The 70,793-nt window shown below is 39.4% G+C and overlaps 6 protein-coding genes and 1 long non-coding RNA gene across 13 annotated transcripts; 3 read left to right on the forward strand and 4 right to left on the reverse strand.

Moving 5' to 3' along the window:
- Positions 1-1,660: 1,660 nt before the first annotated feature.
- Positions 1,661-2,743, forward strand: LOC103419124 (transcription repressor OFP12-like). Its single transcript, XM_008357248.3, has one exon. The coding sequence runs from the start codon at positions 1,786-1,788 to the stop codon at positions 2,524-2,526; it is 741 nt and encodes a 246-aa protein (XP_008355470.3). The 5' UTR covers positions 1,661-1,785; the 3' UTR covers positions 2,527-2,743.
- A 4,966-nt stretch (positions 2,744-7,709) lies between these two features.
- Positions 7,710-9,459, reverse strand: LOC103432420 (small ribosomal subunit protein uS13z/uS13y/uS13x). Its single transcript, XM_008370610.4, has 4 exons — positions 9,256-9,459; positions 8,991-9,151; positions 8,198-8,386; positions 7,710-8,038 (listed from the first exon to the last, which is right to left on the reverse strand). Exons 1-4 carry the CDS (start codon positions 9,442-9,444, stop codon positions 7,933-7,935), a joined length of 645 nt encoding a protein of 214 aa, XP_008368832.3. The 5' UTR covers positions 9,445-9,459; the 3' UTR covers positions 7,710-7,932.
- Positions 9,460-10,091: 632 nt separating this feature from the next.
- LOC103432422 (uncharacterized) lies at positions 10,092-19,117 on the reverse strand. 2 transcript variants are annotated; one of them, XM_008370611.4, is made up of 9 exons: positions 18,850-19,117; positions 15,771-18,755; positions 15,288-15,435; positions 15,111-15,193; positions 14,458-14,714; positions 13,932-14,018; positions 12,289-12,388; positions 11,882-12,092; positions 10,092-11,779 (listed from the first exon to the last, which is right to left on the reverse strand). In XM_008370611.4, exons 2-9 carry the CDS (start codon positions 18,651-18,653, stop codon positions 10,659-10,661), a joined length of 4,890 nt encoding a protein of 1,629 aa, XP_008368833.3. In that variant the 5' UTR covers positions 18,654-18,755; positions 18,850-19,117; the 3' UTR covers positions 10,092-10,658. The 2 variants fall into 2 exon arrangements, with proteins under 2 accessions (XP_008368833.3, XP_008368834.3); XM_008370612.4 differs by having other exon boundaries at positions 18,846-19,092.
- Positions 19,118-34,996: 15,879 nt separating this feature from the next.
- On the reverse strand, positions 34,997-36,899 carry LOC114825546 (uncharacterized). Of its 2 annotated transcripts, none has more exons than XR_011578904.1 (3): positions 36,760-36,899; positions 36,365-36,462; positions 34,997-35,230 (listed from the first exon to the last, which is right to left on the reverse strand). It is a non-coding gene; the product is annotated as an uncharacterized lncRNA (long non-coding RNA). The 2 variants fall into 2 exon arrangements; XR_011578905.1 differs by having other exon boundaries at positions 35,044-35,245.
- A 7,091-nt stretch (positions 36,900-43,990) lies between these two features.
- Positions 43,991-46,028, reverse strand: LOC103408086 (small ribosomal subunit protein eS24z). The gene is made up of 5 exons (XM_008346950.4): positions 45,831-46,028; positions 45,649-45,690; positions 45,172-45,342; positions 44,478-44,564; positions 43,991-44,277 (listed from the first exon to the last, which is right to left on the reverse strand). Exons 1-5 carry the CDS (start codon positions 45,903-45,905, stop codon positions 44,239-44,241), a joined length of 414 nt encoding a protein of 137 aa, XP_008345172.1. The 5' UTR covers positions 45,906-46,028; the 3' UTR covers positions 43,991-44,238.
- Positions 46,029-46,174: 146 nt separating this feature from the next.
- On the forward strand, positions 46,175-50,581 carry LOC103408087 (uncharacterized). 3 transcript variants are annotated; one of them, XR_011578907.1, is made up of 3 exons: positions 46,175-47,813; positions 49,816-49,920; positions 50,185-50,361. XR_011578907.1 is itself a non-coding variant. In XM_008346952.4 (2 exons), the coding sequence occupies exon 1, from the start codon at positions 46,176-46,178 to the stop codon at positions 47,805-47,807; it is 1,632 nt and encodes a 543-aa protein (XP_008345174.3). In that variant the 5' UTR covers position 46,175; the 3' UTR covers positions 47,808-47,813; positions 50,185-50,581. The 3 variants fall into 3 exon arrangements, 1 of the variants encoding a protein (XP_008345174.3); XR_011578906.1 differs by having other exon boundaries at positions 49,816-49,915; XM_008346952.4 differs by lacking the exon at positions 49,816-49,920 and having other exon boundaries at positions 50,185-50,581.
- An 11,362-nt stretch (positions 50,582-61,943) lies between these two features.
- Positions 61,944-63,859, forward strand: LOC103432425 (uncharacterized). 3 transcript variants are annotated; one of them, XM_008370616.4, is made up of 3 exons: positions 61,944-62,275; positions 62,422-63,297; positions 63,422-63,859. In XM_008370616.4, the coding sequence occupies exons 2-3, from the start codon at positions 62,641-62,643 to the stop codon at positions 63,716-63,718; spliced, it is 954 nt and encodes a 317-aa protein (XP_008368838.3). In that variant the 5' UTR covers positions 61,944-62,275; positions 62,422-62,640; the 3' UTR covers positions 63,719-63,859. The 3 variants fall into 3 exon arrangements, with proteins under 3 accessions (XP_008368838.3, XP_070675506.1, XP_070675507.1); XM_070819406.1 differs by having other exon boundaries at positions 62,056-62,275; positions 62,468-63,297; XM_070819405.1 differs by having other exon boundaries at positions 62,004-63,297.
- The last annotated feature ends 6,934 nt before the right edge of the window (positions 63,860-70,793 follow it).

A 70,793-nucleotide genomic window follows, 5' to 3' on the forward strand; every position in this document is an offset into this window, starting at 1 on the left:
GTTTTGTTTTCTGGCAGTGCAATGTCCTTCTCTCCTGTTGAAAAAATGGTGAAAGTATTTCTTTTTTAGACACAACTTTTCTGTGTTGCATGCATCTATCATCATGGATCTTCATGCTCAGGCCACGGATAGCAGGTTGCACATTGTACCGACCGTCGAAAGAGAAGCTAATAATTCATATGGATATTGACAAGAGGAAAGAGCTAGCTAGATTTCTTCTTGTTCGTAAAAAGGGGTTAAATGTAAATTGCTACCAGAAAAATGGCGGATAGGGTTTTGGAACACGAATTTACGCAATACAGTAGTTGGTTCTGTGACTCAATGTGTCACCCACCATGTGCATGGTGTCTGCCCTATTTTGAGATTTGGTTTGAAGTTAGACCATTCGTTACACCCATATGTGAGTCCGTACCCCCCGATTTCCCTCCTTAAAATCCTCAACTTCACTCAATATTTTTCTTCAAACTTAGCACAAAAACTAATTAAATAATTAATTATAACATCACAAGCCTTTTCTTAGCAAGAATTCCGTTCAATTGTAAGCAAAAATGAGATAAAAAGATCTCGTAGGGATACTATATTTATCTTATGAGACCTCCGTATTCTAGGACCAAAAAGGGAGAAACAATGAAATATACAAGAAAATATATATAAGGTTTTATATGATGAATACATGGTCCTTTCGATGATCTTATACTTCGCTCGTTTTTGCTACAGTCCTTACTAATATTATACAACTACAAAAGAGTTCGCCCAAACAATGTTATCCCACTTGCATGCAAATTTGAATTTTCTCGATCATTAAATTAGTGGAGTTTAGAACATTTGAACATTGCATGTATATTTAGAATATACATATTATACGTTACATGTTCACATCGAAAGAACATTACTACACGATAAAGGGGCAGAGAAAGAAAAAAGATAATTGACAAATGAGGCTGTGTTGCAGGAAAGTTTACTACAAAAATGGGACCCCGTAATATGAGAGGTCCTAATTGGAAGATCAAAAAAGTGATAAGGAAATCCAAGCGTTGTTGATCAATCTCTTTCTTCCTCAAGTAGCTGATCTGCGTTATCTCAACTTGAAACAGATAATTTCTCCCATCCCATGATGTGAAAGCTCCTCAATTTTCAATACATGCCACCTAGTACTCCTCCATCCTCCTCAAATACATCTGTCACAATTTCATGTTGTTTATATGCTACGAAAGAATTACAGTATCAACGGCGAAATGATTGATATTAATTATATATATAACAAATAAGTACACATACTATAACTTGAAACGTAAGATGATAGCATCACAGTCACAACAACAAATTTAATCCATTTTCGATGCAAGAAAAACATGAACCGAAACTACTGCTAAAATGTACTTAATAAAAGGAGAGAGGAAGCTGGGGAAGTACGACAAGCGAAGGTTTTACGTGAACTCTATAAGAAATTACTAAAATTTTCATTTTACTTTTTGACGGTTTAACAGATGGCTCGTGGTTTGATATGAATCTAATGGTTTCATGATACAAATGGAAACACATTAAAAAATACTCATCGCTTCACTTATATTATGACACGTGTCGTACCGACTTGTGTTCTAATTACATGAAAAAATTTCTCCAAGCTTATAGAGTCTTCTTACGGCTGTCCAGTCGCCGCTTTGAACCCAAACTACAAGTTACATCACCACCAAGGCACCAACTATATATAAAGACTTCACACAATGTTCTCACACACGCTTTCTCTCTCTCTCCTCTGCAGTCACTTCTAAATTGTGAGAAAAAATGCAAAACACACTGGGAAGAAACCTAAATCTCTGCTTCACAAAGATCCGACGGCCACCAATGAGTACAACCCTAGATGACAACGATCACAGCCGTCCATTACCAACCTCCACCGCCACCGCCACCGCATCCACATCAACGTCCATGATTAAAAACTTCAACTCCCTCTACGACGACAAATCCACGCTGTTCGACTCCACCACCACCACCTCAAAATCCCTCAGCTCTTCCCTCCTCTCCACCCCCGACGACTACTCCGACACCGATGCCCCTGCCCCCGACTTTGCCACCGCCTTTGCCTCCCGACGCTTCTTCTTCTCCTCTCCCGGCCTCTCCAACTCCATTGTCGACCAATCGTCATTCGCCGCCACCTCATCATCCTCCAAAACATCAACCTCCGAGACCGAAGTCCGCAAGCTCTTCATCAACCACAGCGTGGCGGTCCCCACATTTTCCCCCGATCCATATCGGGACTTCCTGCGGTCCATGCAGGAGATGGTGGAGGCGCGTGAGAGAACGCCAGATTCGGAGGACGTGAAGAAGAAGTCCAACTGGGAGTTTTTGCATGAGCTCCTCCTGTGCTATCTTGCGCTGAACCCTAAGAGCACTCACAAGTTTATTATCGGCGCTTTCGCCGATCTTCTCGTCAGCCTCATGCCATCTCCCTGCGGAGGCGCCCGCATTGAATTAGAACCGGAGTTCACCGCTGGCGTTTGCGAGGTTTCACGCCGCCCGCATTGAATTAGAACCGGAGTTCACCGCCGGCGTTTGTGAGGTTTCACGGTGCGTCTAGTTAGTAATTAAACGGTTATAATATTGACTTCATTATTTGTCAATATTTAGTAGAAATTAAAAAATATCTGAATTTGTTATTATGTATAATATTTAAGTCGATCGGTCCATCTTTTTTTTGTTGTTTTCAATCACAACGACAAATCTTATTGAATCTTGTCCCTCATTTTCTTCTTCTCCAGTATCTGGCCCTTGTCCTTGTTTCTAGGCTTAGCTGTTTTTAGCTGTATATATGACCGACTGGTTGTAAAATTTTATCCAAAAGGGAACTGGAAGTGGGACACTAAATCGACAATAAACCGTCAAGCATGATCTAGTATTATTTTTAATGTTGAGATTAGTCCAACAATGAACCATATAAGATGATGAATAAGAATAGGCTATAGCATGGGTTTGAACTCTGTGATGTACCCAAAAATTTACATTTCAATTGTATGTTTTGATTAAGTGCAATGTTAGGGAAACTGTCTATTTAAATTATATTTTGTAAACTATAAGATATAGTTGTTAATAAATAAATTATTACTTAAGTATTGATTAACATGCTTATTATCACATCATTAAATTGGTTTGGTTTTCTTTATTAAATTGTCAAATATTTTAATATTTTAGATCTAAACTAATACAATATTGTGGCTAATATACATTTGGTCCTTACAGACCGTCCAAATGAAGACATTAGGAGAGCAGGACTGATTTGATTAAATGTTTGAAGCTAGTTAGTTCAACTTCCATGTGTATATTTCCGAGTTGTTAGGAAAATGAATTTTGGCACATGACCATTGCCTAATTTTCTCACCAAAAATCTATAACATTGACTAGTTAGTTTATATATATATTTTTTTGTTGTTTTATTAATCTAAACCAGCATATGTCTACGTGTTTCAATAAAAACAGCAAAATTTGGTTTTGTAAAATTACATTATTGGCCATCAATTTTTTTTAATGTGATACAAGACTACACAGTCTTTTCATTATTATTTGGTTGACAAAAAAGATTTTATTAATAAATAGTTTAGACAATAAAAATAAACAATAAAGTTTTTTTTTCTTTATTTATTTATTCAATTTAGACGACAAAAATATGCGCAAATTGCACCAAGAGTATATAACACTATATAAAGTACTACATCCAATTATTGTTGAAAGCTAATGATAAAGTTAAACTTCTTGGGAAATGTGGATCATGGTCCAACTTAGACATGTGGATACAGAGTTACAGTGGTACTCACTATTCACCAAGTTCAACATCTTACACACCTTCAGTTGAAGGTGTGACAATGAGAGTTCATGTGTTCAACCTATAAAGCCTGCAAGCCTGCTTCCAGTACTTTTTTGGCTAGCTATGGCTATTAGGTTAAGTTGGCCTCTCTGTGTGTATATGGCAGCACGTTAGTAGAAAATAGCATTGCACTTAACTTGTATCCATATAAAAGCATGTGCTGAGGGGGCCGACTGCTTCTCTTTTTGCCTTTTGTGGTATGCATAGACGCAACCGTGCATGTTCAAGTCCAACTACTTTGGCTCCATGCTGCACCCTCCATATAATTAATGAAATAGAGAGATTGGTTTTATAACAATTAAAATGAATTTTACTTTATAACGTAGCGTGATAAAAAATAAAAAAAAAGCATTCAACGATAACCTTAAGGCACAAGAAAAATTGGAATTTACATGAAAATTTGAAAAAAAGTGAAAGTATTTAATTAAATAATATGAAAGATTACGAACCCTAGACTTTATAAGAGATGCATATACAGTGCCTCGTAGCCCTAGACTTTCAACAAGTACAAATAGATAACCAACTCGGAAAGTAACAAAACGACATGCAGTGGAGCACGATATTTAAAAGTCTAAATGTCAAGGCGTAGTTATGAGCAGCGTTTCTTCTTCAAAACGAGAAGTCATGAACCCAACGTAGATATCAAAACGCAAATACGCAAAGTTTAGATTTTGTTATTGAATTTGAGCATTTCAATATAATTTCGGATCCACTCCATCATCTAATCTAATTTACATGTTGGCAAATGTGTTTTAACTCTAAAACAAGTCGACCAGAGAAGTATGTCTCCCCTTACAGTAGAGTTTGAAAAGAGTGATTTTACTTTCTAAAACATTTTGTTAAAGACAAACAAACATGTCATTGCTATCATTTATACTTGTTTAGGATAAGCATGTGTTAGGTAATTTTTGAAGAAAAAGCATCTGTATTATAAAATATGTAAACATTTGTCCATTGGTGGAAGGTTCCCGAGTAGAGTAGAGAGGAGCCAGATCCAAGTTTAGTCCCCATCACCTTATATAACTGCTGGCTAACATTTCTTAATATTGATCTGCTTTGATGTGGACTCACACTTCACGTTTAAGCAACATGATCCCTTTTTCTCATAAATCCATTAATTCCCACAAAGTAAAATAAGAAAGAGATGATTTCTGCATTCTCATTTCCATAAAAACTTTTCCTTTTATACACTAATATTTCTAATGTTTGAACTGAACAACTGACGGAGAATCAAGAGATAAAAAACGAGAGAAAAAATTCAACCAAAAGAAAAGAGAGAAAATTTGTGAGAAGAGAAAAATAAATTTAAAACACTTCCTTTTTAGCCTTCCTAAATTAAGAATCCAATGTAAACTTCAAATTGGGTAAAGCCATAAGACCCAATACATGAGTGAAGATTTTGAACTCCATGATTTTCACAAACGATTAATGCAAAATATGTAAAATACGTACATTGATAATTAGTCATCAAAGCTATCTACAATATTTATATTGAGCGATCCCTAGCTGAGCCTTCAATACGAAGGAAATCAGGTTTTTCTATAGCCTTGCTTGCACGTTAAAACCCTACTACTAATTTTCATTCGTGTAAACCTTAGATGAGTATGTGCACTATTATAGGCAATCGAGAGGACCCATTTCCTAATGAAGTCTATAATTAATTATCACCCATCACAATAACAAAATAGATAACCAAATATCATAATTTAACTAATAGGATTGCTTCCAAAATAATATTCATTAAACCGAATATATCACAAATCATATAAGCCACACTAAATATTGAAATACTCTTCCATCCAACACAAACCACAAAAGGAGGTCCGTACTCGAACTTCTAACTTTTAAAGAGCAAATCCTCTGTTCGCCCACGGTTTCATACTCAATCAGAAGTTAATCCTTAATTAAGAACATTATGAACTCTAATCACGAAGTCTAATTGGCAGTAACTGATGCTGATTTAGGGGGTGGGGGTGGGGATTAAATTAATTAAACGATGCATCTGGAGACAAATTATATGAATAAGAGAGGGGGTGCAGACTCAGAGGTGGGTTTGTTTGATTGGCAAAGTCTTGAGAATTTCTTTGCATTCAAACAAATTATTGTAAATCGATAAAAAAAAAATCTTCTAAGCGCAGAAAGAAATCAGGGAATCTTGTTTTTGTCTCTCTTTTTTTTACCTCAATGTTTCTGCCCAAATATCTTTGTTTATGCTTCAACTTGAAGGATGAGGACAGACGAGATGCATCGTATTATTATTATTTGTTCGCTCAAAATTGGTGAGGTCAACAAAAATCAGAATGGTTGTGTGTCAATTCTTGATAGGCTCAGGCTTTAGAATAATAAGAACTAAACAATGATGTTTAAGTGATTCACCCCTCAAACTGACAACGTAAATTGAATTTCTCGTAGATTTTGAATTAGAGGTTATAAATAGCGCTCAAATTAATACTATCTCTTTTCTCTCAATTTGTCCGACTTGTTATAAAGAGTATTCATCCTCTTTGTATAGGCACTCAATGAGCTACAAGTCCCAAGATTCAGGCTTTCTCTACCTTTGCATTTAATGCACCGAATACGTAGACTTGACGTGTTAGCTGCCCCTTGATTCTTTACAGCACGTGACAACGAAGTGACATCCATTCAGGTTTACTTGCATGCTTTCTTGGGACAACGCACAACGCATATCGAGCGCCTTGCTCGGCTCTAAAGTTGGTGAATCTGCACCCAAGCGCCCTATATGTCAACCTTTTATGTTCCTTTTTAGGGTTCCGTTCACTTGGATAGACGCCACATGACTAGAGTTGACGTTTGAGTAGGCATGTTCCTATGTCCTGGGACTTCATGCTATAAAGTTGTCAGTACATCAACTTGCTCTCGATGGTCGGAAAGTACTTTTTGAGAAAGCATTTAGCCTCATTGCTGATAGACAATCTAGACCACCAAACAATCTTTTGTAGCGCTCGGAATTGTCCTCCTAATCTTGTCAGGTCTTGGCCTCTTTCTTTGGGCATGTATTCCTTGGACCAATGTTCTTTGGGCATGTGCTCCTTGGGCCGGTTGAGGTCGGAAAGGACCCCGTGTTAACATAGTATCATTATCATTATCGCCACTCACTGTTGAATTTATTATTAAGAACTGAGATTAAAACATTACAAGCACATCAATTTATTCTCCACTTTTGATATCAAAATTTAAAGTATATTGCACTTACTACCTTTCCAAAAAAGAATTGTTGTAAACCAACGGGGTTTGTAACCCAGTTGGCTAAGAGCAGCTAACCCTATTGGATTGGAATGGACAAGACTCATTACCAATCTCGTCTAGAGAAGAGAAACTCTCTTGTAACCAAATGCACTATGCAGCAAGCATCTTTTGGAAGGGTTGGGAACTTTACGAATACATGCAAGTATGCCGCCAAGACTATTTTAGTTGCAAGAAAATCTCTCCAACCCAGCAACCAGCAAACGAACATAATAGTAATGAGTTTTTTTTTTTTTTTTTTGGGGCCGAGCCAGAATATAGAAAATTTTAGGGCCACGCCGTGCCCACTGATTTTATGTTAAGGGCTTCAGATGTCTTCAAGATAGACCAGGACTCTTACCACGGTGATCCAACATACATAAACAACAGCTATAAAACGAACAGCGTACTACAGACCAAGGTCAAACCCAAGCCAAAGGCCGCCCTTACGGGCATCCCTGTTTCAATTCTCATCGTATGACCAGCCACGTGATAAGAGAGATCAGATAATTGACGCATACAACCAATTATATGGCGGTTTCATGAAGATTAAATTACCAAGGACGGCAAAAATGCAAGGGAGATAAGAAAAACAAGAAACGGAGCATTTGAGAATAGCTAGAACACCTTCGCTATGGAAATTAGTGAACTTACAATTAACGAAAACATGACTCCGGTTTAAATAAGAAAATAAATCCAAGAAACAAATCCAAAATGGCATTTTCAGAATTCAAAAACATTCTCAGATATACTCAAGAAGCAAAAATTTCTCAAGCTAACATGTAAACATACACAAAGAGCTTAAGAAATGGAAAATGCGAAGGCAGACTCTATCGCTTCTTGGAGACACCAACGGTCTTTCCTCTGCGACCGGTGGTCTTGGTGTGCTGCCCACGCACCCGGAGACCCCAGTAGTGACGAAGACCACGGTGGTTTCTGCCACAGTACAGACAATTATCAACTCCATAACATTTATAAAGCTGCTAAAGCAAGCCAAGGTTGTCCCTCGGGCCTCAGCTTAATATAAGAACCCAATCAAAATCAACTGCCAAGCGCACACAAATGGTGACAATTACTTAATTGTAAATAACAAACCTGATCTTCTTCAAGCGCTCAAGGTCATCCCTCAGCTTCATGTCCAGTGCATTGGAAACAACTTGAGAGTACCTCCCATCCTTGTAATCCTTCTTCCTGTTCAAAAACCAGTCCGGAATTTTGAACTGGCGAGGATTCGCAACAATCGTCATGAGGGTATCAAGCTCCGCAGCAGACAGTTCACCAGCTCTGCAATGAATCACTTACATTAAACCCATAATTTCCAAAGCTGAAATAAGTCTTCCAACAATAAACTAGCTTCTCCACAAGCACTTTCACTACCACAACTAAATTCAGACTGTGAACTTATGCATGTATACGAATTCTACAATTCAAAGGGAAAAATAAACTCCCATAATTTGTCAGAAGATTACAGTGTCTAGCAAAAACAATAAGCACCCCAATAATGCGGTTATAAAAGTGCTTAGAATGAAACCATAAGCATATGCACAACCAAAGTTTCACTAAACCTAATCTAATAGTCTATTTGGGACTGCTTCTGGCCTAAAAGTGCTTTCTGACAACAAAAAGAGCTTCTACCTATGATTGGCAGTACAGTTTCGAAAGAGATTATGGGTCGTACAAGCACTCTGGAGATGCACCTGCTATATGCTTCTTCAAGAAGCACTTCTATGTGTTTTTCCAGGAAGCACTTAAGAGTTTTATCATAAAAAACCACTTCTAAGTCTTCGTTTTTCCATTAAATTCTAATGGCACGGAAGAGCAACTCAATTTCCAATACCCACATAAAATCAGACGAAATTGGAGATGGGGAGTTGAAGAGAAAGGGCACCTCTTGTTCATGTCGACGTCAGCCTTCTTGCAGACAATGTTGGCAAAACGGCGGCCGATACCTTTGATGGAGGTCAGGGCAAACATAATCTTCTGCTTCCCGTCCACATTCGTGTTCAGCACACGCAGAATGTGCTGGAACTCTTCGTTCGCTACCAGAGACTGCAGCAAATTCCAATTCACATACACACAAATTAATTTCATATATTATCAAACATTTTAAATATTAGGGTTTGCAAGGAGAGAGAGAGAGAGAGAAGGATGACCATGGCTAGGGTTTCGGATCTTGAAGCTTTTGGAGCAGCTCTACGCCTCTGTGTGTGTGCCGTGAAGACGGAAGCGAAGCAGAGCGAAACCCTAAAAATGGGCGCCGTGGGTTTTGTAAATGATTTTATATACCCACCAATTGTGGGTCTGGGCCAATGTAAATATTTTAAGCCCATTTCATATTTCATTGTCGTTTTTTTTCTTCTCAAGCTCAGTTGAACTAAGGCTACGACTTATTGCAGACGTGAGTTATGTTAGTTAATTCGGGTAGCATGTCCATCCTCTTGATTATGGGATACGGTGGCATCCCGGTCTATTAACACAATGTTACTTATTGATCTCACTCAACATGACTGTGTTATTAGACAAGGACGTTACTATGGTTGTGTACTTAGTCAAAATCAATCTTTCTCCTTGATCACAAAATTGAAATTCATTTTCCACGTAAATTAAAGTAATTTAAAATATTATTTTGTATAAAAGATAGCTTGTTCCATAAGGGTTTTTGTTAATCAGGTTTTTTTTCTTAATAGAAGTAATATATTATCATAAACTAATCTTGATTATAAGAATAAAGATTCAAACTCGAGTGCACAAAAAGAGACACGAGAAAGGACGAAGAGGAGAAAAAATGTGTACCAAGATACTCACTACATATCACTATTGGTTTGAAGAATTTTTCATCAGAGCCAATGTTACCACATTAATGTTTAATTAGTTATACATAATCATGTGTCACGTCGCGTGAATAATTGAAATGACCGCATACAACCGGTGGCGCCAAAGAATCTCTCATTACTACAAGTTTTTACTAATAATACCAACAAAAGCAAACTTCAACAATGCATCGCAAGAGATCTATACAAAAATGATAGGCTGGTTTTTCAGGGTTGAGGCAACGCATGTTTTGATAATACAATGAAGACCAAACAACAACAAAACCTTACCCCGCTATATGGCATCGGTTGTATGATTCCTCGAACGTCACTGCACTCAGAGGCCAAAAATTATACAACCCACCAAAGGGAACTTTTATCCTGCCACTGCCCAAATGCCATAAAATGCTTAAAAAAAATGGGAGTGATTGATGAACACCCTTTCGCAGCTTCTGCACAGTTCTCCAAAATCGAGCCATTGATTTATTCAATCCAGTGGCTAGAAAAAACTAGAGGCGTGCAGAAGGTGAAAAGAGGCGTGCATGAATCATTTCCCAAAAAAACCTATATATTTACTCCCAAGTTCTCCGTAAGTCGAAGGAACCAAAAACTGTTGCTTTCTAACAAGCGATAAAAACAGTTTTCAACCCTTTGCCAAAATACTTCTGCTACTCTTTCGGTTGGAGACTCTGCTGTTACCAAAAAGCCTCCTGCCTTTACTTCTGTCAGTGTCTCGAGATAAGATATCACCTAGCCTGATTTGATAGAATAACCGCCCCCGAAGTACCCCCACCGGATGCGCAGTGAAGAGCCACAACAGGCGTATTGCTCGAGTTGCACTGTGTGGGACTTGTCTGAGAATCGAGTTCAGATTGCTTTACGGATGTTGTGTTCTGAGACTCCTCGGGAGTTAAATTCAAATCAGTAACCTCCGGGGACTTGGCATGTCCACATGTAAGAGCAGAGTCGACTTTTTGAGTGTTGAGCCCATTGCCTTTAAACTCATCTGCAACATTATGAGTGTTGAGCCCGTTGCCTTCAAACCCATCTGCAACTTTATGAGTGTTGAGCCTGTTACCTTCAAGCTCATCTGCTTTCTGGTGAGGCAACAGGGGAGTTGGGTGAAGTACATCACTGGCGACCTCACTAGTTCCAGTCAGAATTTCAGAGCCATAACACTTGATAGATTCTGGATGCTCCTCAACTATCACTGCAGGTGTATGCTGAGTAGAAGGATGGTTACATTCCGCTTCACAAGTCTCAGACATCTTTCCATCCGGACAGAAAATAGATCCTGCAACCTGCACACTTAGAGAATCCTGATGCTTAAGGTCGCTTGCCTCATGAGATGCCTCAGTTGTAGTCGCTGAATCATGGCAGACAGTAATTTCATCGGAAACCTTTACTTCATGTGCGATGTGCTGCTGCTCGGTGGTATTATTTTCAGTAGAGCGGCAAATGGATCTTTCGTCATGAGAATTGTGGTTCCTAACAGAACTACTATGATGTGATGTCAGAGATTTGTTTTCGACTTCGAGCATGATATGCTGGTCTTGTTGGGTGTCCACTTCCACTGTCCCTACATCAGGAACTGAAGCAGAGCTCTGGTTGACCTCCTCAGTTTGTTCATGGATATCACACATTGATGGAGGAGAAATAATAATTGTATTGCTCTTCTCCTCCAGATTATCCTGAGAAACACCACAGTGATGCTGTGTATCAGATTCAACATCAGCAAGTTCATCACTTGCCTCACTTCCACAGGGTGCAGATGCTTCAATTCCAGACGCAACCAAACGTTTCTCATTAATATCACATAAAACCTCTTGCTCGAGTTGCTGATGCTCAAGTTCAGTGGACCTCACACCTACAAGAGCAAATTCAGTGTAAGTTATAAAACAAGAAGATACAACTGACAGAAAGATGTGCCAAACACATGCATGCTCGTCTCTGCTGATTTCATAAATACCTTCAGCGGGAATCATATTTGCTTCTGTTAAGTGCTTCGACACTGGCTTCTCTAAGATATCTACACCAGGGAAAACCAATATGTTCATGTTCTTCATCCTCTGCTTGCTTGATTCTTCAAGGGGCTTAAAACCAAAAACAGAAGTCCATGTTTCTCTGAGTTCTGAGATTGCAGGTATAACCAATCTTTCAACATTCAACGAGCTGAGAGCCTAATCATGGATCAGAAAAATGGCACAAAAGAACTAGAAAGTTAAGATTCTTTGCAAGATTATGAAAACCCATGATTTGCCTTAATAAGATATCTCCATATAAAAACAGAGTTTCAAATTTAAGAAGAAACTGACTTGTAAGCAAATGTGAGGACAAGAAAAAAAGCAAGGTATTTCTATTTAGCAATGAACATACAGATTCAATTCCAATTAGAAGCCGACGGCACATTCCTTGACGCCTGTACATATATCGGGTCCCAACAAATGGCATCTCTGCTAAATAGTTCCCATGAATCCTGATCAACCAAGCAGCAACGTAGTGTCAGAACATAGATGCAAAAAGCACACAAACTCGTAAAAGCCATTCTACTCGATTAGGGTTACAGCAACATGTAACCCAATCACGAGAGGGTTTATGGATAAATAATAAAGAAATAGCAAGGGGAGAGGATTTTAAAGACTGATCACAAGCATTATTTAACGGTAAATCTTCTGGCAATGAGAAGGCGAAAGTATCAGAATTCAAAAACAGAACGCGGACAAAATCTAAAGTTCGAATTCTGATCTTTTGCTTCTAAGAAATTTGGAGGGAGAGGTAAAAGAGCAGAAAATAAATTCAAAGCAAACTAGAATTCCAAACCAGTGCTGACTGCTAATTACTAAAGTTAAGGTTGGAAGAAAGAATCCGAGAGACATCCAAAAGTTTTGGCATCATTTATAAAAAAACATAGCTATCAATCGATACAAGAAAAACCAACCTGTACAGCTCAGTGTTTCTTTTTTATTTATTGTTCATTTGGCTGAAATTTTCTACAATAAGACTTAGTTTGCAGTCCATGTCAACTACATTTTTCAGAAGAGTAAACTGTCGGTTTACCCCCTGAACTTTCACCTCACTTTCGATTTCCCCCCTGAACTTTTCCATTGGAAAATTAAGGACTCAAACTAATTTTTTTAGCCAATTTGCCCCCTACCGTTAGTTTTTCATATATTCCATCCATATTTCCGTTAAGTGAGATCATGTGCACAACATGTGAGGGTAGTTAAGTCATTTCACTCTTAAAAATGATTAAAAAACTAAAAATAATAAAAAAAGCAAAACTTTCCATCTATTTTTTCCCGCTAATTCCTATCCTCGATTTTATTTTTGTCTCTCATTCCTATGCATGAGAAATGACATATGGTGTTATTGTCTACCATTTTTATTTTCTCTAACAAATTAATAATTTGACAAATGCTAATGGTGCTATTGTCTCCAAAGCAGTGCATTAATATAAGAAACCCTAGTCTTTTTTATGGACATGTTTCTTATATTAATGCACTGCTTTGGAGACAATAACACCATAAGCATTTGTCAAATTATTAATTTGTTAGAGAAAATAAAAATGGTAGTACATGCTTCAAAAAAAAGATTAACTTAGCTACTTATGAAGACAATAACACCATATGTTATTTCTCATGCATAGGAATGAGAGGGAAAATTAAAATTGAGGATAGGAATTAGCGGGAAAAAATAGAGGGAAAATTATTATTATTATTTATTTTCAGTTTTTAATCATTTTTAAATTGAAATGACTTAACTATCCTCACATGTTATGCACATGGTCTCACTTAACGGAAATATGGATGGAATATATGAAAAACTAACGGTAGGGGGCAAATTGGCTAAAAAAATTAGTTTGAGTCCTTAATTTTCCAATAGAAAAGTTTAGGGGGGAAATCGAAAGTGAGGTGAAAGTTCAGGGGGTAAACCGACAGTTTACCCTTTTTCAGAATAACTTGCCCAGAAGAACTAGAAATTCTGCATTGATTAACTGTGATATGTTCGCAGTAACATACCGGATGGATGCCGCTGATATGATCTCATCACCTCTTTCTAGAATTGCAGTCAAGAAACCACTATAATTCAGTCTACTAAAATTTGACCTGAGAATAGAAAATTAAAAAATAAGTAACGCAAGTATATATTTTTCTACATGTCAAAAAGTTGAAGAGACAATTTGCAATACGTGGAATGAAAGCTTCTTTCAAACTTGTTTGAATGCAAAAAGTATAGCGGCATAGAAGATAAAAGGACAAAGTAAATTACGTAGAGATCTTTACATAAAATTAGATATACACGATTAGAAACAGAAATTGATTTTCATATGGTCGAGCACCAAAACTTTTCCTAGGTACATAATCCCAACAGCAACCACCTTGAACTCGAAATATCATATATCATGAACATGAATTATATGTTTGCAGTGAGATACTGCACACCCATCGTACTTATTTCAAGACAAAGACATTATACTATTCCAAACGAATCAAAAGTAGTTTGGCATCCACATAGACACAAAATTGCGGATTAAAGTATGCTTACCCACGATTATACAGAATATTATGAATCAAATTGACTCCACTTCTGTGGTCAACCATAGGCAAAAAACACTCATCCATTAGTAAAAATGCAACAGCCAGCTTGGAATTGCATTCAATTAGCTTTGAATCACAATCATCTATCTGTGGTGTGTCACAAATAGAAATTGAGCTCGTATCAGATCGGTGAATCAGAGTCAATGAAAATCCATCTTCGATTTCTTGCCTCACTCCAAGAAGCATCTGAAGACTCGCAAATAGCTGGCATGACAAAAACATTATTAATCACATACTGCCGATACAAAATGGGTAGAGAAATTGATCAAAAGAATTTATATATCTCATTAAACTTAAAACTGAAAATTGAAAACAACTCAGATTTATAAACAAATCAACATTTAAATCTGCATGCATTGTTAAAAATTCCTAAATACGTAAATAATGCTTTGTAAGCATCTCTTAAAAATAGTGTAAGCAATCTTCCTACAACTGAAGCATTAAGAGACAAACTGTCAAATCCTTTAGCCCTTGTTGCATGCAGCACAATATCATTTCACTACTATAAATAGTACATGAAACTACGGAGGCATGCACCAAGGCCTACACAAATACTGCAATCCAAGCTAACATTACAGCAATAGATCACAAATGTAATACCTCTTGACAATTCTTCCCGCAGAAGGATGGATCATTGGAATCATCATTTACAGCATCCTTTGCCTGAATACAGGATTTGTGATCTAAAACAGAAAACGTTTTCTATGAAATTTTGCCAAATGTACTAAATTTAGATAACCCAGGAAGATGAAAAAGGATAGGAGGAAGAGTTAGTACATTTTTCCTCACACAAATGGCAGGTAATTAATGCTGATGTAGCTACATTTTCATTGTCATTGCCATCGATTTCGCATATATTACCGCCAAACATCCCACAAAATTTGCATGAACAATATACACAATGCCAATCACCTGAGGGGAACTTCTGCAAAAATTAAGAATAGAGTTCTCATCTGCTCTTAAACAAACCAGAAACATAAACAATTTTCAGTTTCTAGGCATATCAATCAATTCTTAATTCCATAAATGCTACTGTAGAATAAATGCAACGTAACATAAACTTTAGCATTGAAGGCAAAAACAAGTAATTATCCGCTCTTAGTATACTAAAGACATTGAAATAGCACTCAATTCCGATAAAAATATCGAATTGGATGGAAAGCAAGATGTCTTAAGAGCTTTCAGCCTACTCTAAATTAATCTAAATAGCACTTTATCCATGTAGTTAGAACAATTTTTAAATTGGCACTATAAACGTACCTTTATCTCTAAACAATTTTGATGGAATGTTGATGGACAGCCATCACAACAAATCAAGTTCCCACCATCTCCACAGATTCCACATGTATCATCGTTTGGGTCTTCCCTGTTGACACCCACGAAATGGAATCCCCGACGGTCGTATTCATCCTGTCTATTCCATGAGTCAAGCAGGCATTGCAAAAGGGTAGACCCTGAGTCTAGATATATATGTTTAAATGGCTCAGAGTAATCACTTTTGGCATGGGTTACAAACTTCGAAATCGAGATTGTTTCTCCACAGCAACCACAATGAATTCCATCTCTTGTAATGTTACCCTCAAGAAGCACCTGTGTCTTTCTCCTGTTCATGTACTTCACCTTCGAATTAAGTGATAGGGTTCCCAAATCAATCATCCAGGCAAGAACTGTTCTTTTCCCGTCATATAGTACATGGCCATCATCATCTGAATCGGCATTCTCAGAGTTCCGAACCAGTAAAGCACATCGCTTTCTATTTTTTGTCTTATATAAACTTCGCCTTCCCTTGCATGCTGCACGTGCTGAATCATCCTTTTCAAGAAGCAAACGTTTCCCTTTGAGTGGCCTACCCAATTTCTTTTTCTTTTTCTCTTCAGTAACTCCATCCACTGTATTCCCACGCCTTTTCTTCTTTCCACCCTCCATTCCATTTTTGCCCTTCTTCCCTTTCTTTTTCCCCACCCTTTTCACGACTTGTATCCTTGCTAGCATGTCGATTTCCTCTGGTGGTATCAAAGTAAATTTGAAGCCAGGCTTACAAAACTTGGAATTATTTTCACCATTTTCACAATGCGCTTTAAGAGTTGTGTAAGCCTTGGTGACCGACCAGTGAGTCTGTCCTGCTGGAGTTACGTACACTGCATCCTTGTACTCTTTGCCATTCCTAGGCCTATATTGAATGGTCCAACCTGCACGCATAATTAGATCCACTATCTTATCTCTCACCAACTGTTTTTGCCTACTTCTGGCGCAATCTCCATCCCGACTCTTCTGCTTATTTTTCTGTCCTTTATTTCCCTTCTGTTTCTGTTTCCGTTCATTACTTCCTTCTCCATCCTCACTATCGTCAGTCTCCAAATCATTTCCTTTTTTATCCCTTTTAGCTGGAGAAAAGGCCTTCACATCCAACTCTTTCCCAATAATCCTCCTTTCCAGATATGAACCATTAGTTGTCATACTCGCTTTGATTCTTTCTTGCGATCTCAAAACCATATTGCCTTCCTTAGCAAGCTTTCCTTTCAAAGCCACATTAGTCTTCTGCACCTTAAGTGATCTCTTGTGCTTCAATTTTGACTTCTTTCTCAACCGACCAACTGACAGATCACTCTCCTCCTTTTCTACCTTCTTAGGTCTCCCACGCTTACGTTTCAAATTCTTCATCTGCAGTAGCCCAGCACACGAACCATGACTTTCTTCCTTTCTCAACCAACCAACTGACAGATCACTCTCTTCCCTTTCTACCTTCTTAGGTCTCCCACGCTTGCGTTTCAAATTCTTCATCTTCTGTTGCCCAGCACCCGAACCATCACTTTCTTCCTTTCTCAACTGACCAACTGACAGATCACTCTCTTCCTTTTCTACCTTCTTAGGTCTCCCACGCTTGCGTTTCAAAATCTTCATCTTATGTAGCCCAGCACCCGAACCATCACTTTCTTCCTTTCTCAACTGACCAACTGACAGATCACTCTGTTCCTTTTCTACCTTCTTAGGTCTCCCACGCTTGCGTTTGAAATTCTTCATCTTATGTGGCCCAGCACCTGAACCATCACTTTTTTCCTTTTCAACCTTGAGTGGGCTCCCTCTCTTGCCTTTCAACTTCTTTGTAAACCGTTCAACCAACTGATCACCCCCTTTGGAAGATTTCTTGCAAGACCCATCACTCCCTGCCTTATCACACCCCTCATTCACCACAACTCGTGACCGAAGAACCCTAACTGTAGTTAGCACTTTACCATCCACCTCATCTTCCTTCACCTTTTTTTCCTCAAGAGCATCATCATCAATTTCTTCGCCATTATCACCCTGCCTCCTCTTCTTCCCAATCTCACCTACTCCCACATTTTCACTCTGGCCCAACAGATCAGCCCCTTCATCTTTTACCTCACTACATTGCTTGTCAGACCCATCACTTTCTCTAATTCCGGCAACCAGAACACCATCACTCACATCCTTATCACACCCTCCATTCACCGCTGACTGTGCCTGCAGAACCCGACCAACAACTTGCACTGCACCATCCACCTCCATTTCCTTCCTCCATTCATTGTTTACCTCACTACGTTGTTTATGAGACCCGTCGTTTTCTCTACCTTCTTCAACCAGACCACCATCACTCACTTCCTTATCATACCCACCATTCACCGCAGACTGTGACTGCAGAACCCAACCAATAGCTTGCACTTTACCATCCACCTCCATTTCCTTCCTCCCTTTGTTGTTAACCTCACTACATTGTTTCTGAGTCCCGTCATTTTCTCTATTTTCCGCAACCAGTTCCCCATCATTCACCTCCTTATCACCCCCTCCATTCGCCGCTGACTGTGATTTCAAAACCCGCCCAAAAATTCGCACTTCACTATCTGCCTCTTTTTCCTTCACTCTCTTTTTATCATCACCAATTTCTTCACCGTTACCAACGCACCTCTTCTTCCCACTCTCAGTTGCTCCACCATTTTCATTCCCACCCACATCACCATCTTCTCCACCTTCCAATTCTTTCTCAGATTCCTCCGCCCCACCCGAAACCAAATGCCGGGTTTTCTCCCCGCCGGAATCCGAACCTCCCTGCTTCAACTCATCCCCTTTCTTCTGAACAACAATTTGCTTATCCCTCTCACCCCTTACCTTCCCAGATCTCAACATCTCTCACCGTACACCTTAATCCCAGAAAACCCACTTCAGCTTTGAACTTAATTACACAAACCCAACAGCTAGAAAGCTTCTCTCTCAAGAACTAACCCTACCCTGTAACCAAAAATTAAAGAAAATATTTATTTAAAAATATATACATACATAGATATATGAAATCAGTGATGTCTTTGAACGTGTACGGACTGACCAGATCACCAACCGCGACAATGGGTTGAAGAAGGCCCCAGTCAATGCAAGCAGAGACACAGGAGATATTCTGATGCCTCCCTCACGAGCACGTGCGCGGCACGTAATCCAGTAGCTTCAGCGATTCAGCCATGGTGCTTTGTGAAATTGGGAAAGGAATTGAAGGAGTTCAACGGGAGGAAGAAGAAGAGAGACGGACACAGAGGGGGGAGAGAGAGAGAGAGAGAGAGTTGTTGATTGAGACAGGAAGCCTTGGGGCTTGCAAGGTTTAAGACAAAAGCTTTCCCTTGCTTTTTTTTTTTTTTTTTTTAATTTTATTTTTGCGGGGGATTTTGTGGTTTTCCCTCCATAAATTACATCCCAATTGGAAAATTGCTTTTTTATTTTTTATTTTTGGTGGGATAGATTTTTTTTTTTTTTTTTGTCACATGGCCGTAAGTCCTTTTCGCATAGGACCTTTTTCTATTAATTAATTAATATCTACATGATCAAAATGTTTTTTTTGTCTCCTTAAAAATATCAGAAAAAAAAAAACATGAATCGCTTATGAGTCAAACCTTGTTGTTCAAAAGGAGGGATGTTCAATTGTTAATTCATGGAGTATTATATCAATTTACATAAAATATTTTTTGGTTCGAAAAGTACTTGAAGTGCTTAAGTGCTTCCTACAAGTTTCTTAGGCCATCTCCAACCAAAGGGTCCATAGGGCCAGAGGGTCAAAAATAACCCGAAAACCGTCTCCAACCAAGTGCTAAGCCAGAGGGCTCTGGAATCTGGGAGGGCTGGAGGGCTGGCTGCATGCAGCCAGCCAGCCCGAGGCTAGCCTTTTTTTTTTAATGTTTTGTTATTTCTATCGGTTATAGCCGACATGAATACATTATATTACTTAATATAAATGTATTACTGTCGGTTATAACCGACAGTAATACATTTATACTAAATAAATTTCTTAAGAAAAAATTCAAATGCAACGGCTAGTAGCCGTTGCATTTGATTTTTTTTTTATAGTTTTATTATTATTTTTTATTTACAAATTTTTTTATATAACTTCTATTTTTTCCTATAACTTTATTTTACAAAATTTGTTTCATATTTTTTTAAAATTCCATTTTTTCCTATAACTTCTATTTCACAAAATTTATTTCATTTTATTTTAAGTTGTAGTTTTTAAATAATAAATTATGTTTGGCCTTATGGCCCTCTGACCCTCGGTTGGAGACGGTTTTTTGTGACAGGGCTAAAACGAGCAATTTGGCCCTCTGGCCCTCGGTTGGAAACGGAGGCAAATATGGTCATGTACTGTTCATTAAAATATTAATATCTTTGAGGATCTTGGAGGGCCAGAGGGCTAAAACGAGCCATCTGGCTGCCATCGGTTGGAGATGGCCTTACATGCTTCTTATAGGAAGCACTTCAAGTGCTTTTCAAGAATTTATTTATATTTTTACTAAGGATTGGTTTAAAAATATTTTCACAAAAAACGCTTAAAATACACTTCTAAACAAGCTCTTAATTATCTTTCTTTTGAGTTATGCTCCTTTGTTTGAAGATTTGAAGTAACTTTTGAGATCTTACTAATTGGTCAAATTATATTAAATGGATTTTAATCTGTTATTATTAGCCTTAAACGTTAATGTTTTTAGCACTTCTTTTCTTGATTTTATTTGATTTATTCAATTTAAAAGTTGTATAAATAAATAATGATTGCATGGAGAGAGAAAAGAGAGTGCACAAATAATGAAACTAACAAAATACATCCATGCATCTACCATGCAAAATAAAAAGGCAACTAGGTCTCCATTTGAGAATGTTTACGTAGAAAACCCACGATCGCTTTTATCAGAAACACATTGAATACTCATGCAACATAATAACACAATTACGCCTAAATATTTCTAACTTTTTATGTCAAATGTTGTCGATACGTTTTTTTTATGGGAATTTTAACGAAAATTTTTTGGTACTGTTTACTTTATGTTGTCCTTATCGTTAAAACTCAAAGTTTTCAAGTCTTTTTCATTAATTTTTTTATAGGAAAATTAATTAAAAGGGCTTGAAAACTTTGAGTTTTAACGATAAGAATAAAATAAAGGGTAAAGTGAATAGTACTAAGATTGACTTTTTAGTGTAAAAATGTAATTTTTCATTAAAATGAACAGTACCAAGAACTTTTGGTTAAATTTCCCTTTGTTTATCATGTGAAGCACTTTTAGCCATGCACGTAGTTACCAAGTTGGACGTTCATGCTCATCAGCTTAAGCATGAGACATGACATTCAGGAGAACCATGTACAATTGTACTAAAGCCAGTAAATAAATGGTGGTGCTATTTACACACCTCTGTTTATCTCTCATGCATTTTTTGTTAATTTATGTCTTTTGATCAGTTTGATTCACTGATCCGAGAGTTGAAAATTTAAAAATGTGTGAAAGATAAAAAAAGGTAGTGTGGATAGCACCAGTGGCGGATTCAAGAAAAATATTTCGGGGGTCACATGTAAAAGTTTACAAACATTTCTTAAACATATAATAACCTTAAAAATTAAACCATAGTTCCATCATTCAAAACTTATCGAACAAATAACAATACAAGTTAAAATAGTTCCCAACGCGTTTTCATATTTTGAAAATGTCGCATTATAGCTTCATTGTCAATGGAAGAAAGAAAATTGCTCTCAATATAAACCACCATGATATCACTCAACCATTGATCTCCCATTCGGTTACGCAATAGTCTTCACAATATTTATAGCAGAACAAGCTCTCTCCACTAAAATAGTACAGTAGCAACAGGTAGAACCAAAGCCAATGCAATTAGCAAATACACATGATTATGTACTCTATTCCTAACACACCCCGACCCGGGATGTCCATTAGGACTCCAAATCAAGCTGTGTTGGCCGACACCTGGAATGTGACGAAGCCATAAAGTGTAATGATGTGGAAGATGTGAATAAATTTAAACCTAAAAGTGCATACGTACAAGAGTGTGCGGTGAGTTGGTATGAGCCCATTTCATACGTGATGACAGAGCATAAGTACAATACAGTAAAATAAGGTGAGAATTATACCATTGATGGTAATTGTCTACTCCAAGATTTGCCAGTAATTCTCGTCGGTACGAAAACTCTGCTACTAGAACCTGGAGGGGCAAAAAATAAGGGTGAGTGGGTCTAAAAATAAAGTTTTAATAAAAACCTTTTGAAAACGTTATAACCCCTCGTCGTAAAACCTGTATAATTTTCAGAAAATAATACTACATAAGTACAAAAACGAATGCGTGAGTGCAGTGAAAATAGAAGCATGCCATGCTATCACTTTTTCTAACTTTTTAGGTCAAATGTTGTCGATACATTTTATTTATGGGAACTTTAACGAAAAAATTTCGGTACTGTTTACTTTAACGAAAAACCACATTTTTACACTAAAAAGTCAATCCTGGTACCATTCACTTTAACCTTTATTTTGTCTTTATCGTTAAAACTTAAAGTTTTCAAGCATTTTTCATTAATTTTCTTTTTTTTTATAGGAAAATTAATGAAAATAGCTTGAAAACTTTGAGTTTTAACGATAGGAATAAAATAAAGGGTAAAGTGAATAGTACTAAGATTGACTTTTTAGTGTAAAAATGTAATTTTTCATTAAAGTGAACAGTACCAAGAGTTTTTCGTTAAATTTCCTTTTGTTTATCCTGTGAAGCACTTTTAGCCATGCACGTAGTTACCAAGTTGGACGTTCATGCTCATCAGCATAAGCATGAGGCATGACATGCAGGAGAACCATGTACAATTGTACTAAAGCCAGTAAATAAATAGTGGTGCTATTTACACACCTCTGTTTATCTCTCATGCATTTTTTGTTAATTTATGTCTTTTGATCATTTTGATCCACTGATCCGAGAGTCGAAAATTTTAAAATGTGTGAAAGATAAAAAAGGTAGTGTGGATAGCACCAGTGGCGAATTCAGGAAAAATATTTCGGGGGGTTACATGTAAAAGTTTACAAACATTTCTTAGACATATAATAACCTTAAAAATTAAACCATGGTTCCATCATTCAAAACTTATCGAACAAATAACAATACAAGTTACAATAGTTCCCGACGCGTTTTCATATTTTGAAAATGTCGCATTATAGCTTCATTGTCAATGGAAGAAAGAAAATTGCTCTCAATATAAACCATCATGATATCACTCAATCATTGATCTCACATTCGGTTACGCAATATAGTCTTCACAATATTTATAGCGGAACAAACTCTCTCCACTAAAGCAGTAGCAATTGGTAGAACCAAAGCCACAATTAGCAAATACACATCATTATGTACTCTATTCATGACACACCCTGACCCGGGATGTCCATTAGGACTCTAAATCGAGCTGTGTTGGCTGACACCTAGAATGTGACGAAGCCATAAAGTGTAGTGATGTGGAAGATGTGAATAAATTTAAACCTAAAAGTGCCTATGCATAAGAGTGTGTGGTGAGCTAGTATGAGCTCATTTCACACGTGATGACAGAGCATAAGTACAACACAGTAAAATAGGGTGAGAATTATACCATTGATGGTAATTGTCTAACCCAAGATTTGCCAGTAATCCACGTCGGTACGAAAACTCTGCTACTAGAACCTGGAGGGGCGAAAAATAAAGGTGAGTGGATCTGAAAATAAAGTTTTAATAAAAACCTTTTGAAAACGTTATAACCCCTCGCCTTAAAACCTGTATAATTTTCAGAAAATAATGCTACATAAGTACGAAAACGAACACGTGAGTGCAGTGAAAATAGAAGCATGTCATGCCAAAATATCTCAGCAATAATAAGTGTAAGCCAGTTGTGAAACCAATATAAAATAGTATGTCAGTCGGAGTCACCTAACGTGACTTGTACGACTGAACCTGTAGCTCATCAGTCTAGGCTAGCACACGCGTCGAAGTCACCTAGTGTGACCTATACGACAGGCTGGGTATAAATATGTACTCTCAAGTGCTACGATCACGTGAAAGTTGTGCGATAAATCGCGGGTCACTTACGAGTCGGAACCCCTATTATGGTTTGGACGACAGGCTGGCACCAAACTTGGATCAAAGGTGAGCATGCGGTGCGGGAGGTGAACAATCACGTGAATGTTGGCCTTAGCCCTGGGCGGGAGCACTAATACCGGGGTGCAGTCGTGATGAGCTCTAAATAAACGTGTGCATACCAATGCAATACAACCCATTCAATCACATAATACTCACCTGAAACTTACCTAAGTCTTCTCAGTATCACACAATACAATCACAATTGTAACAATGCAATATTTAAAAAGTAACTACTTGCCTCCATAGGATTATTTGACATAACCACAAATCTCATCATAATGCAATATATATAACACATTTAAATCATGGCATGTTATGCATAAACAATTTAAAACATTTCTGGAAAACTGCAAGGTATATGTGTGTGTGTGTGTGTGTGTGTGTGTGTGTGTACTATAAAAAGGAAAAAGACCCACTCACCTGAGGTATGCGCTACAACTCCCTAGCACGAATATTGAGGTATCACGAACGATCGATGCCTAGAACAATTATCAATCACGTCTCAGAATTATTATAAATAGTACATGTAACTTACATATCCTATTCGAGAAGATCCGTATGTCGGATTCCCGATTTGTAAGTTACTGATTTCCTCAAATATTATGTAATATAACGTATCAAAGTTTGGTGACGATCTAACAGTTGAATCGTCCATTGCTATAATAATCAAGCAGCGGACCTTAATGGAACTAGGTTCAAACGACGGAAATTTGTCAATCGAACTTCACGTATAGAATTAGAGAATCAAATTTAGCCTAGGGAGATCAGGGAATGTCTTGGCCCAGGCACCGCCGTACACGGCGGTTGGCGGCCCCGAGTCGCTGAAAAAATCAATTATTTCTAAAAATACTCAAACTTCACATAAATGAATATCTCAGTGAGTAGAGCAAGTTTTATACATATGGTCAAGTCCAATTTGGTCGGGAAATGCCTCAATTTCACTAAAACCCATTGAAACCCTAGAAATGGGTGAACCTCGATTTTTCCTGTCCAGTGCTCCAACATCCCAAATCTTGTTTGGGTCTTGTTAATGGGCTAAAAAAAAGCTGGAGGATGGTAGTGGTCGACGAAGGGGCTTGCAGAAACGACGGATTTCGCCGCCATGGCTCGGGACATCCACGACACAAGTTCGTCAGGAAACAAGGCCAATTCCTCTCGAATTTAGGTGGAAAACCAAAGAGGGAGTAACGTAATGATGATTGGTGAGGGTAGATTCTCTAAATTTGTCGGAAATTTGATGAATTTCGCCTGAAAAATCAACCGGGTCAAGTAGGGATGTCGGGTCAAGGGGGAACCGGTTCGGTTCCCCTCCTTCTTCTCTTTCATGCATTCCCTCCTTTCTCTCTTCTCTGATTGGTCACCATCTCATCTCTTTTTTTCTTCTGATTCCCTCATATTTCCCTCATTTCTCTCTTTTAACTATCATCTTCACCACCCATCTTTTCTTCCTTTTAATCTGGGCCACACACTTGGCTTTCCAGATTTTGCACCAAAAATATGAAGCTTTCTTGAAATTAGTTAATTTACTAAAATGCCCCCAAATTTAAACGTTAATATCTCATTCGTTATAACTCTAAATTGCATTCTATTTGCCCCCACACATCCGTAGCAATGAGTACTAGGATACGCCAAGAAAACGAACCTTACGTGACCTGACAAAATGGTCAACAAAAGTCAACGTCTTTGCCTCGAAGGGTATTTCCGTAAATTCACATTTAAAATTTATAAAGATTGTAATTTTTTGGTACGAGTCATTACAATCTACCCTCTTTAAGAAAATTTCATCCCCGAAATTTAAAATAACTTGCTAAATGTAAAATACTTGAAAATAGGGAGAAAATATGTATGTAAATACATACACAAGGAAGAAATCGAGTTAGAGTGGCTGCATAAAAAAGAATGTCATTCCATCGCGATCAGATTGCAATTATTCCTCTTTCATGCCTCCAAGCTCATACATTCTTCATTCCTCGATAGTATAGTAGTGTAATACCCGTATAAACCGTAAGGTTGAAAACACCAATTATTATGTAATAACATAAGGAAAACAAAATATACATATAATAAAATATCAAATATATATATATATAAACGTACGTATATATATATATATATAAACGTACGATTTAAATACTTGTATTGAGTTTAAAACCAAGAGTGGAAATAACTCACCCAAAATTTGTAATGGCAAAATACCCATATAAATAAAATAATATTGTAGAAAAATATTTTCATGAAAAATAAAAACCCAACATTTAAGCCATTGATATTACAATTTGCAGCATGTAATGCCGATAACTCATCGTTGTCTCAATAAGCTAGTGAGAAGTTCCTGAGGATGCCAAAATATTGTTTTGCTCCTCATGTGCGAATATGCCTAGATCGTTCGATTCCTGCCTCGATCACGATATCGTACTATCCTAGAAAGTACCAAACCAGTTGCTAGAAGTGTTTCGATGTCCACGTTCCCACAACAATAAGACTCTGGAGTGAAACAATGGAAATATACGTAGAAACGAACACATATTGCGAAAAGCTTCCTTGGTGACTAATCACTAGAGTTGTTCTCCAAATCAAAGGTTATAAGATCTGAAAGCTTAAATTAGAGAAACCATATCTCTGACGACATTCTTCGAATGACAGTTGCAGTTTTGAGCCACACTTGAAAATTAACGCCACAATCGCCAAGCTTATAACCTACGTTCATACTTTCACCAATATCATGCTGAAATACAACTCAATCTTTAAAGCCGCTTGGAATTTTTTCTTGGTAAGTCTGGTAAACTCGCAAGAAGATTATACTCCAATGGTTACTACTAGCATCGATATGAAACTGCTGCACACATCTTCTGAGTCGACCTATCGTGAATTCCCCACTGATTGAGTGAGAAACCATGTTGAGAAGGCTAAAAGAACACTCAAGGATTTGAGAGTCAAAACAAGTTCATCAAATTTAAAGTTCAAAATATCTAGATTGATTGTCTACCATCACATTACAAAAACAACTTCCGGAATATTCAATCACCAATGGTAACGATCCATTCAACGGAGTATTTGACGGGTGATTGAAGAATTAATGATCACAACTAGATTTCAATATCCGAGCAATTCTTCTGAACAGTCTACCTGTCTTCGAAATAATACGAACTGCAGTACAGTAGACACGTACCCAAAGTTGACTAGAATGTATTTCCAGCACAAAGGAGTGACTATGGAGTCATAGTTAGAAAAGATGTTGATCAAAATACCAGAAAATCTGATAAATTCAAGAATGGGTAATTTTACCAAGTGGTCTAAAATGTAGTCCCTCTGAACCAATGAAAAATGGGTTGACTTGTCAAATCGATATATAAACATCGAAACACCATCATAATCTCCACATGTACAAGATACCTCGTACTAGGAGTTTATGGTGATATTTCCCATTTGCATTTAGATACAAAAAGTGATTTAACCATTCAAACGATTTCTTGATGGGGTAGAGGTAACATCACATCGATACTCATGAACTTCAACTAGAATGGGATAAGGAAGACTTAAAATGTTTAAGGGTAGGACCAACTCTTACTACGGTGCTTAATAATTACGTTTGCATAACTAGGATGATTCACAATAGTGCAATCATAGACGTTGATTTAGTTCTTCCAATGTTGCTGTCAGAAACTTAGCTCTTTGCAACAGTAAGTGAAATTGGGAAGTTCTAACGTTAATAAAGATTTTGGACATATTTCTTCACAGAGAAGTACCATTCGGTTTTCAGATGAAAATGACAACTGCTGACTCTAGGTCATATGTATGATGGTTCATTTTGAACAGTTATACCGTTGGGAAATGTAAGCGATAATCCATCATACTACCTCTACACAATTGAAATATCCAAGGAACACGTCATCATGGATTTCCAAAATGATCAATGTCATCAAAAAGTGTAAAGTGATGGTGAGGTGAGAACAATAGTTCGGTTGTCAGAAACTTTATCCATAATTAACACCCCAAGCTTAACTAATTTATATTGGTCGATAATGAGGAAAAACACTATAGCCGAAAATCGCTAACCAATTGTCAATAAACTCGACAAGACTAAGGATATCTTAAATCTCACAACACTTTGTGAGAATTTCAACATTTTTCCTCTAAAACCTTTTTTGGAAGAAGGAAAGAATATTGTCCGCGAAGATCACGTCTCCCGAGATAAGTACTAATCTAAACAAAACTAATGTTTGAGAAATTTGGTCTCATTGCTGAAACTTATGAGAAAATCGTTGAAAAGACTACTACGAAGTCGCCAAGTTATGGAAGAAAACTCGAGTTACAAAAGGTGGGTTGGCTAGATCATCAACTCGAAGTAGGGGACAACAGTTTGTAGTCGTCACCTGAGGAAGTTGCTAAAATCTAGGTATGATCCTAAGGTTCGAAGTTCCTGGCTAAAGGGCTTGGTTGAATAAATTTCTAATCGGTAAGCTTTAGTAACTAAGTTCTTCCAAACGGTAGGAGTTGCTCGAAAAGACGCAAGGAAAGTAGTGTAGTATGAGAATGTGGATCGATGATAATATCTCAGGTAAGACTTTGGAATATGACGCCTGAATGTACGACCTCAAAACGTACCATAGTACTTCCTCTCACTATGCCATATGCTAATAGGTCTTCACTGCTTTCCCGATACTTAATTCACTCTAATAATGAGAAATTAACTCGTACTTCGCTTTTGCAGTTTGCCTCTCGTACTTCGCTTTTACAGTTTGCCTGTAGAAGTGATCGAAAAAATGGCTAGTTGAAAAGGTTATGTTTATCTATATAAGTGATAAGGTAAAAACAACTATGAGCTTACTATCCTAATACAAAGCTTGCTCTTAACTTTCCGAGATTTAGTTTCTTCGGCTGCAGCAATCACTGTTAATCAGTCTATTAGTCGCGCGCTAATTAATGGATTTATGACATTTTGATATTATTCGTTACCCTGAAACTGTGAACCGACATTCTAGTATAAAGGTATCAATCCCAGATACCAGCACATGTGTCCAGTATTAGAAATCATACCGTTCGAATACTGGTTGACAGTTCCTGGATATCGGACAATATCGTCAATTAGTAGCGCCATCATAAGCTGATTACAAACTAGAGCCCACTCAAGTGGGTGGTTTTTGGACGATTGATAAGGAACTGGTCTTGTAAGGGGGTTCCATAATTGTAGGGGAAATACTCATTACTTCAATGATTTTATACTAATCATAGGTATACCAACTCGTATTTTGGTGCCTATACTCATCGAAATGACGAGTACATCACCAAAAGAAATTTAGAAACTCGTATTGGTTAAGATGTCCCAAAGTCGGAAAGAATAATTTACTAATAATCTACTTTAGAACGGGCTTAAACGGAAATTGATCTTTCTCCTAAAGATCTGAAATGATAATTAGTGCGTTTAAGAATATTAGTACTATCGGGGACTAAAGTGACTGTCCCCTAGATGTTTCTTTCGTTAAGTGCTACCACTTTAGCACCAGGTTGTTGCTCAAAACAATTTTTTTTTTTTGAATCTTGTCGAAGTAAACTTCGTAAGAATCCTAATAAATGGTATGCTAAAAGGTATTGCCAAGGAATCAAAATTAGTTCTGGTTTCCTATCTTGAAAAGATTGATAATGATGGCTTGAAAATAATGATGGGATTGATTTATAGTTCCCTGGTGATACACCGTTATCGATACATTAGTCCTGCTTTAGGGCCATCAACTTGTCTCAAACCTACATCTTTCCTTAGTAGGGAAGTTCTTCGCTTTAAGCCTAAAAGCGTTCACCAAAGTGACCTTCTAAAATGTCGACAAGTCAACAAAACGGCCCAAAACTTAGGAAAAGTTAACACATTTTTTGTATTCGACAAGGTGGCAAGATTCGAACATTAGGCTCAAGAACTGAGAATGCTTACATCACGTGTGTGATGAACGCAATATTGCCCAACTTATGCTCTGATACCAAACTAACACACCCTGACCCGGGATGTCCACTAGGACTCCGAATCAAGTTATGTTGGCTAACACCTGGAAGGTGACGAAGCCATAAAGTGTAGTGATGTAGAAGATATGAATAAATTTAAACCTAAAAGTGCCTAAGTACAAGAGTGCGCGGTGAGCGGGTATGAACCCATTTCACACGTGATGACAAAGTATAAGTACAATACAGTAAAATAGGGTAAGAATTATACCATTGATGGTAATCGTCTACCCCAAGATTTGTCAATAATCATTGTCGGTACGAAAACTTTGCTACTAGAACCTGGAGGGGCGAAAAACATGTGTGAGTTGGCTTAAAAATAAAAGTTTTAATAAAAACCTTTTGAAAACTTTATAACCCCTCGCCTTAAAACCTATATAATTTCCAGAAAATAATACTGCATAAGTACAAAAATGAATGCATGAGTGCAGTGAAAATAGAAGCATGCCATGCCACAATATCTCAGCAATAATAAGTGTAAGGCAGGTGTGAAACCAATATAAAATAGTATGCCAGTCAGAGTCACCTAACGTGACCTGTACGACTGGACCTATAACTCATCAATCTAGGCTAGCACACGAGGCGGAGTCACCTAGTGTGACCTATATGACAGGCTGGGTATAAATATGTACTCTCAAGTGCTACGATCACGTGAAAGCTATGCAATAAATTATGGGTCACCTACGAGTCGGAACCACCTATTGTGGTATGTACGACAGGCTGGTACCAGACTTGGATCAAAGGTGAGCGTGCGGTGCGGGAGGTGAACAATCATGTGAAAGCTGGCCTTAGCCCTGGGCGGGAGCACAAATACCGGGGTGCAGCCGTGATGAGCTCTAAATAAACGTTTGCATACCAATGCAATAAAACACATTCAATCACATAATACTCACATGAAGCTTACCTGAGTCTCCGCATCATCACATAATACAATCTACAAGTGTAACAATGCAATATTTAAAAAGTAACTACTTGCCTCCGTAGGATTATTTGACATAACCACAAATCTCATCATAATGCAATATCTAAATATAAGACATTTAAATCATGGCATGCTATGCACAATCAATTTAAAACATTTCTGGAAAACCGCAAGGTATATATGTGTATATATATGTATATATATACACACACACACACTATAAAAAGGAAAATGACCTACTCACTTGAGGTCCACGCTACAACTCCCTAGCACGAATATCAAGACGTCACGAATGATTGGCGCCTAGAACAATTATCAATCACGTCGCAGAATTCTTATAAATAGAACATGTAACTTACATATCCTATTCGGGAAGATTCATACGTTAGATTCCCGATCTGTAAGTTTCTAATATCCTCAAATATTATGTACTATAACATATCAAAGTTTGGTAATGATCCAACGGTTGAATCGTCGATTGCTATAATAATCAAACGGCGAACCTTAATGGAACTAGTTCAAACGATGGAAATTTGTCAATCAAACTTTACGTACAGAATTTGAGAATCAAATTTAGCCTAGGGAGGTCAGGGGATGTCTCGACCCACGCGTCGTCGTACACTATGGTTGGTCGCCCTGACTCGTAGTGGTCAAGTCTAATTTGGCCGGGAAATGCCTCAATTTCACTAAAACCCGTCAAAACCCTAGAAATAGGTGAATCTCGATTATTCCTCTCCGGTGCTCTGATGTCCCAAATCTTGTTTGGGTCTTATTACTAGGCTCAAGATGAGCTGGAGGATGGTAGTGGTCGACGGATGGGCTTGCAGAAACAACAGATTTCATCGCTGTGGCTCGGGACACCCACGAAGCAAGTTTGTTGGGAAACAGGGCTAATTCCTCTCAAATTTAGGTGGAAAACCGAAGAGGGAGTAATGTAATGATGATTGGTGAGGGTGGATTCTCTCAATTCATCGAAAATTTGACGAATTTCGCCTAAAAAATCAACCGGGTTGAGCAGGGTTGTTGGGTCAAGGGGGAACTGGTCAGGTTCCTCTCCTTCTTCTCCTCCTTCCATTCCTTCATTTCTTTCTTCTCTAATTGGTCACCCTCTCATCTCTCATTTTATGATTCCCTCACCTCTCCCTCCTTTCTCTTATTTAACTATCATCTCCACCACCCATCTTTTCTTCCTTTTAATATTGGCCACACACATGGCTTTCCAGATTTTGCTTCAAAAATCTGGAGCCTTCTCGAAATTAGTTAATTTACTAAAATGCCCCCAACTTTAAACGTTAATATCTCATTCATTATAACTCCAAATTACATTCTATTTGCGCCACGCGTCCGTAGCGACAAGTACTACGAGGATACGCCAAGAAAACGAACCTTACATGACATGACAAAAAGGTTAACAAAAGTCAACGTCTTTGCCTCGAAGAGCATTTGGGGACGGGTTGTTACAATTCCTCCCTGTCTCCACCTTTTTTTTTTTTTTTTTGCAAAGGCTATCAATTCCTTTCAATTGAGAAAATTCACTACTTGAATACATACAAAGAATATAATGCCCAACTTGATCTTCAAGTGCCAAGAGTTGATAAGTAGTAAATTCATTCGGATAAAATTGAGCAAAACAAATTAGCTTTTGTTCATCAAAAGCCGAGAATAAATCATCCGGGCTCAAACTTGCAAAACAAAGACGCAACTTTGTATTTACCTCATCAAAGCAACTATTTAATTCCACAAGTTGCTTATCAACAATAGCAACAAAGAGCTCCACATGATAATGATGGAAGTTTGTGATTCTTTGAGCTCCACGCCGTGATCTCCCTCGAGTAACATATCCATCATCCATGCGTTTATTTTTTTGGCTCTTGGTGTTTATTTTTTTTATTAAACTAAGGGTCTAAAATTATGTCGTTTTGACAAAGTAATATTTATTAAAAAAAATAAAATAAGAAGAGCCACTCTTACAATTGAAGGGCATATATGAAGCCAATTCCAATATTCAAAGAGGCACCACCCAAGTTATCTATGGACATTCATCGAAGTTTAGAGGGTCAGCACTCAAGTTATTCAAGAACATTCACTGAAGTTCGAGGGATTAGCTGACCCCTTGCCCCTCAATGCATCCGCCTTTGGATAGCACCACCCTATATAAATCGTCAAGAAAACAAGCCACATTCGTATGAGCTTTTAATTGAAGCATTAGATTAGGAAGTATTTGTTAATCAATATACTTGAGTTTATTCCAATTTTTTGGGGTTTAGCCCTTTTTTATCATCAAATAATACAAAATTCTAAGTATCATAATACACGAATTTCGAACTTTGATGTAATTGACATAACTCACGTATGTATTGACTACTACGTCACTCCAATTTTAGGTACGTATTCCACATAACACGTTATGAATTCGATTCTTGACACTGATGACTCACACAATGATAATCAGAAAATGCTAAAATGTTTATGTGAGCTTTCCTGGCTCCCAAAAAATGAATTATCATGATAGAGCCACCAACTAGTTTCTTTAGAAAAGAAAAAAAAAAAAGAGCGAAGGACATTGGAAACTTGTGTTCCTAACTTGACCGGAAGAGTTGTGAGTTTGTTTACGTTTGGGTCGACAGCGATTTACCAAAATCGGTTGGATCATGTCCTGTTATATGCGAGCTTCTAGGGGGTTAGGAGTGGACCAATTGATTCTGTCACCCACCAACCAAAAGGGCAAAGCATAATTAGTAAAGTAAATACGATAAGCTTTGTGTGAATTAAGGACATTCACATCATGGTTAAGGTAAGTAATCCTTTCTGTTTGGCCGGACATGGGAAGTAATCCTTCGAGATTAAGATAAAATGGTAAGTGGTTCAATGAAATAGTCATGCCCTTAATTACATAGCAAATGAATAAATGAATGGATTATGGAAAGAAAAATAGTGACATCACTGACATTTTTATTTACTTGAAATCAAAAGAAATTAAGCTGTTTATTGTGTGGTTTAGCCGAACTCCTCCTTATTTTAGTGTAAAAATATCGATACACTTAAAAATAAAATAAAAAGACATCAAAAAATGAAAAAGATAATAATTAAGCATTGACTACTCTGTAATCATTCTAATTCATCATTGTTCTTGTATTGAACGTGGATTCCATTGTGAGACTTACGAACTTTTTTATTTCATATGTGCTGGTAAACGCAATGAAACTCATAAGGAAATTCAAGTAGAGGATTATCCAGCTTGGTCATGCACTCTCACAAAGAAACAAACCCTGCTGTATTTGTTTGTTTTTTTTTTTTTTTTTTCACATGGCCCTAAGTGCTTTTCTCAAAAGATCTTTTTCTATTAATTAATTCATAGCAACATGGTCAAATATGTTTTTTTTTTCTCTTTTAAAATATCAGAAATATAAAAAAAACATGAATCGCTTATGAGTCAAACCTTGTTGTTCAAAAGGAGGGATGTTCAATTTTAATTTATGGAGTATTATGTTGTGTATCAATTTACAGAAAATGTTTTTTGGTTCAAAAAGTACTTGAAGTGTTGAAGTGTTTTCTGCAAGTTTCTTGCAGGCTTCTTATAGAAAGCACTTTGTTTATACCATATTTAGGGCCTCGTATTTAGACCTCGTATAAATACTCGGGGGACTTAAATGTAATTATGTAATAAATGAAGGGGCAAATATGTAATTAGGGGATGAGCCCTTATTCTATAAAAGGGTCTCCTCACCCTCACAAACCGGAAGTCACTCCTGGCTAGAGCAAAGCTCTCACACTCTCTCCCTCACTTCTCAGAGAAATACAATACAATCAGTGTGGACGTAGCCCAAACATTGGGATGAACCACGATACATCTTGTGTCATTTACATTACTTGCAGATTCACGGCCAGATTTATGTTGTTCCAAGTAGGGCTGGGCACGGGCCGGGCCGAACCTAAGTTTGTAGGAACCTGACATTACCCGAAACGGGCCGGGACGGGGCGGGGATTGGATTTTCTTGTATAGGAACCGGACATTACCCGGCCTGGTTAAAACGGGCCGGTTCGGGCCGGGTCCACGGGTACCCTTTTTTTTTTTTTAACTGCACTGCACAGTTTGAAAACTGCACAGTTTGCAATTTGCAACTGCACAATCACAATGACACTGCATTTATGCAGATTTTGCACAAATTCACCATTATTCACATCTAATCTAAATACAAAGTCTAATATCCAAGTTCATAAATTAAATTTTAACAATACATCCAAAATAACAATATTACATCGTCCTCCAACATCTAAAAATGAAATCCACATACACAATATCCGAAAGTCCAAGACATCCAAATTCCAAAAATCAAATAATCCCAGAATAGTTAGCTCAGTCTTGCTCCTCAAAGAATGTATGCTCGATCTACATAAAACCAAACTGCACATAAATCAAAACTGCACATGTATAAATCAAAACTGCACATGTATAAATCAAAACTGCACATATATAAAAACTGCACATATAAGTAAAACAAAACACACATACACACACATACACACACAGAGAGAACATACACACACACACACAGAACATACACATATACACACACAGAACATACACACATACACACATACACACACACACGCACAGAGAACATACACACACACGCACAGAGAACATACACACACACAGAGAACATACACACACACAGAACATACACACATACACACACATACACACACATAACATACACACATACACACATACACACACAGAACATACACACATACACACACACACACGCACAGAGAACATACACACGCACAGAGAACATGTGAGCCATCGGTTGAAAGCTTCTAAACATAAGAGCTACAAACTGAACATGTGTGCAGGACCATCAACTATCAGTACAAACCAAGAAGCTTAGGAAAAGCTATAACATAATCTTAACACCTCTGTCAACAACTTACTATTCGGTTTGTATAAATAAGTTAATGTGATCCAGAGTTGTTCAATAAAGATCTCCTAGCTACTTGTATGAATAAAACAAAGACAACTTATCTCCAAACAACAACTCCGCCATGGCATGTTCATATTTAAGCAAGTTAGTTTGAGCCAGAAACAAGATTCTCACTGAATATGAATGAAATACAATCAGTTCTTCTATCAAACAGTATTTATATATGTACACTGTAATAGCTAAACGATAAGTTGTAATAATATTTTTTCAATTCTTCATTCCAAAAAATCCTTGCAGACTGCAGGTGATTAGTCTACAACCCATGAAAAACTGGAACAGAATCCCAAGAACAATAACTGTGAAATCAAGATGCTGGCTTGTATATCAAGCTTTTTAAGTTTGTATTTTGTACCTCCACCGGTGAACTAAAACTATATCTCTTAAGACAAATCCTAACAGGCCCGCCTGTGATGATTTCACTAACTCTAGGTAACTAGAGAGTTTTGTTAATTCCATCAAAACCCAGAACAGTCTAGATATACTACAGACTGAGATATTATTCAGAGCAGAGCACAATGTTAAGAGCAGAAACTAACCCGAACAAGTTAAGGCAGCCATATATTTCCAAGATTATACCAACTATTGGCCACCGAACGAAAAGGAAAAAGAGACCAAGAAGAAAAGATACAGAGCCCTGCAGGAAAAAAATCAACATTAGATCTAACTCATAATAGATAAGTTATATTTGTTCAACACAATGTAGATATCCAGTTCTTCCTCATTAAAAAATGCATAATCAGTTAGTATTCAAAGCTCATCAATGCTTAATTTTGTAAATAAATTAAGGGACAACAAATCAGATTGTCGCTAGACTCACTACTGCATTCCCCCAAACAACTAATGGCTATGTTAAACATCACATTACACAGATAGACTCACGCAACCTATCTCACACCCAAAGGGCAAGATTCAATTGGTTTTTAGTTTTTACCTGTGAGACAGAGACTGAGTACCAGATTCAAATCCTTAAAAAATGCTGGCACTAATCACATAAAATTGACTTAAAAACACAACAGGTGATTCAAAATCAGAGAACTCGAAATGCAGAAAAACAACTAAATCAAACTCGACCCACATAATATTTAGGAATTTAACACCGGAAATAAAGCAGAGAACTCGAAATGCAGATCAGTTATATACACAAAGGTTGGTTTTTACCTGTGAGACTGAGAGATAAGTGACAAATCGAGAAGATGGGTGGTGGGGTTACTGGGTTCTGTAAGTTTGGGATGCCGTCGAAGTTGTTAGGCTGTCGTGGTGGTCGCCAGGACCGTCGTGATGTCGGGGTGGTGGAGGGGAAGGAACGATTCACAGACGGCGAGAGAGACTGAGACTCGAGTGAGAGATTAGAGAGTGACAGAGTCGAATTCGATAGGACAAGGAAACCTAAAACGAACGGTTAAGATTGGATAGAGATATGATCTTCAATCTCGTCCGTACATTCTAATTACAAACGGGCCGGTCCGGGTACCCGTTTTTTAATATGTTTGGAACCGGCCCGAACTGAAAATGTCTACGGCCCGGCCCAGCCCGCCCTTTTCTGTTTTACAAAATTAGGACCCGGCCCGTACCCGCCCCGAACCTCTATTACCCGCCCCGACCTGCGGTTCCTGTACCCGTTTGCCCACCCCTAGTTCCAAGACTTCCGGTTTTGTGCATCAACATTTGGCGCCGTCTGTGGGAAATCGACACGAAAAGTTACGTCGGTTCTCTTTCAATCTTTTATCACACCACCGTGAAACCTTCACAATCTTCCCCGTGTATCTGCAAAAAGAACCCAGAAAAAAACTCATCCCTTAAACACTCCTCAGATCTCTCTCTTTCTAAGAATATCACAAACTCCATATTCCCTGCTCCTCCTCAAACGCCTATCTTGCTGTTCTCCATAACCCAAAACCCTCACTCATGCCGTTTGCTTTCTCTCCTCTCCCCTTCCCCTCCATTCTTCTCACAACCCAAAACACTCAATCATGGCGGAGAGTGTGGGCTTCCTCAGTCCCTGGCTCTGCTCATATCCCTAGCTCTGCTCATATCCTTCTCTGTCCATGACAATTGGCTCAATCCTAGAAGCCACAACAACTTAGCAAAACCGCATGCGCTGAGAGATCTTCAATTCCGCTCTCCGCCCTGCACTGAGAGATCTCCAATTCTCCAACCACCAAAACGATTGAAACGAAACGTGTAACAATGTCGACGACCAAATGGAAGAGAATTCGAATTCAGATTCGAAACTGATGAAGCGCAGAAGCGACAGCAATTGAGATCTCGTGCAGGAGAATGGCGGCTCGGACGCGGCCGACACTCACGATCAACTTGTCCAGACGGTCATGGAGCTCAAATTGCAGAACGAAATCATGAAGTCTCAGTTCAAAGGATTTTGGGATTCTCAATCGTCGGAGCCGAGCGAGAAGGAAGGCGGCGAATCGGAGGAGGTGAAGCAGCTGCGTCAAATGATTGAATCATTGAATGTGGAGCTTCTGGAAGAAAAGCAAACGCGAGCTGCGGCGGAAGTGGCTCTGAAGCATCTTCAGGAATCGCACTCAGAAGCAGATTCCATTTGGTCTCTCACACCTCACGGCAGTGCAGTCGTCGATTCAAATCAACCAACTTCCCACTTTTAGCTTCTACTCGTCGTTTCAAATCATCTTCCATTTGACGAAATCGCAGTAAAGGTCGTCGCTTTTTGGGGTTTTGGGTCAGTATTCAGGAAACCCAGTTCGAATTTGGATCGGGAAAGGTCTGTCGAATCGCAGATCCGTTTGCGGCCAGTTCGAATTTGGATCGGGGAAGATGAGAAGCTAAAGAATTTTCTGAGGTGAAGAGTGCAGGTTCCTGAGTGGGGGATCAATGCTCTGCACTTTAAGCCAGGTGGGATCAATTCGTTCATTCAGGTCACCAATCTAAAGGACATGCCTAAAAGGGAGCTCAGGTTTGTTTCCAACCAGATCCTATCTCTGTTTCAGGAAGACTATCATGAAATGGTTGCAAGAAAGTTGCTTTTTGACTTTATGGGTTCGCCGAGGTTTATGACGGGGAGCCGCGGAGAACTGGAGAAGAACATTGGGGAGATTCCAAGTGTTTATAAACGGGAAATGATCAACTGTGCTCCATGCAGTGGCCGGGAAAGAACGAGTAGAGCAGCAAGAGTCGTCCGTCGACGAGCCGTGGTGCTTCTGCTGCCGTTTAAAACCACTTGAAGCTACTTTTGCTTTTGTCGACCACCAATGCCCACACTTTCATCATGCAGGTTCCCATTTTCTGAAAAACAAAAGCAAAAAAGCAGAAAGAAAAGCAGAAAAAAAGGAGAAAAAGCAGAAAGCCCTACCTCATGAATGATGCTCACATGGTTCAAACTTTCCGGCCCTGGCAAAACACTATGTAAAGGGAAAGATTTTTCATTTACAAGACTTTGCTCTGCTAGAGCACATGGTGACACTGCAAAAGCAAGAAATAAACATTCCACCAGAATAATGTAATTTATTTTTATTATCTTTCGGAAACATCTGTATAAACCTCATCAAAGGGTAATATGTATAAACTCCATCAGAGGGTAAAAAAAAAAAAAAAAAAAAAAAGCCCAAAATAAATGGGCTGGCATGTTGTGGAGGGCGAAGGCCCATAAGCCCAAAATTATCACCAACCAGGTGACCAAAAGTACGCCCAGTACTCCACAATTATTCGGAAACCTGCCTCTATTATCACCAACCATGTGACCAAAAGTACGCCCAATACTCCAAAATTATTCGGCAATCTGCCGCTATTACCACCAACCAGGTGATGAAATATACAACCCGTACTCTAATATCATTTGGCAACTAGACATTCATGCCACCAACCAGGTGATGAAATGTACAACCCGTACTCTAATATCATTTGGCAACTAGCCATTCATGCCACCAACCAGGTGATGAAATGTACAACCCATACTCTCATTTATGCCACCAACCAGGTGATCAAAAGTACGTCCAGTACTCCAAATTATACATGAGCATTACTCATGTCATTCATACATAAACATTCATGAGCATCACTCATGACAATCATACATAAACATTCATGACCATCATTCATGTCAACATTCATGAGCATCACTCATGTTAACATTCATGAGCATCACTCATGATAACATCCATGAGCATCACTCATGTCAATCAACATAAACATTCATGAGCATCACTCATGTCAATCAGCTTCAAAAGCTTCATTTACAGAGCTCTAGCTTCAAAAGCCTCATTTACAGAGCTTTAGCTTCAAAAGCTTCATTTACAATAGCTCTAGCTTCAAAAGCTTCATTTACAGAGCTCTAGCTTCAAAGCTTCACTTGCAAAGCTTCACCTACAAAGCTTCAATACAGGGTATACGAGTACCGCCTCCGAACAACCGACACTTCAGCCCATACATGGATTCAATTTGAAGTCTCCAGCCAACAGACTCTATTGGCCGAAGACTTGGGGGACTACATTATGTACCATATATTGGGCCTCAATTGGGCCTCAACCGGGCCTCATGAAAAATACTTGAGGGATTTAGCCCATTACTTATGTATTGAGGAGCGAACTCTTATTCTATAAAAGGGACTTCCTCACTTTCATTAGAGAGCACCCATTCTTCATGTACTGAGGAACGAGCCCTTATTTTATAAAAGGGACTCCCTCACCACCATTAGAGGGCATCGCCGCCTACTGAGCAACCGACTCGCCACGAGCATCAACTCTAGCCCATCATTCATGTATTGAGGAGCGATCCCTTATTTTATAAAAGGGACTCCCTCACATTCAAACGCAGCAAGCTGAGCCAACCAAGGCAACATAAGCCACGAGCCGAGCAGCCGAGCAGCGTGTGCTACTTCTGGATGAGCATCATTTCACTTTGAGCACCGCCTCATATCGGGCATCAGTTCAAGACAACGTCTAGTTACTTCGGCCCACACATGGACTAAATTTCAAGTCTCCAGCCAAAAGACTCTCTTGACTGAAGACTTGGGGGACTACTGTTTATACCATATTTAGGGCCTCGTATTTAGACCTCGTATAAATACTCGGGGAACTTAAATGTAATTATGTAATAAATGAAGGGGCCAATATGTAATTAGGGGAGGAGCCCTTATTTTATAAAAGGGCATCCTCACCCTCACAAACCGGAAGTCACTCCTGGCTAGAGCAAAGCTCTCACACTCTCTCCCTCACTTCTCAGAGAAATACAATACAATCAGTGTGGACGTAGCCCAAACATTGGGGTGAACCACGATACATCTTGTGTCATTTACATTACTTGCAGATTCACGGCCAGATTTATGTTGTTCCAAGACTTCCGGTTTTGTGCATCAACACACTTCAAGCGCTTTTCAATAATTCACTTGCATTTTCACTAAGGATTGATTTAAAAATATTTTCACTAAAAGTGCTTAAAATGCACTTCTAAACAAGCCCTTAATTATCTTTCTTTTAAGTTTTACTCCTTTGTATTGAAGATTTGAAGTAACTTTTGAGATCTTACTAATTGGTCAAATTATATGAAATGGATTTTAGCCTGTTATTATTAGCCTTAAACGTTAATGTTTTTAGCACTTCTTATCTTGATTTTTATTTGATTTATTCAATTTAAAAGTTGTATAAATAAATAATGATTGCATGGAGAGAGAAAAGAGAGTGCGCATATAATGAAACTAACAAAATACGTCCATGCATCTACCATGCAAAATAAAAAGGCAAGTAGGTCTTCCATTTGAGAATGTTTACGTAGAAACCCCACGATCGCTTTTATTAGAAACACATTGAATACTCATGCAACATAACACAAACACGCATAAATATTTTTAACTTTTTATGTCAAATATTGTCGGATACGTTTTTTTTAGGGAACTTTAACGTAAAGCTTTTTGTATTGTTCATTTTAACAAAAAATCATATTTTTATACTAAAACGTCAATCTTGGTACTATTCACTTTACCTTTTATTTTGTCTTTATCGTTAAAACTCAAAGTTTTCAATCTTTTTTCATTAATTTTTTTATTTTAATCTTGTAAAGCACTTTTAGCCATGCACGTAATTCCCAAGGTGGACGTTTATGCTCATCAGCATGAGCATGAGGCATGACATGAAGAATAACTATGTACAATTGTAGTAAAGCCAGTAAATAAATGATGGTGCTATCCACATACCTCTGTTTATCTCTCACGTATTTTTTGTTAATTTTTGTCTTTGGATCCTCTTGATTCATTGATCCGAGAGTCGAAAATTAAAAAAATGTGTGAAAAGTAAAAAAGGTAATGTGGATTGCACCATCCTATTTAATTGTGAAGAAAACAAGCTAAATTTGTATGAGCTTTTAGTTGAAGCATTACATTAGGAAGTATTTGTTAATCAATATACTTGAGTTTATTCCAAATTTTTGGGTTTAGCCCCTTTTTGTCATTAGATAATACAAAATTCTAAAGTATCATAATTTACGAATTTCGAACTTTGATGTAACTGACATAACTCACGTATGTATTGACTACTACGTCATTCCAGTTTCAGGTCCGTATTCCACATAACATGTTATGAGTTCGATTCTGAGTGTTGGTGACTCACACAATAGTAGTCAGGGAATGCTAAAATATTTATGTGAGCCTTCCTAGCTCCCAAATAGTGAATTGTCGTGATAGAGCCACCAACTAGTCTCTTTAGAAAAGAAAAAAAAAAGAGCGAAGGACATTGAAAGTTGTGTTCCTAACTTGACCGGAAGAGTTGTGAGTTTGTTTGCGTTTGGGTCGACAGCGATGCACCAAAATCCGTTGGATCATGTCCTGTAATATGCGAGCTTCTAGGGGGATGCGAGTGGACCAATAGATTATGTCACCCTCCAACCAAAAGGGCAAAGCATAATTAGTAAAGTAAATACTAGAAGCTTTGTGTGAATTAAGGACATTCACATCATGGTTAAGGTAAGTAATCCTTTCTGTTTGGCCGGACATGGGAAGTAAACATACGAGATTAAGATAAAATGGTAAGTGGTTCAATGAAATAGTCATGCCTTTAATTTCATAGCAAATGAATAAATGAATGGATTATGGAAAGAAAAATAGTGACATCACTGACATTTTTATTTACTTGAAATCAAAAGATTGTCAAAAAAAAATGAAAAAGGTAATAATTGAGCATTGACTACTCCGTAATCATTCTAATTCATCATTATTCTTGTATTGAATGTGGATTGCATTGTGAAACTTACAAACTTTTTTATTTCATATGTGCTGGTAAACGCAATGAAAGTCATAAACCATGAGAAAAATTTAAGTAGAGCAGCTTGATTATCCAGATTGGTCATGCACTCTCACAAGTCACAAAGAAACAAGCCCTGTTGTATTTGGTGCCATCTAGGCTCATGTAAGTAAACTTCCAGGTATCGTTTAGTATGTAGACGGGACGGGATAGGACAGGACAGAACGGAGAGGGAGTAAAAATGCCCTCGGATGGAAACAAGGAGGAAGAAGAAGGAAACGGAGAGGTTATAATTTTGTGTTCCACGGATGTGGAACAAGTCGTTCCAGGGAATGAGGCGGAACGAAAATTTACCAAAAATTCGTCCCGTTGAACAACGCGTTCCACCCGTTTTAGACGCAACAAACGTGAGACGAAACGCCTCATCCCACTCCGTTCCATCCCATTCCACATAGCAAACGGCACCCCAATGTCCACCAACCCAGCTATTTAGGCACTCTCATAAAGAAGCATGCCCTACTAGCTGGTCGAGCGCTCTCACAAAGAAACACGCTCCAATGCTTCACCTGCGTGAGTACAACTTCCAATGCACACCGACCCAGCAGATCAAGCTACCCAACTAAACATTTTCTCCAAGAGTCGAACATTTAGTTCCAATACTCGTTCAAATTAAGTAAACTTATCATAAACTTGAACAATATTTTGCATCTCAACCTTTCCCGCCTAGAAAAAGAGGATTTCCTTTCCTTTGCAAGGTTTGTTGGGTGAGTGCCAAGGAATTGGACATTCTAATTCCCAGACTTACTTCATGTTATGGTACTAAAATTGAAAACACTGGAAACAAAGAATTATGTTGACTAGGAGGAACAACTGATCCTATTCAAATTCATTCTCTCCCGTATTCTTAACTTCTCGACTCCATTTTCCGCGTTCCAAGTAAATAAACATGCGAATTGAGAATTTTCCGAGTAAAAGTTCAATGTCATTCATAAGTCGAAACATGGTAGGATGAAGTTTAAAATTTCGTTAATGAATAGTTAGAACATACGTAACATTCCGCAAACTCACTAAAACATCGTAACGTTTTTGATAAACTTAAAACATCCAAAATTTCATGCTTCGCTAAAAAAAGAAAATAACAAGATGCAGCAAGGCTGATGACACGGAACCTTCCTGCGAACACATACGATCCCAAAACATGCAGAAGCTCATTTCTTCTTCGCCTTGGCAGCATCACCGGCCTTTGTCTGCACATGTAACATTTGAAAACGTTAAACCAACTCAAGAAAAGTTCAGGGTAAAACTTCGAGAAGAAAACAATCAAAAGGTTTGAGTACCAGTGTTTCCAAGGTCTACCCACTGCTTAAGGTAAAAACACCATCCCTGACCCTACCACCATCACATTTTACTAACACTAACCAGGACAAAACAATAACAGTATTGTTACCTTCTTAACTCCACGAATCTTCTTGGCTCTGTTCTTCCTTTCCTTGAGTTGTTTCCTTGATTTTTCAACCTTTGTATCTAGTCCATTCTGCACAAGTAGCCATGTTTGAGAGGGAAATAGACAAACATGTGTGTGTGTGGAACGAGAGACATATGTATTTCATGCCAAACTAATGACTGATTCTTTGAGTGAAAGCTGCCTATAGACTGTGAAACTACATAGTATCATAACTCAGCAAAAGGAATTGCAAAACCGGCTTTCTAACAAGCAATTGTCAGATTAGTACTCCGATAAAAGAACAGTAGAAATATCTCAACAATATCAAGTATGAACCCATTCTTAAAACCATGATAAGGAATTGATCCTGACTAAATCAGCGGACTTAAACACACAGATGCACCTCCCCCAACAGTTAATGAATGGCCTCACAGGGATTTTGTATCAAGCTCATATGCGAGAATTGTTATTTTAAGATCATATCTCTCTCTCTTAATCTCTCTTTCTGCCAGTTTCGACCCCAATACCTATTGGATTTGCCCAAATCCAACACCGTAACAGGGAACCGCCAATACCAGATAAGTATAAAGATGCATTTAATGCACATTGTGAATGACTTCTGAGGTTAAACACACATACATGCTATATGACAATACTTGCAAGTAACAAAATGGGATGGGTGAAGACGATAAGTTACCCTGATCAGCCTGTACTTGGGCTCGTACTTCTTGGCATTCTCTACGGTATCATAAATCAAACCGAAACCAGTGGACTTCCCCCCTCCAAAATGGGTGCGGAACTTGAATACGAAGATGGAATTTGGGTCCCTCACCTCGTACAACCTCGCAAGTTTCTCCTTCAGCTCTGCCTTCATTATGAAAAAGAAACAGAAACCCATTTCGATCAACACTTCTTTGCACCATCTCTCCAATGAATTTAATTTCACAACCAAAAAAAAAAGAAAGAGAAGCAATCTACCTACCTTACATAAACATAAAATCCATAAAAGAAATAGATCTAGTTCAAAAACATCAAATAAACAGAATCAAATCCCCACTGAAAAAACCCATGATTTAAAATTTCATCATTTCCTATTAGCTAGTGCAATAACATCAAATAAACAGAATCAAATCCCCATTGAAAGAACCAGAAAGCTCGAAGAAAGAAACCAAACCTTTGAGACATTGGGTCGACCAGGGTGCAGAACGTCGATGACCTGCATCAACACAAAAACACACGTAAAATCAGCCAAAGAGGTGAACAAAATACACATCTGCGTAATTTTCTAACCCGTTTTCCTGCATTTTCTAGTTGACCAAACAGGGAAAGTACACTAGTATAAGATAGAAGACTCACGAATTGCTTTCTGGAGAGAAGGCGGTTGGTCATGAACTTCCTCGTACGAATCGTCACCGCCTTGGTATCCGCCATGGTTGTCTCTCTCTTCTCTCTCTCTGCGCCTCCGCTCTCTATTCGGTTGGGACTGTCTGTGCGAGAGGTTTGCGCGTTTGCGGAGGAGGAGGCGATGAGAGGTTTTTAGGGTTTCGGAATTGGACTATGCAACTTTTATATAGTGGTAGAGCCCATCTTCTGAAATGTTTGGGCCGGCGAATAATCACAAGTCGGGTTTTTTAGGCCCATAAACTTACCAAAAAAAGCCCAGCCCAAGATGTTTTTACTAATATTAGACTCAAGTGCCAGATGTTTCCAAAACGGAAATTTCATTACCGAACCTCTTCAAAGTCTCTGATGGGGAGGCCATCATCCACCATCCATATCCCCGACAGACGACGCCGTTCCGATCACGAGAACGGGCGATACCCGCGGCACTCCGACTCCTCCGGCGACAACCGCTACCAGCGTCGCAGCCCCAGCTACGAAAGCTACGACAATCGCGGCCACCGAGACCCATCGGGCTCGCCACCCAGACGAAGCCCTAGGGGCAACAGAGGAGGCCCAGACTCTTTGGCCCGGCGTCGGAGCCCCAGCTATGAGGACTACGACCGACGCGACAACCGACGCCACCGAAATCGCTCGGGCACGCCTGATTACCCAAACCCTAGAAGAAGCCCTAGGGCTAATGGGGGGCCGGACTCTTTGCCGAAGAAATTCGGGCGGGGAGGGAATATGGACCGGGGGAGGCGGTCAGAGTCGGAGGAGTCCGATGAGGAGCTGAAGGGGCTGAGCTTCGAGGAATACAGAAGGCTCAAGCGGCAGAAGATGAGGAAATCAGGGAAGTTTTGTATTTGGGAATTGACGCCCAGCCCGCCTAGGGTTGAGAACGATGAGTTCGAATTGGTGGGCAAGGCTGATGAGATTCTGGAACGGTATGGCGAGGAGGAGAAGATGGAACCGAAGGACAAGAAGAATGAGAAGGAGAAATCTGAGTCCGAATCTGAATCGGATTCGGAGGATTTGAGATCGAGGGGGAGGAAGAAGAGTTCGGGTTCAAAGCGTAGGAGTAGGAAATCGAAGTATAGTGACAGCGAATCGGAGAGCGAGAGCGAAAGCGACTATGAATCGGATGAAGAGGAGGATCGGAGACGGAGAAAGAAGTCGAAAAGTAGGAGTAAGAGAAGCAGGAGCAGAAGAGAAAGGAGAAGAAAGAGGAAGAGCAGGCATGGTAGCAGTAGCGAGTCCGATGAGAGCGAAGACAGTGAAAGTGAGGGTTCAGATTTAAAGAAGAAGAAGAAACAGCGAAAGTCTCGCAGTCGGAATAAGAAGAAAGAGTCGGAAACTGAAATGGAGAGTGAGAAATCGGATTCGGAGGAGAAGGGTTTGGATTCTGAGGTTGATGCCAAGGCTGCTGCTTTAGTGGAAGAGGAGGTGATGAAGGATGAGAGTAATGCGGAGGCATTGAAGTTTAAGGAGATTTTCGAAGCTCAGAAGATGCTGTCACTGGACGATGAACCAGTGGTTGGGCCAATGCCGTTGCCTAGAGCTGAAGGGCATATTAGTTATGGTGGGGCTCTTAGGCCTGGTGAAGGTGATGCCATTGCACAATATGTTCAGCAGGGGAAGCGTATTCCGCGGAGAGGAGAAGTGGGTCTTTCGGCTGATGAGATTCAGAAGTTTGAGAACCTTGGGTACGTAATGAGTGGTAGTAGGCACCAGAGAATGAATGCCATTCGTATTAGGAAGGAAAACCAGGTTTACAGTGCTGAGGATAAGCGGGCTTTGGCCATGTTCAACTACGAGGAGAAGGCGAAGCGTGAGCACAAGGTTATGGCGGATTTGCAGCGACTGGTTCAGCGCCATATCGGGCAGGATGTCGGGCCTACTCACGACCCATTTTCGGGGAAGGAAAAAGAGATTGAATTTGCTGATACTTAGTTTCAAGTATGTTTACTTTTACCTGAGATGGTACTTCTTTTTCACAATTTCATGAACTATGTCATGTATGTTACTAGTTGTTGAGCAGTATTGAATTGGACGCTTTGTTTTGTTAGCATCTAGTATTTCGGTGCTTAAAGATAGTATCTTTTGAATGCATTAGATATCAAATTGTGGAAATCAACCAAGCTAGTGATTGCATTCTCAGTTGTCAATCCCTGCAAAACTCGATTGTTCGCTACTGAGAGAAGTTGAATCTAAAGATTCTAAACAGTCACTCATGTATTTGATCGTTTTGAGCTTCGGAATGTTGTTTATTTGTTTTAGTTCCCTTTCATCTTGTTGGAGATTATTAGATCTAATGTATATGGAAACTGATGACTACTTGCCACATCTTGTTGGAGTTCTGTATAGATGTTCGTGGTATGTCAGAGAGTTTAAATGTTTAGGGAGTACTTTTCTTTTTGAATTTGGTAAGTTGTGCCTGAGGAAGAATTGAACTGGGGGGATTTGAGTACTAAAAATGGGATCACTGAGCTATGAGTACATATCTGTTTAAATTTTTGTTTTGTTGGTGAATGAGACAGAGGCGGCCTAGAAAGCTCAACATATCGGACATTGATAGGTACTTACAATTACGGACATGTTATTCCTAATGGGTATATCGGAATATATGTAGTTGGTCATATGTATAAGAGCATTTCTAGTGGAGTCCCTATATAGAGACAATCAATGTATAAAATGAGTATAAAACAAATATAGGGACAAAATGAATCTCTAATGAATCCGAAAGTGAGTCCCTAAAGTATAGAGACTCGCTGGATACTTGGTATATGTACCCATATATAGGGACTAAAATGGTGGATCCAATAGGACAATTTAAGTGGAAAAGTAGGCATGGGTCCCAGTCACATGGCCTTATCTTTTTTTCTTTCTTTTCAACCGTTTCAAACTTTCAAATGGAGGGTTTAGATTGATTCTTGCTTTTTAGTTTCTTTTACCATTGAAAGATAAACGGTTCCAATTAAATAGCCGTTTTAATTTAGGTTACTCTCTCATGTTGGTTTTCAATTTTTTTTTTTATTTCTCTTTTCATATTGCTTCCATTGAAAGATTAACAATTTCAATTTGGGTTACTCTCCCATGTTGTTCTCTCATCATTCTTATAAATACCAAATTATCTAACTAAAACTTACCACAACTTCATCTCTTATACTTAATTCACTAGTACTCAATTCACTCATTCTAGTTACATTTTTGTGAAGAAGAAAAATTAGTGTCAGAATTTGGATCTAACGGAGGACATGACACAGAATCGAGCGCAATGGCGTTCTAGGATTCATATAGCCGATCCCACTTAGTGAGAAAATGTTTTGTTGTTGTTGTTGTTTGTTAAAATGTTCACAAAAATATTTTATGAGAATGTAATGTTAAGTTAATTCAAAAAATATGCACCTAATCAAACTATCACATAAAATTGTAAAAAACCTCAAATTTAGAGATTCTACTATGAGGAGTGAGGACTCTCCCATTAGAGGTAATATTCCTTTAAGGACACAAAGATTACCTTAAATCTTTAAATGAGTACTCGAAGGTGGTGGTGGGAGTCCTTAAATAGGGACTCTCGTTGGAAATGCTCTAAGTACTTGTGATGAGATGCCAAGTATCGGTACTCTCAATTAAGGACATTTTATGGGTATATCAGAAAATATATGTCGCTGGTAATTTGTATATGTACTTCCAATTAGGGACATGTAATAGTAATAGTGTTTCTTTGAGGGTGTCTATTTCTGCTGTAGTATACATAAGTTGCCATGAAAGTTTGGTTTCAGCGCAAAGAAGTATATGTTTTTTGCAGCGTGGTCTGTGGGTTATTGGTGTTTTGGAGTTCATATTTTCATGGAGCTTACTATGGTTTCTATGCTTTCCTTTCATATAACTTTGACTTTCCGGTCTTTGAATCTTCTTTTAGGTTTTTATTTTTTATTTTTTTTATTTTTTTTTTAAGGGAGACAATTGGTGGCAAGCTATGGTTATCCACCCCTTCCGGGAGCCAAGAAATCTTCTTTTAGTTTCTCCCCTTTTCGTTTGCAGAGTTGAGGTGGAAGGTTAGGTCTGTTTTGACGTTTGTGCTGTTTACCTCTCTTCTTTTTGATGTATTTTTTTCAAATGAAAAAAAAAATCATATCATATCATATCATATTAGGTTTCTCCTTGAAATTTCTTGCTCTATCAAGAAATCGTGTTGAGATGAACCCTTTTTCAAAGAATAGCTCCAGAACCCAAATTCTTGACATATTTTTACGTCCGAAGCGCTATCTTTTTCTCTTGATCATATGTAATGGGTGTTCACTTTGTTTATCTCAATTGTATGCAGTTGTAACTTAGGATCTGGCGAATATCAAACCTATCTGAAGTTGGGGAACCCAGAGAATTTAAAAGCCGGAAGCTCACTGTTGGAATCACAAGTTTCTTGTGTGACAAGCATCGTTCCTACAGCATCGGGTGGACAGAGTTTCGAGCATTCCAACTGGGACTTCAATGATGGACAAAACACACACTCTGGTGGAGATAAATATGACTAGTCACCGTTCCTGGATAGCATTAAAGCTTTAATGTAACAATGTTGGTGTGAGCAAATTTGGAAACAACACCTCTGTATTTAAACGACACCGGAGACTTTTACGAATGCACAAGTGATGCAGTCGGATTTCTTTGACGGTTTGTACTCCTAATTTTCTGGTTGAATCGAAGGTGACTAAGAGTTTCGTGTATGTAACTTTGCCTGGATGCTCATGAATCGTGATGTGGTCAATAGGTTAAATAAAATACAAGCTTGAATATGTCTACTTGGGGTCATGACACAACTTGAATTGTAGGATATTTTTTCGGCTACATGTTTTACGTGTCGAACCTTGAACCTAGTCTACGTCTACCGTCACCCAACTCATTCTCACCAATAGGGCTACATTGTTTTTTACATTTCGAACCTCGGATCTATCCTACGTCTACCATCACCCAATTGTGTGAGCCTCCAGATGCCTCCAAGCAAGCGAAGGTTTTCGGGTGATCGCTCACCAATAGGGTTACATTTTTTACGTTCCGAACGCTCACCAATAGGGTTACATCATTAGGTTTCGAACCTTGGATCTATCCAACGTCTACGTCAATAAATTTTAGTAAGGAGCTTGTACTTTTCTTTTTGAATTTGGTAAGTTGTGCCTGAGGAAGAATTGAACTGGGGGGATTTGACTACAAAAAATGGGATCACTGAGCTATGAGTACATATCTGTTCAAATTTTTGTTTTGTTGGTGAATGAGACGGAGGCGGCCTAGAAAGCTCAACATATCGGACATTGATAGGTAGTTAGGTACTTACAATTACGGACATGTTATTCCTAATAGGTATATCGGAATATATGTAGTTGGTATAAGAGCATTTTCAATGGAGTCCCTATATAGAGATAATCAACGTATAAAATGAGTATACAACAAATATAAGGACAAAATGAATCTCTAATGGATCGGAAAGTGAGTCCCTAAAGTATAGAGACTCGTCAGATACTTGGTATATGTACCCACATATAGGGACTGAAATGGTGAACCCAATAGAACAATTTAAATGGAAAAGTAGGCATGAGTCCCAATCACATGACCTTATCTTTTTTTCTTTCTTTTCAACCATTTCAATGGAGTGTCCATATTGATTCTTGCTTTTTAGATTCTTTTACCATTGAAAGATCAACGGTTCCAATTAAATAGCCGTTTTAATTTAAGTTACTCTCTCATGTTGGTTTTCAATTTTTTTTACTCTTTTCATATTGCTTTGCTTAAGCAAGTGGTCTCGGTTTCGAACCCTTGTGGATGCAGAAAACTTTCTTGGAAGAGGTCCCCGCATATGCGCCCGACCGTACCTCGAAGGATTAGTGTTGGGCTTTGCCTGGGGACAGCTTGGGAAACCTAAAAAAACAATTTCAATTTGGGCTACTCTCTCGTGTTGTTCTCTCATCGTTCTTATAAATACCAAATCATCTAACTAAAACTTACCACAACTTCATCTCTTATACTTAGTTCACTCGTCGTACTCAATTCACTCATTCTAGTTACGTTTTTGTGAAGAAGAAAAATTGGTGTCAGAATTTGATTTTTATTTTTTTTGGTTAAAATGTTCAAAAAAATATTTTATGAGAATGTAATGTTAAATTAATTCAAAAAATATGCACCTAATCAAACCATCACATAAAATTGTAAAAAAAAACTCAAATTTAGAGATTCTACTATGAGGACTCTCCCATTAGAGGTAATATTCCTTTAGGGACACAACGATTCCCTTTAAGTTTTTAAATGAGTACTCAAGGGTGGTGGTGGGAGTCCTTAAATAGGGACTCCCATTGAAGATGCTCTAAGTACTTGTGAATTGTGATGAGATGCCAAGTATCGGTACTCTCGATTAGGGACATTTTATAGGTATATCAGAAAATATGTGTCGCTGGTAATTTGTATATGTACTTCCAATTAGGGACATGTAATAGTAATAGTGTTTCTTTGAGGGTGTCTCTTTCTGCTGTAGTATACATAAGTTGCCATGAAAGTTTGGTTTCAGCGCAAAGAAGTATATGTTTTTTGCAGCGTGGTCTGTGGTGTATTGGTGTATTGGTGTTTTGGAGTTCATATTTTCATGGACCTTACTGTGGTTTCTATGCTTTCCTTTCATATAACTTTGACTTTCCGGTCTTTGAATCTTCTTTTAGGTTTTTTTTTTTATTTTTTTTTTAAGGGGGACAATTGGTGGCAAGTCACGGTTATCCACGCCTTCCGGGAGCTGGGAAATCTTCTTTTAGTTTCTCCCCTTTTCGTTTGCAGAGTTGAGGTGGAAGGTTAGGTTTGTTTTGATGTTTGTGCTGTTTTTTTTTCAAGGAAGACGTTTGTGCTGTTTACCTCTCTTCTTTTTTATGTATTATTTTCAAATACAACAACAACAACAACAACAAAGCCTTTTCCCACTAAGTGGGGTCGGCTATATGAATCCTAGAACGCCATTGCGCTCGGTTTTGTGTCATGTCCTCCGTTAGATCCAAGTACTCTAAGTCTTTTCTTAGAGTCTCTTCCAAAGTTTTCCTAGGTCTTCCTCTACCCCTTTGGCCCTGAACCTCTGTCCCGTAGTCACATCTTCGAACCGGAGCGTCAGTCGGCCTTCTTTGCACATGTCCAAATCATCGGAGCCGATTTTCTCTCATCTTTCCTACAATTTCGGCTACTCCTACTTTACCTCGGATATCCTCATTCCCAATCTTATCCTTTCTCGTGTGCCCACACATCCCACGAAGCATCCTCATCTCCGCTACACCCATTTTGTGTACGTGTTGATGCTTCACCGCCCAACATTCTGTGCCATACAACATCGCTGGCCTTATTGCCGTCCTATAAAATTTTCCCTTGAGCTTCAGTGGCCTACGACGGTCACACAACACGCCGGATGCACTCTTACACTTCATCCATCCAGCTCGTATTCTATGGTTGAGATCTCCATCTAATTCTCCGTTCTCTTGCAAGATAGATCCTAGGTAGCGAAAACGGTCGCTTTTTGTGATCTTCGCTAGATTGCTCCGGTCATTAGTGTGGATAAGTATATAAATGGATAGAGATAGGAAAGCAAACACAAGATGTACGTGGTTCACCCAGATTGGCTACGTCCACGGAATAGAAGAGTTCTCATTAATTGTGAAGGGTTTACACAAGTACATAGGTTCAAGCTCTCCTTTAGTGAGTACAAGTGAATGATTTAGTACAAATGACATTAGGAAATATTGTGGGAGAATGATCTCGTAATCACGAAACTTCTAAGTATCGGAGTGTGGTGTCGTCTTGACTTGCCTTATCTGTCTCATAGGTAGATGTGGCATCTTCTCTGGAAGTACTCTTCCTCCATCCAGGGGTGGTATCTTTAACTGGTGGAGATGCACAAGGTAATGTATCAATTTCACTTGAAGCTTACTTGTAGTCTCAGGCTTGGTCAAGCGCGATACAAACCATGTAGTAGGAGTCCCCCAAGTCGCCGAGCTAGGGGGTCTGCTGAAAGAGGTGACAGACAAGGTAAGCAATCAGAGCTCCGACTGATTGTTCACCTTCTCCCCATCTTGCAGCAGCATGAAGGATAAAGAGAAGAAAAATGAGAAGAGATGATATGAGATACTTTTGCTTTTGAAGAAGTAACTTTCCACAGGCTTATTCTTGAACTGAGCTGGAGGGTTTTCTGGTTTCCTCCAGAGTATAAGGCCGACTGAAGAATTTGAGGGTCAAAACAAGTCCATCAAATCTAGAGTACGTTCCACCCTGCTGATATGGGATACTTTTGCTTTTGACAGAGTAATGGGTGTATCGGCACGTGTGCTGTTACGCTTGTCTCCACATGCTTCCTTGTATCCTTCGCACTTGCCCTATCTGTTCCTCAAGCAGATGCGGAATCTTCCCTGGAAACATAAGATGTTGAAGATGAGTACTCGAGAGCAATGCCAGGTAAGTAATCAGGTAAGGGGTTCCAGGCAGTCAGTTCCTGGCTGGAAGCTTGATCCAAGTGCTGACTGATTGCTCTCTTTCTCCTTGTCTTGCAGGTAAAAACAAGGCCAAAGGAAAAGACAGGGAAAAAGCATGATATGGGATACTCTTGCTTTTAACCCTGATGATATGAGATATTCTTGCTCTAGTATAGCTTGTTTGCAGAGGTATTATCGGGGGGAAAGAAAGCTGAATATTTCGAAAGGCTTCGTTGGGAGTGCCCTCTCAGATATGATGAAAGGTTGAGCATTTTTGCAGGTCTGCCTGTCCGTTGGGGATGGAGGTCGACATATATAGGAGTCTCCCTAACAACAAGTAGTAATGCTATTCCTTTACCCTGCTTGGTCATAGCACGGTAGTGGGAGCTGCCAGTTACACATGTTTTAACTCTGTCAGAGCACTTTGAAAAAGTGGTCTGTGGTATCTGGCTCTCGAGATTCGGAGAACGATGCCTTTTCGATTTTTGAGAAAGCAATCATGCTGGGGGGTCTGGCTCTCGAGATTCGTAGAGCAGTGTCTCTTCGATTTTTGAGGAAGTAATCATGTTGGGAGTCTGGCTCTCGAGATTCGGAGGGCGGTGCCTCTTCGATTTTGGAGCAAGCAATCCTGTTGGGAGTGTTGTCTCGAATGTGAGTAAAGGTTGGGCATGTTTGCTAGTCTACCTTGCCACGAAGCACAAAGGTTGACACACAGAGACTTTCCAATTATCCAGCACTGGTACTGTTCCTTTACCCTCTCTTCGCTTTTGAGAAAGTAGTCATGTTGGGAGTCTGGCTCTCGAGATTCGGAGGACGGTGCCTCTTCGATTTTGGAGCAAGCAATCTTGTTGGGAGTGTTTTCTCGAAAGTGAGTAAAGGTTGGGCATGTTTGCTAGTCTACCTTGCCACAAAGCACAGAGGTTGACACACAGGGACTTTCCAATTATCCAGCAGTGGTACTGTTCCTTTACCCTTGTGGGTAATAATATGGTAGCTAGACCTTCAAAATTTATGTGTCTAAACTTTGTTAGTGCTGTTTCTTTGCTATTCTTTTACCTTTCTTGGTCAGAGCGATGTAGTGGGAGCTGCAAGCTTCACGTGCTCAACTTTGGCAGAGAACTTTGGCAAAGTTATCTGTGGTACCCATGAGCTATTGTTGCGTGTGGGAAGTGGGTGATTGAACAGTAAGATTCATGTGCTTTCTACTTCACCAGAAGTCTTCGACAGAATGCCCATAATTTCTGCAAAGCTAAGTGTGCGTGTGACAGGTGCTGACAAGGCTAGAAAAGTAGGTGCCTCTTCGATTTCTGAGATCGGCCCTCGTGGTCTCTGAGCAGCCCAGCTTTTGAGAAAGCGAGCGCCTCTTCGATTGATTCGGAGAACGATGCCTCATCGATTTTTGAGAAAGCAATCATGCTGGGGGTCTGGCTCTCGAAGATTCGGGGAGCAGTGTCTCTTCGATTTTTGAGAAAGTAATCACGTTGGGAGTCTGGCTCTCGAGATTCGGAGGGCGGTGCCTCTTCGATTTTGGAGCAAGCAATCTTGTTGGAAGTGTTTTCTCGAATGTGAGTAAAGGTTGGGCATGTTTGCTAGTCTACCTTGCCACGAAGCACAGAGGTTGACACACAGGGACTTTCCAATTATCCAGCAATGGTACTGTTCCTTTACCCTCTCTTCGATTTTTAAGAAAGTAGTCATGTTGGGAGTCTGGCTCTCGAGATTCGGAGGACGGTGCCTCTTCGATTTTGGAGCAAGCAATCTTATTGGGAGTGTTTTCTCGAATGTGAGTAAAGGTTGGGCATGTTTGCTAGTCTACCTTGCCACGAAGCACAGAGGTTGACACACAGGGACTTTCCAATTATCCAGCAATAGTACTGTTCCTTTACCCTTGTGGGTAATAATATGGTAGCTAGACCTTCAAAATTTATGGGTCTAAACTTTGTTAGTGCTGTTTCTTTGCTATTCTTTTACCCTTCTTGGTCAGAGCGATGTAGTGGGAGCTGCAAGCTTCACGTGCTCAACTTTGGCAGAGAACTTTGGCAAAGTTATCTGTGGTACCCATGAGCTATTGTTGCGTGTGGGAAGTGGGTGATTGAACAATAAGATTCATGTGTTTTCTACTTCCCCAGAAGTCTTCGACAGAATGCCCATAATTTCTGCAAAGCTGAGTGTGCGTGTGACGGGTGCTGACAAGGCTGGAAAAGTAGGTGCCTCTTCGATTTCTGAGATCGGCCCTCGTGGTCTCTGGGGAGCCCAGCTTTTGAGAAAGCGAGCGCCTCTTCGATTTCTGAGATCGGCCTTCGTGGTCTTTGAGAAGCCCAACTTTTGAGAAAGCAAACGCCTCTTCGATTTCTGAGATCAACCCTCGTGATCTCTAAGCAGCCCAGCTTTTGAGAAAGCAAACGCCTCTTCGATTTCTGAGCAGGCGCCTCTTCGATTTCCGAAGCTCCGTCGAGTGCAGATTTTTATAGAGGCTGACATTAAGTTCCAAAGCACACTTGAATCTCCACCAGTAGAAGCTTCATTCTTGCACTTCTAAGATCTTGATTTGTCCGACCTCTTCTCTCTTCAACACCTTTGAAAATGTCTGGCCCCTCCGACCGTCGTTTTGACTTGAACCTTGTTGAAGAGGCAGCCCCGCCTTCTCCAGACAACATATGGCGCCCATCCTTCGTCTCCCCTACTGGTCCTCTTACCGTTGGGGATTCCGTGATGAAGAATGATATGACCGCTGCGGTGGTGGCCAGGAACCTTCTCACTCCCAAAGATAACAGACTACTTTCCAAACGGTCTGATGAGTTAGCTGTTAAGGATTCGTTGGCTCTCAGTGTTCAGTGTGCAGGTTCTGTGTCTAATATGGCCCAACGCCTATTTGCTCGAACCCGCCAAGTTGAATCCTTGGCGGCTGAAGTGATGAGTCTCAAACAGGAGATTAGAGGGCTCAAGCATGAGAATAAACAGTTGCACCGGCTCGCACATGACTATGCTACAAACATGAAGAGGAAGCTTGACCAGATGAAGGAAACTGATGGTCAGGTTTTACTTGATCATCAGAGATTTGTGGGTTTGTTCCAAAGGCATTTATTGCCTTCGTCTTCTGGGGTTGTACCGCGTAATGAAGCTCCGAATGATCAACCTCTGATGCCTCCTCCTTCTAGGGTTCTGTCCAGTACTGAGGCTCCAAATGATCCCCCTCCGGTGCCTTCTCTTTCTGGGGCTCTACCGACTGCTGAGACTTCTCCTAAGCAACCTTTGTGAAGGCTCCGTCTTGTGTGTTTATTTTGACTCATGTATATGTACATATTTGTAGCTGATCGGGGATATCAATAAATAAGCTTTCCTTCATTTCAACGTATTGTGTTAAATACACCAAAGCCTTCTTCGCTAAGTTCTTTGAATTTTCTTTTGTTGAAGCTTGTATGTTGAAGCTTTCTGAGTGGAGCATGTAGGTTGGGGTAGTGTTCCCTTAATTTCCCGAGTGAGGAAAACTTCTCGATTGGAGACTTGGAAAATCCAAGTCACTGAGTGGGATCGGCTATATGAATCTTAGAACGCCATTGTGCTCGATCCTGTGTCATGTCCTCCGTTAGATCCAAGTACTCTAAGTCTTTTCTTAGAGTCTCTTCCAAAGTTTTCCTAGGTCTTCCTCTACCCCTTCGGCCCTGAACCTCTGTCCCATAGTCGCATCTTCTAATCGGAGCGTCAGTAGGCCTTCTTTGCACATGTCCAAACCACCGTAACCGATTTTCTCTCATCTTTCCTTCAATTTCGGCTACTCCTACTTTACCCCGGATATCCTCATTCCTAATCTTATCCTTTCTCGTGTGCCCACACATCCAACGAAGCATCCTCATCTCCGCTACACCCATTTTGTGTACGTGTTGATGTTTCACCGCCCAACATTCTGTGCCATACAGCATCGCCGGCCTTATTGCCGTCCTATAAAATTTTCCCTTGAGCTTCAATGGCATACGGCGGTCACACAACACACCGGATGCACTCTTCCACTTCATCCATCCAGCTCATATCATATCATATTAGGTTTCTCCTTGAAATTTCTTGCTCTATCAAGAAATCGTGTTGATATGAACCCTCTTTCAAAGAATAGCTCCAGAACCCAAATTCTTGACATATTTTTAAGTCCGATGAGCTATCTTTTTCTCTTGATATATGTAATAGGTGTTCACTTTGTTTATCTCAATTGTATGCAGTTGTAACTTAGGATCTGGCGAATATCAAACCTATCTGAAGTTGGGGAACCCAGAGAATTTAAAAGCCGGAAGCTTGTCCTACAGCATCGGGTGGACAGAGTTTCAAGCATTCCAACTGGGACTTCAATGATGGACAAAACACACACTCTGGTGGAGATAAATATGACTAGTCACCGTTCCTGGATAGCATTAAAGCTTTAATGTAACAATGTTGGTGTGAGCAAATTTGGAAACAACACCTCTGTATTTAAACGACACCGGAGACTTTTGCGAATGCAGAAGTGTTGCAGTCGGATTTCTTTGACGGTTTGTACTCCTAATTTACTGGTTGAATCGAAGGTGACTAAGAGTTTCGTGTATGTAACTTTGCCGGGATGCTCATGAATCGTGATGTGGTCAATAGGTTAAAGCAAAATACAAGCTTGAATATGTTTACCTAACCTACGTCTACCGTCACCCAATTGTGCGAGCCTTCAGATGCCTCCAAGCAAGCGAAGGTTTTCGGGGTGATCGCTCACCAATAGGGTTACATTTTTCACGTTCCGAACGCTCACCAATAGGGTTACATCGTTAGGTTTCAAACCTTGGATCTATCCAACGTCTACCGTCACCCAATTCATTCTCACCAATAGGGTTACATTTTTTCCCCTTCCTCTCGTTCGCAACTCTACGTCAACAAATATGCATCGCAATCTAGTCACAGGACGCGATGCCTGGGGTTTCCAAACCCAAACCTGAATCGTCGAGTTCGGATCCAGAACCCCATCTCTAGAAATCCGAACTCGATGCATCCCGTTGGGATCTCAAAAGTGGATGCACATTCATTGAACCAGTAAAGGTAAAAGAAAGGTACTAAATTGCCTTGATTACATACAGTAAGTCCTTAATTCCTTTTCATCACGCATGCTCTATAGAAAGAAAGAGAGAGGGAGAATGATCAACTTTTTTTCATAAAAATTGCTGCTCTCTTAAGTAAGATAGTAAAATGAGTGCACACAACATCTTAATAATTTTCTTGAATGGTCTATCATTTTTTAACCAACTTATTTGTAGGTCCATCCCTAATTTAGGAGAGATTTTCAGTGTGCCAGTAATAAGGCCTAAAACGTTACACGTAATAATACAACTAGTTAGAAACTTAAAGAAAAAATCCCAACCAATTGTATTATGACAACACTTGGTATTACGAACCGTGTTCTAGCCCCTGAAAAATTTCTTCTAATCTAGACTTATATAGACTATGTTAGTCCAATCAGTTAGTTCAAGGTGGGGCAAACCCTTCACCAAGTCATCAACAAACCCTTTCATTTTCATATTTATCCAGATAACGACATTCAGATGTCGTCATCGTGTTACTGTGAGTTGAATATGAAATCTTCTTTAACTAACCAGAAACTAAATTACTTTAGACATATTGGTCAAGTGACGCGTTATTGACACCATACCATATCATCAGCTCATCTTTTAACAGAACATGTGTCATGACTCAAGAAGGGGCGTCAAGCCTCTCAAATGTCAAATGTATGAGTAAATCATCTTAACTGTTGGTGCTACAATTTATTGTGTTAAACCAAGTTAATCACTTCCACAACATCCATAATTATTATGATTATAAAATGAACCTCTTCTTTTCCTACCAACCAAAATGCCTACCTAAAAGAGAAAAAAAAGAGAGTTGAGTGGAGTGTGTAATCCTTGGCTTAAATTACTACCCAAAAAGCAAATGGTAACTATGGGTCTAAATTAAAATATGCTGTTTTTGCACCGCAATGGGGAAGGGGATCTTCTTTGGATCCCTTTCCATCTAATCTACCTAGTCCGGGATTCACGTCATTTGAAATTTATCTAATGACTACAGTTATTATCACTTTTAAAATAATTCCCTGTTTGTAACTACTGGATCAAATTTCAACGATCTGGATCCCGAATTAAGTGGAAAGAGATGCGGAGAGTATCCCTTTCCCCGGGAAGGCTTGTGGTCTCCTATGACAACTAATGAGTGGTTTCGGTCAAGGGCAATCTTGCCTACAAATCCATTCCCATGCCCCAACCTAGACCCTTCATTTTCCTCCCCCTAGTGCTTTTAAGTAGGCATTAGTTATTCTTATAAAACACCAAAATATGGAGAGATTGCTACGTAGCATATTGTGACGAGATACATATTTGTCTTCTTATAATATGTGATAAGTGCTACAAAAATGTAGAGATGTAAGATTCGTTTGGAAGTACTTTCAAAATAACTGAAAGTGTTTTTTGTGAAAATATTTTTGGAATCAATTCTTAATAAATATGTAAGTGAATCTGGAAAAACAGTTTAAGTGTTTTTGAAATAAAAAAACATTTTCTTTAAAAACTCTTTAAGTTATTTTAGAAGCACTTTTTAAACAAGCCTATATTCTTGTTGACACCCAGATCCATACTCAAGATACAAGGAAAATCGTACACACAACGGGAAATAAGAATAAATTGTAAAACCAAAAAAAAAAAAAAAAAGCCTATGATTATGCTTTTTACTATTTGAAATCATGGATGGTGACAACAAATTGAAACCAAATAATTAAAATGTTAGGCATAACTAATTCATCACATCAAGTTAAGCACGTAAATATAGCAGTATGTTGTCTCTTCCTTCTTTTTTTTTTCACTTTAGCAAAACAACTTTTGATTTTGTTGTATTTTTGCTAAAGAAACTTTCTTTGTCTCACTTGACAAAGATGACAACCAATTTGCCCTCTATAGTCAAATCCCTTAACTTTTTCGTTAAATTAAGAGTTATTTTTATCTATTAGTGGAGAAAGCAAGAAAAAAGTGTGATACTTCATACGGTAGATTGAAAATTGGCAGGTTTTTAAAGATTACGAGATTCGTAACCAAATTGAAAGTTGTGAACACAGACTAAAACAAAATCATAAGGTTGTGAGGCATTGCTGAATTTATCTCCCCCCCCCCAAAAAAAAAAAAAACACTCCATGCTGACAAAAATTTCAAGTGTTGGTGTGTTTGTTTTCCAAACTTGAAAACAACGAAATGAACACGCTACTCTAAGTCAAGTTTGCGTTTCGCGTATCCGTTGTTTATATTTTCCCAACAGGATCCTCCCCGGATTTCTTTGGTGAGGATCTTGAAGATTCGTAAATCGTGTCCGTTCATTGTATGTCTTACGATCAGTTTTTATCAGGTGCTGTTTATATTTAATTTTAAATAAAAATATTTAAAAAAATTTCTGACCCGTATAATGTACATGAACGGATATAATTCACATTCTCACAAAAAGAATCCGGCAAAGATCCGAATTTTGTATTTTCAGCTCCAAAAATGCAATGCATGTATAAAGTCAGTTAAAGGGAGGAGGGTAGGGGTCCCATTTATGATTCTTTCAATTATGGACAAAGAAAGAAAACACTGCCCAATTGCCCATGGATGAAAAAGACCCTTTTGCTTTGGTCATTGGTGCAATCCCAACCTTTTCCCAGCAAAATCCAAACCCTTTTGCAATTTTTAAACCCCCTTTCTTTTTCCATTTTTCTCTCTCTCTAATCTCTCCCCATGTGACTTCATCTCTCCCTATCAATTCAGTTTTTCAAATTCTTATCGAAATCCTGGGTCTTTTTCTGGACCTCAAAAGGCAAAATCCCAGAGGAAAAAATGGAAGCTTTCTGAAGCTGCAAGTTGGAAAATTTGAATGATGGGCGCTTAGGTTCGTATCAAAATTGAATTTTCTGAGGTAGGTGTCCTTTTCTCTTTGCAACCCAATTTTCTGCTGCCTGCATTCTTTCTTTTCACCTCAAGTTGCATGCATTCAGACTCGGTTGATTAACATAATTTGTCATCCATGTTGATTGGTGGAGTCATTTTTTCTGTGTAACCCAGTTCTCTGCCGGCTGCATTCTTTCTTTTCACCTCAAATTCTTGGCAGAACTCGAAAGAATCAGAAATAAATCAGCCATCTTTGTTTACTCGACAAAAGGCGAGATTCTAAACAGCTTTAGTTTACCGGGAGGGAGTTTGTACTGCGTTCAAAAGAGCAGACACGCTACCTGGCGAACTGGCATAACACACGTCTGCAAGTTGTCATTTTTTTGTTGATTGATGCTTACGATGAGGGACTTCCCTTCTTGTTTTGGGGAAAATGGGGTTCAGATTGCGGATTTTTCGTCATCATCTTCCTCGTCGAGAGCCACAAAAACTGCCCAGAACTTGGTATCCTGCGTCTACCAATGCAAATTAAAGGGCAGATTGTGTTTGATCACTGTGACATGGACCAAGAATCTGATGGGGCAAAGCCTCGCCATCGAAATCGATGATGCAGCCGGTCATTGCCTCTGCAGAGTTGAGATTAAGCCATGGATTTTCTCCAAGAGGAAAGGGTTGAAGAATTTGGAGGTGGACTCTACGAAAATCGACATCTTGTGGGATTTAACAAATGCCAAATTTGGTTCAGGACCTGAGCCATTGGAGAAGTTTTGTCTAGCTCTTATGTTTGATCAAGAAATGGTTCTGTTTCTTGGGGACTTGAAGAGGGAGGATTTCAAAAGCCCTGCTGAGTCCAATTCCAAGTCCAAATCCAAATCCAAAGCCGAATTCGTAGCGAAAAGAGAGCACATTTTTGGGAAAAAATTTTATGGAGCAAAGGCACAGTTCTGTGATTTGGGCAAAACCCATGACGTGAAAATTGAGTGTGAAACTGCCGGGGGCCTCCATGAGCCATACCTTGTAATCAGCATTGACAGCAAGACTGTGTTGCAGGTACATTCTCAAAATTAGGGTTCAGTCAATCAACACTATTTCATGCGTTACAAATGATGTAACGTGTTACAAAAACCCGAATTATGAAATTATTTATTGACCTAAACCGAATTTCCCGATGCAGGTCAAGAGGTTGAACTGGAAGTTCAGAGGCAATCACACAATTGTGGTAGATGGGATGAGAGTTGAGGTGTTTTGGGATGTGCACAATTGGCTGTTTGGGAATTCAATGGGAGATGCAGTTTTCATGTTCCAAACTTGCCTCAATGTTGCTGCAGATGAAAGCAAGAAGTTGTGGACTGGTTTGCCAGTTCTGGATCCTTCTGTGTTGAGTTGGTCATCCTCCTCTCAGGAGTTGAGAGATAACCAGTTGCAGGATTTTGGGTTTTCACTGATCTTGCATGCTTGGAAGAATGAATAGAAGTTATGTTTTATTTTTATTTTTATTTTTTTTGGGGGGGTTTTACATATACTTGAAATGCAAGTTATGTTTTTGTGTTGCTCTCTTATTTTGTATCAACATAATTCAAGGGTAGTGATTTTCACTCCCGTTTTCTTCTCTTGCACTATTCTCTTTATTTTCGTTATTGATTTATGCATTTTTCAATAGGTGTACCAAAATTCAGTGTGTATAAATATGAAAACTAATTAATCATAACATCTTATATGCTCATGTGTGAATGACGAGGGATTTTTCAATGTGTCAGGAACACGGCACATTACATGTCATAATACAAGTGGTTAGACACTTGAAAAAAAAAAATTCAAACCACTTGTATTATAACATTTAGTGTGTCAGGCTGTGTTCTTGGCACACATTCTTGTGAATGACAAGCTATCACTGCTTTTAAAGCATTTTTTTTATCATTGTTTGTGATCCATTGAGAAAGAACGTAGAGTGTGTTATGAACTATGTATGTGGTTTGCCCAAATGCAAGAAAGTGAGTGTTGAATATAATCAACCTTATCAACTAGTGTTACGGTTTACTGGTAATGTATTATATTGAATTTGATATCTAGTCAGTGACTTCCCGGCTCATTTCTAGTCCTTTAGAGTAAAATATCGTTATATAAAAAATTTAATAATGTTTTAAAATCAAATTAAAACATATTTAATTTCTATAATATATGAATTAAAGTGTCTTATAATGGTGAAGTTGGGTTTACTCATGTTGCATATTGCTCCCCTTAGTTATTTTGGGCCTTCCGGCATGTAATATCCTTTAATCTTGGGCTTCTTGCACACTTTTAAAATTTTAAGTTAAACTAAAAACTTTAAATTTGTTATTTGTACAACAAAGTTTTGTCTATGGACACCACACTCAATTTATTTACACATTTTTTGGAGACCTAAAATAATTTACTAAATATTCAAGGATACTTTTTTTTTTTTCTTTTTATGAATTTATTTTTCTCTGCAAACCTATTTTTCATTTACTTTGAATAATCATTTTTTGTGTATCTCTACTAATTAATAAAACATTCACGGTAAACTAAAACCCTATGAAATTACCAGTTTATCTCTCGAATTAAAACAGAACATGAATAAGAAATATGAGGCAGAAATGTAATTTCACATAATCAAATTTTGTTTTTTTTTTCAAAGCCTCACCTTGTAGACATCGAAATTTCGGTAAATAAATGTTGACCGATAAATCAAAGTGTCAACGCTCATGTATTACGTAAATTTTACACGTAGCATGTGACTCAACGAAAATTGAAATGAGTTGGAAAAGTCATCAAATAGGACACGTGTCAACACCTGGCAGAAACGACTTATTTCATCTGAGATATTATATTCAAAATTAGGCATTGGAAAATTCTATAAATACAAGCCCATTTCATTCATTTGAGGGAGGAGGAACCAAAATCATTAGGCAAAACTCTTGAAGCTCTGAAACTCCGAAGCTCTCAAGCATCCAGGTTCCCGAAGAATCAAGAAAGCGTTCTTCGTTCATCGTTCATCCTAAGATCAAGCCCCAACGGCCCTTTGGATCAACAATCATCCACCAATTCAAGATCAAGCCCCGACGGCCCTTGAAGAAAGTGTTATTCGTTCATCGTTCTTCCAAGATCAAGCCCCAACGGCCCTTTGGATCAACAATCATCCACCCTTCAAAGATCAAGCCCCGACGGCCCTTGAAGAAAGCACCATCGTTCATCATCCGTTCATCCAAGATCAAGCCCCAACGGCTCTTTGGATCAACAACGTCGACAAATCCACACATCCAACCGTTCTTCAAGATCAAGCCCAAAAGCCCTTGAAGATCCGTTCATCATTGTTCTTCAATATCAAGCCCAAAAGCCCTTGGAGATCCGTTCATCACTGTTCTTCAAAGATCAAGCCCAAAAGCCCCTTTGAAGATCCGCTCAAATCCACCTTCAAGATCAAGTCCACGGCCCTTGAAGAACGTTCATCCTTAGATCAAGCCCAACGGCCCTTTGGATCAATCACACATCCACAAATACACACCCTACGGAGATCAAATCAGAGGATTAAAATAAGAGAGATTGTAACCCAAAATCATCAAATACAAATATTTGTTTGTGCGCGTTATTCTTGTCTCTTTCGTTTCAGGAATTTTCTGTGTTCACAAATTGGCACGCCCAGTGGGACAATCTCTGCCTCTCATCTCTTTCTCCGTTCAAGAAATTCAAGCGCACTTCCAAAATTAATGGCATCAAGGAAGGCTCAAACTGTTCCCGCAACCGGCGTAAAGAACAAAAGCGTCATCGTCGCAACTGGTGTCACTTTGGGCATCACGACTCGAAGCATGGCAAGAGCTACTTCTGCCGCCTCTTTCACCTCTGCATCAACTCTGCCAAGGGAACAAAAGCACCCAAGGCACGAGCCTTTGATCACCTTAGCCTCACTAAGGGCACCAAGGGGGGAAAGCCCAAGGAAATACTCCGAATCCATGCTCTCCGATGCCGATTCAAGCGACAGTTCAGCCATGCAAGTCATGACCATTGGAGCAACTTCAATCGATGAGCAGCTGGCTCAAATGAATGAAGCAATCGCAAGGCTAACCCGAACTGTGGAAGAAAAAGACTTGCAAATTGCAGCACTAGTCAACCGACTGGAGGCGCAGGACGGCGATAAACCCGACCCAGAGGATGATCCACTAAAGGGAGGAGCTGGCGGAGACGAAGAACCCCCGGTGAAGAAAATCGATGGGAAGCCGGAGCCAGACCAAGCAACGGCACTCATGGGATCTCTTTCTATCCAGCAGCTGCAGGAGATGTCACCAACACCATCAAGGCACAGTACGAAGGGAGCTCACATACCTTCTTGTTCTACTTGAAGCCCTATTCCAAGAAGATTGATGCCCTAAAGATGCCGAGGGGATATCAACCACCAAAGTTCATGCAGTTTGATGGAAAAGGAAACCTAAAGCAGCACGTTGCACATTTCGTCGAAACTTGCAACAACGCGGGGACGGAGGGAGACTACCTCGCCAAGTAGTTTGTGCGCTCGCTGAAAGGAAACGCCTTTGAGTGGTACACGGACCTAGAGCCTGAGTCCATCAACAGCTGGGAACAGTTGGAAAGGGAATTCCTCAACCGCTTCTACAGCACCCGCCGCACTGTGAGCATGCTAGAGCTAACGAGCACAAAGCAGTGGAAGGACGAGTCAGTCATTGACTACATCAACATGTGGCGCGCTCTAAGCCTCGACTGTAAAGACAGGCTATCGGAAACCTCTTCAATTGAGATGTGCATCCAAGGCATGCAATGGGGTTTGCAATACATCCTTCAAGGCATCAAACCACAGACCTTCAAAGAGCTAGCCACCCGCGCCCATGACATGGAGTTGAGCATTGCCCATCATGGGAAGAAAGAACCGATCGCCGATTACAAGAACGACAAAGTTCTTGGGCCAAAGTTGGAGAAGACTGCGTGGAAATCCACCAAAGAAGCAATGACAGTCAACACAGCTCCCGTCAAAATCCCTACACGAGGCAAGGCGATTCAAGCCGAAGGCTTTCGTGATCAAGAGATGCGTAGACGCACTTTGAAGGAGCTTGAGGAGAAAACTTATCCATTCCCCGACTCTGATGTGGTTGCCATGTTAGAAGACTTGCTGGAAAAGAAGGTGATTAGTTTGCCTGAGTGCAAACGGCCAGAAGAGATGAATCGCACTGACAGTCCAAGGTACTGTAAATTCCACCGCTTCATCAGTCATCCGACAGAAAAATGTTTCGTCCTGAAAGATCTCATCATGAAGCTGGCTCAGAAAGGAATTATCGAGCTAGATCTTGACGATGTGGTGAAGTCAAACTATACCACCTTCACTTCTGGCTCTTCCGACTCAAAGTTTTCACCTCAACCGCTGGGGGCATCCTCCAAGACAAGCAAAGTTGAAGGATGGACTCAAGTCACTCCTAAGAAATTGCACCAGTATCTTAAAACTCCTCGAGGTCCTGCCATGGCGTCTCTGTCCGTCACAGCTGCCCTGGTCACCTCCACCTCCTCCGTCTCTTGCCTCGCAGCTGCCAACAACTTCAAAGACCGCTGTCAAACGACTAGCTGGCCGAGAAGCTCTTCCTCAAACTCGAGCTCCGCTCCCTGCAGAAATTCCTCTACCCATCACCCAAATTTATACAGAAAAAAAAAGGGTGGTGGTGCATCTGGCACCACGTGAAAAAAGGAGAATGGTGCATCTGGCACCATAATTAAAGGCAAAATATATTTATATAATAATAATAATAATAAATATATATATATATATAATAAATTATAAAAAAAAAATTGATCTTTGGTGCGTCTGGCACCATGTGACAAAAGAAAAAAAGAGAAAAAAAAAACAAAAGAAAAAAAAGGGATGGTTGTACAGCGCCAAAAGAAAAAGAAATAATATATATAGATATATATATATATATATCTATATATATATGTGTGTGTGTGTGTACATAATATATATATATATATATAGCAAAAAAAAAATTGCATTGAGAGAAATAAAGTCCATTTTATTTATTTTTCTGGAAATTTTGCATAAATTTGCATTATACATACCTTAAAAAAAAAAAAATCAAATCAAATCAAATTTACAAGAGGGGATCTTCAAGGACGATCAGGTGCCGCCTCACCACTCGGCAGAGCTCCAGAAATGAGAGGCGCTGGAGGTTGACTGTTTGAAGCCTCACCACTCGGCGGAACTCCAGGAAGAAGAGGAGCTAAAGGTTGATCATTCGGAGCTTCACTACGCGGTACAGCCCCAGAAGACGAAGGCAAATGTTGTTGGAACAAACCCACAAACCTCCGATGATCAAGTAAAATCTGACCATCAGATTCCTGCATCTGGTCAATTTTCCTCTTCATGTTTGTGGCATAGTTGTGTGCGAGCTTGTGCAACTGTTTATTCTCATGCTTGAGCCCCCTAATCTCCTATTTGAGACTCATCACTTCAGCCGCCAACGATTCAACTTGACGGGTTCGAGCAAATAGGCGTTGGGCCATGTTGGACACAGAACCCGCACACTGCACACTAAGAACCAGAGACTCCTTAACAGCCAACTCATCAAACCGCCTGGAAAGTAGTCTGTTATCTTTGGGGGTGACAAGGTTCCGGGCCACCACCGCAGCGGTCATATCATTCTTCATCACCGAATCCCCAACGGTAAGAGGACCAGTAGGGGATATGAAGGATGGGCGCCATATGTTATCTGGAGAAGACGGGACTACCTCTTCATCAAGGTTCAAATCAAAACGACGGTCGGAGGGTCCAGACATTTTCAAAGGTGTTGAAGAAAGAAGAGGTCGGACAAATCAAGACCTTAGAAGTGCAAGAAGGGAGTTTCTACAAGCAAAAATTCAAGTGTGCTTTGAAACGAACTGCGTACCTCTATAAAAAAAATCGGCACTCGACGGGATTTCAGAGATCGAAGAGGTGAGCTCGGAGTTCGAAAATGTCGATTCAAAAATCGAAGAGGCAAGCTCAGAAATCGGAGAAGCATCTTGCTTTTCCAGACGCGTTAGCACTCGTCACACACAAACTCAGCTTTGCGGAAATCACGGGCAATTTGTTAAAGCGCCAATCCCAGATATCGAAGAGGCGCCAGTCTTTTTCAGCCTCGTCAGCACCCGTCACGCACAAACTCAGCTTTGCGGAAATCACGGGCAATTTGTCGAAGCGCCGATCCCAGATATCGAAGAGGCGCCAGTCTTTTTCAGCCTCGTCAACACCTATCACATACACACTCAGCTTGACGAAAATTACGGACAATTTGTCGAAGATTTCTGATAAAGAAGAAAGCACGTGAAGCCATACTGATCAATCACGCATTGGTTGCCGACACGAGTGAAAGAATAGTACCTCTACAGGTATTAATGGACCTCCTATAACTGTCCACCTTCACCTTCCATAGCAAGGCAGACATACAGAGCCTTTCTTCATCTCAAAAAATGCTTTCCCAACGAAACCTCTCGAGTCATTCAGTGTTCCTTATTCCTTGGGGTACCTCTGCAAGCCAATGACTCTAAAGCAAAAGTATCTCATATCACCAGGGTAGAAAGCAAGAGTATCTCATATCATGCACTCTCCCTGTCCTTTCCTTTGTCCTTGTTCCTATCTACAAAGACAAGGATAAAGAAAACAATATGTCGGAACTTCCACTCAAACTCGGGTAAGGAACCGACTGCTTGGAACCCTCCCCTGATTGCCTACCTAGCACTGCTCTCGAGTACTCGCCTTCCACTGCTGCTGTACTTTCAAAGAAGCTGCCACATCTGCCTGGAGGACAGATAAGGCAAGTGAAAATGATACCTTGCAGCATGTGGAGACAAGGTGCAGAAGGAACAAGTAGAGAAGAATGCGATCTGCACGGTCAACTCAGCAGAAGGAGTCCGAACTGAGGAACTCGAGAAGCTGCCACATCTGCCTGAAGAAACAAGCAAAGAAGAATGCAGCATGCACAGTCAACTCAGCAGAAAGAGTCTGAGATGAAGAACTTGAGAAGATGCCGCATCAGCCTGAGGACGGTGAACTCGTTTTGACCCTCAAATTCTTAGGTCGACTTACTAGGCGTTGTGGGCTGCACGTGCCGATTCACCACCCTTGAATCAAATCCTTAAAGACCAAGTCACCAACTGGAAGAAGAGCCCATCAATCTTGAAGATCATACCGTTGACCAAATTGCTCAGGTGTGAATTAGAAAGATTGAACAAAGCAACAAGTCGTCACCTTCACCTCGTGCCTGCTTGCCATGTGTTCGAGTCAGCCTTCAAGAATCAAGCCTCAACGGCCCTTGAAGAAGCTTCCAGCCAAATTCAAAATCAAGCCTCGACGGCCCTGGAAGAAATCATAAGTCCGATTCAAGATTAAGTGCCTACCACCCTTGAATCAAAACCTAGTTCAAGAATAAGCTGTGGAAAATCAACAATTGGAGGAATCCAGAAAATCCTTCAACCCAGTTCAAGATCAAAGCTGTGGAAAGTCAACAAGCGCAACAAAATACGTGCCGATTCACCCACTACCAAAGCCAAAGATCATC

This window comes from Malus domestica, chromosome 03 (assembly GCF_042453785.1).
Source record: "Malus domestica chromosome 03, GDT2T_hap1".
NCBI lineage: Eukaryota > Viridiplantae > Streptophyta > Magnoliopsida > Rosales > Rosaceae > Malus > Malus domestica.

What these genes read in the sequence shown, in the direction of transcription:
- LOC103419124 (XM_008357248.3), top strand. Translation starts at nt 1,786, where the DNA reads ATGCAAAACACACTGGGAAGAAACCTAAATCTCTGCTTCACAAAGATC.
- LOC103432420 (XM_008370610.4), bottom strand. Translation starts at nt 9,444, where the DNA reads ATGAAATATGAAATGGGCTTAAAATATTTACATTGGCCCAGACCCACA. An exon ending in GACGTCGACATGAACAAGAG is followed by an intron (nt 8,387 to 8,990) that starts GTGCCCTTTCTC and finishes GATTCATTGCAG; the next exon opens with AGCTGGTGAACTGTCTGCTG. An exon ending in GAGCGCTTGAAGAAGATCAG is followed by an intron (nt 8,039 to 8,197) that starts GTTTGTTATTTA and finishes GTACTGTGGCAG; the next exon opens with AAACCACCGTGGTCTTCGTC.
- LOC103432422 (XM_008370611.4), bottom strand. Translation starts at nt 18,653, where the DNA reads ATGTTGAGATCTGGGAAGGTAAGGGGTGAGAGGGATAAGCAAATTGTT. An exon ending in GCGGGAAGAATTGTCAAGAG is followed by an intron (nt 14,715 to 15,110) that starts GTATTACATTTG and finishes TTGTCATGCCAG; the next exon opens with CTATTTGCGAGTCTTCAGAT. An exon ending in TTCTAATTGGAATTGAATCT is followed by an intron (nt 12,093 to 12,288) that starts GTATGTTCATTG and finishes ATCCATGATTAG; the next exon opens with GCTCTCAGCTCGTTGAATGT.
- LOC103408086 (XM_008346950.4), bottom strand. Translation starts at nt 45,905, where the DNA reads ATGGCGGATACCAAGGCGGTGACGATTCGTACGAGGAAGTTCATGACC. An exon ending in TTCTCTCCAGAAAGCAATTC is followed by an intron (nt 45,691 to 45,830) that starts GTGAGTCTTCTA and finishes GTGTTGATGCAG; the next exon opens with GTCATCGACGTTCTGCACCC. An exon ending in GTCGACCCAATGTCTCAAAG is followed by an intron (nt 45,343 to 45,648) that starts GTTTGGTTTCTT and finishes TTCATAATGAAG; the next exon opens with GCAGAGCTGAAGGAGAAACT.
- LOC103408087 (XM_008346952.4), top strand. Translation starts at nt 46,176, where the DNA reads ATGTTTCCAAAACGGAAATTTCATTACCGAACCTCTTCAAAGTCTCTG.
- LOC103432425 (XM_008370616.4), top strand. Translation starts at nt 62,641, where the DNA reads ATGCTTACGATGAGGGACTTCCCTTCTTGTTTTGGGGAAAATGGGGTT. An exon ending in ACAGCAAGACTGTGTTGCAG is followed by an intron (nt 63,298 to 63,421) that starts GTACATTCTCAA and finishes TTCCCGATGCAG; the next exon opens with GTCAAGAGGTTGAACTGGAA.